The sequence below is a fragment of the Desmodus rotundus genome, chromosome 5, assembly GCF_022682495.2.
Source record: "Desmodus rotundus isolate HL8 chromosome 5, HLdesRot8A.1, whole genome shotgun sequence".
In the NCBI taxonomy this organism is placed as follows: domain Eukaryota; kingdom Metazoa; phylum Chordata; class Mammalia; order Chiroptera; family Phyllostomidae; genus Desmodus; species Desmodus rotundus.
The window spans coordinates 44,681,966-44,754,054 of record NC_071391.1 but is presented as its reverse complement, the minus strand read 5'-3'; the positions used below and the strand labels follow the sequence as shown (position 1 = coordinate 44,754,054).

The following is a 72,089-nucleotide window of genomic DNA, read 5'->3' as shown; positions in this document are numbered from 1 at the left end:
ACACTGAAAAACACTCATATTTCTCCCTGCCTTTGAAATATAACTACACCTTCTGTTTATAGGAATAGGCTGCTTGTCCTTTAATAATTATTCCCATAGATGTTGAAGCTTTATATATATGAATTAATTATTTTAATATACATTTTTGGACGGTGATTATAGTTATCTAGACAGCCATCTTGACAATGAAGACTGTTACTTAGTTTTTAAATGCATGGGAAACCAAATTTTTAAGCATATTCTATTTGACAACAGGTCTGAGTGAAGTGATGTTCTAAGTAAGTATTCATTTATGATAGTTTGCATTGTTAAACTGTTGTGTGGTTATTATTTAAACATTTTAAACTTCATAAATTAGAATGAGAAGAAATGTTATCTATATCATAATGACCCCAAAACATTTTGACATTGTGATGCTATTTCAAAACATGTTCTGTATGACTGACTTTTTGTTGGAATAACAACATGTATTATTTTACATCTTTTTTGTATATTTATAAATAAAAGTGTGTACATTCCATGTATATTCCTAGTATACTTTTATTTTATTTTTATTTTTTATTTTAATGGAATGATAATATCTTTGTGTGAATATGCTACTTTGTCTATTTAAGTATTTATTTTGTTTTGTGCAGTCAAAAGAGTATAATAATGATTTTGTACACAAAGCTTGTTCTCTGCTTGAAATAGATAATGTAACTATTTAACATCTCCAGAGATCTTCATTTCTTCATTTAGACCTTCTGTCATTTTTCATTAGCTGCTCATCATCCTTCAGCATTTCTTGTTGTACAGGTCAGTTGACAATGAAATCTGTCAGTTTTTGTTTATCTTAAAATGTCTTTATACATGTTTTTCTATTTTTATTTTTATAAGTATCTCTTTATAGATAAGAAGGAAAATAAAATCTAAATAAACACTTAAAATGTAAAGAAATTGAATTAGTAATTAAATATTTCCCACAATGAAAATTTGAGGTCAAGCCATCTTCATTGGTTAACTCTATTATATGTTTAAAGAGAAATTAATATCCACAATACTGCATAAACTCTTTAATATCATATAAGTAGAAAATACTTCTCAATTCATCCTATGAGGCCATTATTACCCTGATATCTAAACCAGACAAATATATTGAAAAAGAAAAAAAGAAAACCACAGGGCAATGTGCCTTATAAATACAGATACATAATATCAGCATAATGCCAGCAACCTTAGTGTAACAGCACATAAAGAGGATTATACACCATAATCAGGTGGAATTTACTCCAGGAATTCAACATTGATTCAATATGGTAAAATCAAAGTATTCCACTACATTTTAAAAATTATTTATGTTATTAGAGTTGCTCTGCTTTCCCTCCCTTTTCCTCCCTCCATCCAGCCCTACCCTCTTTCTCCCTCAGTCAGTCCCTATATCATTCTCCATGTCCATGAACCATATATTTTCTATAACTGTTTTTTGGTTGATCCCTTCACCTTCTGTCATCCAGTCCCCAACTCCCATCTGGCAGCTATCAGTCTGTCTCATGTATCTAAGCTTCTGTTTCTATTCTGTTTGTCAGTTTATTTTGCTCATTAGATTACACCTATAAGTGAGAGCATATGGTATTTGTCTTTTACTGACTGGCTTATTTCACTTAGCATAATATTCTCCATGTTCATCCATGCTGTCTCAAAAAGAAGGAGCTTCTTCTTTTACTGCTGCGTAGTATTCCATTGTGTAAATATAACATAGCTTTCTTATCCACTCATCTACTGTTGGGCACTGAGACTGTTACCAGGCCTCGTCTATCGTAAATAATGCTGCCAATGAACACAGTGGTGCATGTATTTTTTTTTTGTATTGGTGTTTTGGGCTTTTTAGGGTATATTCCCAGGAGTAAAATCACTGGGTCAAAAGGGAGTTTTGCTTTTAATTTTTGAGGATACTCCATATTGTTTTCCACAGTGGCTGCACCAGAATGTCTTCCCACCAACAGTGCACTAGGGTTCCCTTTTCTCCACATCCTCACTGACACTTGTTGTTTGTTGATTTATTGATGGTAGCCATTCTGACAGGTGTTAGGTAAGATCTCATTGTGCTTTTAATTTGCCTCTCTCTGATGATTAGTGACATTTAGCATTTTCATCTGTCTATTGACCAGCTGTATGTCCTCTTTGGAGAAGTGTCTGTTCAGGTCCTTTGCCCATTTTTTAGTTGGATTGTTTGTCTTCCTGGTATTGAGCTGTATTCTCCCAGCACACAAACGTGTGCACCAGATGGCTTCACAGGCAAATTTTACCAATCATCCAAAGAAGAACTAACACCTATTCTTCTCAAACTATTTCAAAAAATTCAAGAGGAGGGAAGACTTCTAAGCTCTTTCTATGAGGCCAGTATTCTTCTAAATCTAAAACCAGATAAAGACACAACAAAGAAAGAAAATTATAGGTCAGTATCCCTGACGAACATAGATGCTAAAATCCTGAATAAAATATTACCAAACTGGATCTAGCAACACATTAAAAAGATCATACACCATGATCAAGTGGGATTTATCCCAGGGAGGTAAGGTTGGTACAATAATCACAAATCAATAAATGTGGTACATCACTTAAACAAAATGAAATGCAATAATCACATGATCATGCCAATAGATGCAGAAAAAGCATTCGATAAAATCCAGCATGTGTTAGTATAAAAACTCTCAGCAAAGTGGGAATAGAGAGATCATACCTCAACATAACAAAGGCCATATATGAGAAACCTACAGCCAATTATACTCAATGGGTGAAGACAAGACAGGAATGTCTGCTCTCACCACTTTTCTATACTACATCAATAAAATAAGTGGTCAAACCATATGATCATCTCCACAGATGCAGGAAAAGATTCTGACAAAATTGAACACAAAATGGTTAGCCACTTTGGAAAACAGTTCAACTGTTCTTCAAAACAGTAAACATAGACTTACCATATGATGCAGCATTTCCACTCTGTGGTAAGCACCCAAGAGAATTTAAAATGTATGTCCACAAAAAACCTTGTAGACGAATGTTCATAGCAACATTATTCATAACAGCCTCAAAGTGGGAACAACCAAAATGCCCATTAACTGATGAGTAGATAAACAAAATGCATTACATTCTAAAATGAAATATTATTTGGGCATAACAGGGGTTAAGTGCTGATACATGTTATAAAATAAATGGACCTTGAAAACATTATGCTGTGTCAATAAAGCAGACACCACAGGCTATGAACTGTATGATTCCAACTGTATGAAGTGCACAGAATAGCAAATGTAGTGACAAATACAGTGACAAAATGTAGATTAATGGTAACTACTGGCTGGGGGATGGGACACTAGGGAATGACCACCGAAGGGCATAGTGTTTTTTGGGGGGGGTGGGTAATAAAAACATTTTGAGTTTATATACTGTAATGGTTTCATTTATTATATGGATATCACTGCTTCAGCACCCCAGCTATCTCTACAAATGACCACATATCTGTGGTTAGAAAGACCCACTCCCTGAAACGCAGGGCAAATTGGGGTTCCTCAGTAGGCTTTCCGAGGAAGCAGCGCATAGTCTACATAGAGGTATTTCCAGGTGTGTATGTAGCTACATGTGCATGGATTATAAATGAAGACCTTCCAATAGGCATCTAGGACCTTTAACAGGCTTTTCAAAACAAAATAAGTTCAAGATCCAAAAAGAGAAAAAGGAAGCAGTATAATGGATTAATTAATGGCATAGCTTTTGAAAGCAGACGTTTGGCTTCAAATTCATCTTTGTTACTTTCTAGATGTAAGGCCTTTGGAAAGTTGCTAAAATTTTCTACAGCTTTAAGTTTTCTGTCTGTATGATTGAAATAAGCACAGTAGTTATGTCATACGGCTGATCTTTTGAAGATTAAAGAAGTTAATATGTACAAAGAGACAACACTCACACTTAATAATACATTAAATACAAGTGGTCCTCATTAGAACAATAGGATAAAAGCCTTTGGTAGAAAAGTCTCACAGGAAATGAAAGCGGTTAAGTGTATATCTTCATGGGGAGAAGATGGCAGCTGAGTAAGTGGAAGTTACCCTCACCTCCCAGGTCCAAACTGGAATTACAACTAAATTATGGAACAATCAACCTGATAACCAACTGAAGACTAGCTGAACATAAGTCTTATAACCAAGGATTTATAGAAGAAGCTGCACTGAGACTGGTAAGAGGGGTGTGGAAGTGAAAAGTGCTGGTTTCTCATCTGCATGGGGCAGCTGTGAATCCAGAGGGGTTCTCTGAAGTCACCCTGAAGACATTGGGTTTCAACCCCACTCTGGTCTCCCCAAACTAAGCACCAGAGCTGAGAAGAGGTACCCACATAACATCTGGCTGTGAAAACTGGTGGGGATTCTGTCTGCCAGGGAGAGGTAACAGTCTGCTGGAAACACAGGTGTCTTCTATTTTTTAAAAGATTTTATTTATTTACTTATAGAGAGAGGGGAAAGGAGGGAGAAAGAGAGGGAGAGAAACATCAATATGTGGTTGCCTTTCATGCATCCCCAATGGGGACCTGGCCCACAACCCAGGCATGTGCCCTGACTGGGAATTGAACCAGTGACCCTTTGGTTTACAGACTGGCACTCAATGCACTGAGCCACACCAGCCAGGACAGAAACCCAGATGTCTTCTCATAGGGCCATAAAATCTCTTTTGCAGCCACTCGCCTTGTGCTTTGGCAGAGGGAGGGTGGTGTAGCATGGATTGGATACTGAGAGGACAACTAGGCTGTGTGACTCCAGGAAGAGCTGAAAGGAAGCACCAGTGTCCCTGTGCTGAGATGGTCACTGTCAATGCCCACAGATCCCATCTTTCCTGGGTGACGCACTTCCTTGAAATTGCATGGATCTGGGTGAATGCACAAACCCCACCCTCCCAGCACCCCTGACACCCCACTCAGCTGAGCTCATGTCCCGCTGAGGAGTATGCTGCCTGAGCCTGTGGTATGCATGGACTTTCTTGAAGGGATCTTGAGGACCGATTCATGGAGAATCAGAGACAGTTTTGTGTGGCTTTAGGGTGGAGATCATTTCCCCTTCTCACTCCAAACGATACTAGAGCAGAGTAGCCCCACACAATTCCCTGACAACCTCCATCCCCATACCACTGGGCAGGCAACTTGCTCTGTGTCCTTGTCCAAATCTCCCCAGCCTATGGGTCAGACTAGTGGCACCCTGACCTTCCTTTGGTGATTCACTAGCTATACCCTCCTGATTCCCAGTGGCCCTGCCTTGGTGAACTCACACTCTAATATTGTCAGTGGGCTGTGGTCAGCTTGGTGCAGAAGATTCCATGATGTCTAGACAAATGCTGGGAAAAGCTGAATTGTGTGGCTCTTGAGTGGGCCATTTTTTCTGTGCACACCAGACCAGCACCACCATTCCTATACAGGGCTTTTCCTTTATGTGGCCAGATCTTGGTCTGTTTGAGCCCGATGAACACTGCTGGCCTCAGCCTGATGAATCTCTGGGACCCTGTACCACTATGAATGTCAATGGGTACAGGCAGGGTGGCAGCTGACTTTGGTGTACCCTGAGGCCACCCTCCCCAAACCCCGCCCCCCTGCTGCCACACTGTTACTGAGTAGCCTCAAAACCGGCACTGGTGCTGAGTTTGAATTTGTATCACTTTGGTGAACACCACTCATCCTTACCTGGTGACTCATTGAGAACTTTCCATAAGCAACTCCCTCAGGCTACTTCAGTGACTGAGTCTAGCAGGAATCTAACCAGTGAGACTGGGGAGGCTTTGGCCTTCTGCTCACCTACCCTCAGGCTCATTGCTAATGGAAATTGGCCGTGGTGCACAGCTAGGTCCCTCCTAGGCCTAGCAGAGGCAGCCACAACCTGTGCATTGCTTTGTAACTCCAAACAGGTAGCCCAGGGCCTATCACTGACTATGCCTGACATCTACTGGCAATGGGTCCCCTTACAAGGGACCTCAAAATAAACTCAACCAGTGGTTCAGACCACGTCAGAGCACAACCCAATGAGTTCCACAACTGGCACACACAAAAATAGATTTTTTTGACAGACAGCAGACCCTGCTGGGGAAAAATTAGCTTTCTGGAGCCAGCCTCTGCACAGCAGCTCATGCATTGCACTTGGTGTTGATCTCCTGGTGGGACAACCCATGGACTAGTCAAAAGCGATCAGTACTCAACCACAGCAGAAGGGCACCCATAACCCACACAAAGAACATTCCTGGAGCACCTGACTCAGGCAATCAGGGAAAATGGGCCTCTGAGCCCCACAAGACATCTACTACATAATGCCACCATCCCAAGGCATAGCAGGTCTACCCAATACACAGAAACAAGTACAAAAAGGCAGCCAAAAGGGGGGACACACAGAAACATGCCCCAAATGAAAGAACAAGACAAATCCCCAGAAAAAAATGAAATGAAATGGAGGCAAGAAAGCTACCAGATACAGAGTTTAAAACAATGGCTATAATTATGCTCAAAGAAATTAGTGAGAACTTCAACAACATAAAGAAAAGACATAACAACCATAAAAAAGAACTAGTGAAAAAGCAAAGCTACAATATTTGAAATGAAGAATAGGCTGAAAAGAATCAACAGCATGTGAGATAAATAGAGGGCCAAATTAGCAATTTGGAGAGAAGGTAGTAGGACATACCTCATCAGAGCAAAAAAAAAAAAAAGGTCTATTTTGTTTGTGTTTATTTTGTTGATTAGATTCCACATATAAGTGAAATCATATAGTGTTTGTCTCTCCTTGACTGGCTTATTTCACTTAGCATATGCTCTCCAGCTCTGTCCATTCTGTCACAAAAGGTAAGATTTTCTTTTTTGTATGGCTGAGTACTATTCTGTTGTGTAAATGTACCACTGCTTTTTTATCCATTCATCTACTGATGGGCACTTGGGCTACTTCCAAATCTTGACTGCTGTAAATAATGCTGCAATGAACATAGGTATGTATTTATGCTCTTCAATTAGAGTTTCAGATTTCTTCAGACGTATTCCTAGAAGTGAAATCACTAAGTCATAAGACAGGTTCATCAAAAAATTGAAATGTCCAATTTCTCTAACAAATTGATTGAATAAAGTATCTTTAGCCCATTGAATGTGCTTACTTCCTCTGCCAAATATTAATTGACTATAAAGGTGTGGGCTTATTTCTGTGCTCTGTATTCTGTTCCATTGATCTGTATGTCTGTTTTTATGCCAGTACCATGCTGTTTTGATTACTATGGCCTTATAGTATAGTTTGATATTAGGTATCATGATTCCTCCAACGTGGTTCTTCTTTCTCAGGATCGCTATTGCTATGTGGGACTTTTTGTAGTTCCATAGAAATTTTTGAAGTGTTTGTTCTAGTTCTGTAAAATATGTCATTGGAATGTTGATAGGAATTATGTTGAATCTGTAGATTGCTTTGGGTCATATGGATATTTTAATAATGTTAATTCTTCCTATCCATGAACACAGTATGTGCTTCCACTTACTTGTATCTTATTTAATTTCTTTCTTTGGTGTCTTATAATTTTCTAAGTACAGGTCTTTTACATCCTTGGTTAGATTTATTCCTTGGTATCTATTTTTTTTGAAGCAATTATAAATGGAATTTAAAAATTTTTTTTCCTTTTTGTTAGTTTGATATTGGCATATGAAAATAGACTGATAGAAATTAATTTTGTATCCTGCTATTTGGTGAATTCACTTATCAGTTCTAGTAGTTTCTTGGTATAATCTTTGGGATTCTGTGTGTACAGTATTATGCCATTGGCATATAAAGACAGTTTTATTTAATGAAAACTCAACACCAGCAAAACTGTGTCAAAAAACATTTACGTTTATTGTTCAGACATGAGTACAATCATTATAGATGGAATTTTGACGATGCAAGGAGGGATGAATAACAATTGAAATAGTAAACATTTTGGCATATTTGAATAATACTGACCATATAAAACAATAACCCTATGTGTGTGAGTTTTAAAATTTATATGAAGTAAATTAAACCAATAATAGTATATAAGTCATGTAGATAAATATGTTGAATGGGCATCTGTAGGGCAATGATTAAAGTAACTGTAAAATTTTATGTAAAATCAAAGTAAATGTGACAGTAATAAAAATAAATCAAAAGAAGGAAATAATTCAAAAGAAGGAAATAATAAAAAATAATTCAAAAGAAGAAGTTGTGAATGATCTATAGCTCAGGTTGAAGTACAAATAGTAAGTATAAAAGTAATTTTCACAGAAAAAGTCATACTAATTATGTTAAATGTGATTGAAATTAGTGTTTAAAATACTAAAATTGTTTGCTTGCCTAAAATATAAATTTTTGATACTTGTAAACAAAGAAAAATTTAATTCTCAAGCTATTAAACGGCTGGAATTAAAACGATGGATGTTTATAAGTTGAGTTTGCTGACAAATTTTAAACTCTGTAAATTCTACAAGGTCAGGCTGAGTGGCAGAGTCACCATTTTATTCCACTGCATCCGGTTATAAAAACAGACAGTGAGACAATAATTATAATTATGTTGGGAGAAGAACGAAGCTCCATGAAACATCAATTAATCTACCAACAATAGATACATTCAAGCTTTTGATATAAAAATATTGACAGATATTGAAAATAACAAGAAAAGTAATATAACCTGCTAAGTAAAATTAAGGGACAAAGATAATGCAGCAATGGATGACCAAAAGTAGTCTGAAAAGCAGATGGAAATAAAATAGTTAAAGAAGAGAGTCCATGTATATACATATTTTAACAAAATTTTATGAGAAAGCATTTCTCTGACTTCTTGTATAAAATTGTACATTGAAAATCATATGTTTTAGGTGTCATTATTTTTCCGTTCCTTGTTTCTGTAACAATATTTTCTTCACAAGAAAATAAAATTAGGGGCATGATAATTCAATCATTTTCAGTTTCCTAAAACTCTGCAATACAAGGTCTGTCCAGAAAGTTTCCACCATGTGCTATGGAAAATAGAGACATTTACTGAAGAAGATACAAGATACAAGAAACATTGAACGTAGGACAATGATGCCTCAGTCCCCTTCAAAGTAGGCACCTTGGGACCTCACACAGTTTCCCCAGTGTCTCTTCCATGGTTCAAAACACTGTAAAATCCTCTTTTGGATTCTCTATCAGCTGCCCCATTATATTTTCCTGAATGTCACTGACGGTCTGAAATCTCTTCCCTTTCAAAGGCGATTTTAGTTTTGGGAAAAGCCAGAAGTCAAAGGGTGCCAAGTCTGGGCTGTTAGGAGTCTGAGTCACCTGCGTGATTTGATGTTTCACCAAAAACCCTGGAGAGGTGCCTGGGTGGGAAAACACGAGATATGACGCATGCGTGGGCGTGTTGTCATGGTCAAGCTGCCAATCACGTTTCCCATAGCTGCAGCTGTTTTCGTCATCTTGCATCTTTCAACTGATGAAGAACATCGAAGTAGTACTCCTTATTAACTCTTTGTCCTGGAGGGGTGTACTTGTGATGGACAACACCTTCCCAATCACAAAACAATTAACATGGTCTTGACCTCGCTGCAACTTTGTTGCCCCTTCTTTGGGCATGGAGAACCAGACGACTCCCATTGGGATTCCTGGGCCTTTGTTTCTGGATCATAGCCATAGACCCAGGATTTATCTCCGGTTATGGCCTTCTTGAGGAAACCTGGTTCATTGGTACTGGTTTGGATCAAGTCATTAGCAACTGCAGTATGATGTTCCTTCTGTTCTGGTAGCAGAAGCCACTGCCGTGGAACGAATTTTGTCACAACATGTTCAGGCCAAGATCCTCCTTCAAAATTTCGGACATGACAGTTTTTGGAATCCTCAGATCAGCTTCCAGTTTTCACTGTCAGTCACCAGTCCTTGTTGACTGCAGCCTGTACCTGTCCAACAATCTCAAGTGCTCTGCTTGTTGCAGGCCTTCCAGAATGTGGATCACTTTCAACAGATTCTCGACCATCTTTGAAGGTTTGTGCCACAATTTTATTTGCACTGCACTCATTGCATCTCTCTAAAAGCCTTCTGAATCACCCTAATAGGTTCCACTTACGAATGTTCAAGCTTAACACAAAATTCGATGCAGATTCGTTGCCCTACTTGCTCAGTCATTTTGAATGAGACCACCACACAGTGTATAGGTTCACTCAATGGCATCTACTGCCCCCACTGACTAGTGCAGTGAAGCCATTGTTCACCCATGCTCATTCCAGTCCACTCTCTTTGGCTGCCGGTTTACATCGATGTTGCTCAAACCATGCTTGTTATATTAACAATGGCTGGACTTTTTCTGGACAGGTCCTGTATAGTCATAACTCAAATCATTTTTTCTATAAAACAATGATAAAAGATTTTCAGAACAATATTTTGTGTGCCCATTAATAAGGGAGCTCCCTTATTGTAACACTTATTTTATTAATTTAAATGGCTGATTTGTATAACTGTTTCATGCACTAAAGCTTTTAAGTTCTATCAGGAAAGGAATCTTCTCTAACTCAATCTGCACTCAGTCTCAGCATAGAACTTGGCACATGTATGGTAGATAGTCAGTGTTGAACTCAAATAATTGAATTGAATTAAATGGATCTGGTGAAATCTTGTGGCCACATTTTACCATTAAATTTTATATACTTTCAGGCCTCTATCATGCAGTGATATCAATACACTGCATGATACACATTGGTACTCACACACAAAGTGGTGTTCATCATCGTACTGGGAATCCTAATGAGACTTTTGTCTTTTGCTATATCCTTTGTCCTAGTCATCCTATGCTTACCATATTATGGACAGACACCAAATTATCATTCACACTTAGTGTGGACATATGGGCATTGCCCGCCTGTCCTGTGCCGGGATGAGTCAATATCATCTATGGCTTATGTGCTATTTCTACCCTGGTGTTGACATTATAGCCACTGTCATTTTCTGTGCCCATATCCTTGGTGCTGTCTTTTGACTCCCTTCACATGATGCCCAGCTGAGAGCACTTAGCAACAGTGGCTCATACGTGTATGTCATGTTGGTTTTTCTGCACCCCTGCATTTCTTTCATGCATGACCCATGGATTTGGCCAGAACATACCACACTACACCCAATTCCTTCTGGACAGTTTTATGTAGTCATTCTATCTGCTCTCAACCCTGTAATCTATGGTGTTAGAACTGAACAATTTAAAAACAGGTGCTGGGCATATATTCTGAGAAAAAAATTAGCTCTGGTAAAAAATCGAATTTAAGAAGAGAGTGGTCGTAATTCTCTATGTTCGGAATGGAAGGAGAGCATTTAGAAATTATTCAGGCCTGTCGTAGGGGAGGTCCGTCAGCCTGCTTCTCCAGCCCAGAAATGGAAAGTTAAGCTCATGTCCAGTGCATGAATAAAAGTTTTTTTGTAAATTTTTATTGTTTGGAAATAATTCTGATTTCTCATGTGGAAGAAAACTGACACTTTGCTCTGCTTTCAATATTACTGAGCACATCACATTCCACAGTTACCATCAGTTTAAAGGAAAATTATCCCTATAAAAATCACCACAAATAAACAAAGAAAAACTACAAAGCCCTTCAGATCCTGACTTAAATAGCACATCTCTTTGACTAGTGCTTGTCCCCAAAATTATAGATGCCAGAGCACTTTGCACATGCCTGGATTTTCTATCAAAAAGAATGTTACTCTTGACTTCATCATGTTCATGCTAGAAGATATAAAATTGATACTGTAAATATGTCATGTGAGAAAGGTGGGGATTTTACACCATGAACAGAATTAGAGAAACGTGACAGTCTTGATAAGTTTATAGTCTTCTTTGTTTTAAAGTTGTGTTGCTTATTTGATAGACAAGTGTTTAAAAAGTCTGACTTGCTGATCCACTTTTTAAACTATTATTTTTCAGTTTGTTTCTGTGTCTTTTGCTACACCACAGAGGATTTTTACTTTTATGGAATGTTGAAAGTCTTAGAGATACTCCAAGTCTAATATTGCCCAAGTGTGTGTGTGTGTGCTTGTGCGTGTGTGAGGGTGTGTTTTAAGATGGAACTCCATCCAGGTCTACGTGATATCACTCAGTGTTCTTTAGTTCTATGTCACATTGTTAACATAATGAATAGAAAGTATTCAAGGAAAAACATACTTGTAAATCTTGGTCAGTAGAACAAAATATTTAGCCATGTTTTATTTCAGGACTTCTCAGAGCTTTTAATAAAGGAATATTCACCTGAGACATTAAGATGCTACTGATATTAAAAATGTTCCTTAGACCATTGCATGACACTCATATTCTGTAGAATGCACTTTAGAAAAAAATCCTATTTTTATTGCAATAAAATATGTCATAAATTCTTGGAAAGATTATGTGTTAAATACCACCACACCCTGAACTTGCAATGATTTGAAAATAATTGATTACTTAGGCTCTGTAGTTTTAGGCACAAGTGGCTTTTCCCGTAATCCTGTTGTTACATTGAACTCATCTGTATCTATTCATTTATTCTAGTTATGACATAACCTCTGATTTATAGGTCTCAATTACATCGTGAATGATTTGGAAAGTGTTAGTTCTCTTTATCAGTTCTGGGTACTTTGTGAAGAATGAGCGTTAGCGTTGTTGAAATGTTGGTAGACTTCACCAGTGCAGACATGTAGGCCTAAAGTTTTTGTTTTAGCAGGTTGCCAACTGCTTTAACAGAAAAAGAACTGTCCAGGCCGTCCATTTCTTCCTGCAGTTGCTATGACTGTCACCAGTGAGTGCATCACGAGATTCATATTCCTCTAGCTGTACCTGGAGTTTAGGGTGTGGGCTGAGGAGTCAGAACCCCATATCAGTTTCAGATCTTCCCTTTGTTCCTAGGCAACAGATAAGGACATTCTCCATATTCTCCGCCCTCCCTCAGGGGTGGAACACTGTTGCTTGTTACTTAAACCCAGCTAGTCTAGTAGTGGGAGCTGGGGGAAATGACATTAAAAATTGTATCAGTTCATTCTCAGTCTTAGGCAGGTGCTATGTGTCTGTGTCTTGAAAGAGGAGACTTCTCAGTAATTCTTCCCCTTCCCTAGTGCTAGTGCTGTAGGAAGCTTCTATTGAATCTGCCTCAGCCTGAGGCTATAGAGTTTGTTGTTTATCCTTTCACTCAGCAGCACCGGGTCTCCATTTGTCCTCTCCCTCCAGGGGCTAAAGGCTTTTGTTCCCAAGGGAGACAAACTAGGTGAGATGTAGTTCCCTTCACACAATGGCTGCTGTTCTCTACCAGGCCTGTTTGGTAATGAAGGCCTTCCAAACCTGTCCTTTTGCTCTTTCTCATGAGTACCTGGTTAAGACCAAGGTAGAAAACCTGAGTGGGTGTGAATTTCCCTTTGTGTCATAAACACACGGCTCCCAGACATTCTGTATGTTCACATAGATCTGCACTCACCTTTGAGGATTGTTTATAAAGTTGAACAGATTCGGTATGTAGAAACTTTTTAGGTTGATATAGTCCCATTCATTTATTTTTGCTTTCACTTCCTTTGCCTTTGGGGTCAAATTCATAAAATCCAAGGTCTATAAGTTTAGTACTCATGTGCTCATGTATGTAACTTATTGTTTTTGGCCTTATATTTAGGTCTTTGATGCATTTTGAGTAAGTTTTTGCATATGGGGACAAATAGCAGTCTGGTACAAAAGTCAAAAAAACAAATATGAGAAGATATTTGCAAACAATAGTTCTGACAAGAGATTAATATCAAAATATATAAAGAACTCATACAATATAACAACAAAAAATCCAATTAAAAAATAGAACTTCTCACAAGAAGACATATAAATGGTCAGGAGATGTATGAAAAGATGGTCAACCTCACTAGCTTTAGAGAAATGCAAATTAAAACTACAATGAGATATCACTTCAAAGCTGTTAGAAGGGCTCCTGTCGACAAGACAAGCAATAACACATGTCAGAGAGGTTGTGGAGCAAAAGGAACCCTCATTCACTGCAGGTGGGAATGTAAATTGATACAGCCGCTATGGAAAATGATACGGTGATTCCTCAGAAAATTAAAAATAGAGTTACCGTTTGATTCAGCAGACTGTCTCCTGGGTATCTACTCCCAAATTTTGAAAACATTTATTTGCAAAGCTATACGCAACCCTATGTTCATTGCAGCATTATTCACAGTGGCCAAGATGTGGAACTGTCCTTGCGTAGATGATTGGAGAAAGAAGATGGGTACATATGTATTTACAATGGAATACTACTCAGCATAAGAAAACATGAAATACTGCCATGTGTGACAACAGGGATGGGCCTTGAGAATAAGACAGAGCTAAATAAGACAGAAAAGGCCAAGAACCATATGATTTCACTCATATGTGGGAAAGAAAACTGAAAGCAACAAATGAACAAACAAGAAAAGCAAACAAAAAGTAGACACAGACAATAGTACGGTGGTTACCACAGGGAAGGGGGGTGGGGTAGTAAAGGGTAAATGGAATGATGGAAGATCTTACTTTGGATAACGGGCACACATACAATATACAGATGATGTGCCATAGAATCGTATACTTGAAACCTATGTAATTTAATGAACTGCTGTCACCCAAAAGTTTAATGAAAAACCTTTATTAGTTAAAAAAGTATGTGGACTCATTACTTCCACTGGCTTGTATGGAGCCTGGTATATACCCCTGTAAGCATGGGATCGCATCCCATCTTTCTTTGCAGTTGCCGACCTTTGCTTGGATTTTGAGTTTCATTGCTCTGTGATTTCAAATATCTGAAGGTTCAAGAAAATTGTGAGCTTTTTGATCCAGCATGTTTTCATTGGTCACAGGTTTTGAGTGGCACTCTTTTCAGATTTCTATATTCTAAATGGAAACTACACGTCTGGTAGCCATTTAGAATCATGTTGTAGTGTGAGTGGAAGGACATCTATGTGCCCATTGTCATCCTCCTGCAGCTGTATTTCTCAAATCACGGCCATGGGCCACTGAGTCATAAATATCCAAGATGACTGATGAGAAGCAAATGGGATTTTATTTATGAAATGCGGCACAGAAGTTTTTCACTCTGATAGTGTTAGAGTGGGCCTGACCAATCTGTAATTTTAAGAGGCTTCAAACCTTCAAAATTTGGGGAATTGTTATTCTAGAAAATTGAGACTTGATTCTTAATCAGATTGGTGGATGCAGAAAATGGGATAATTTTTAGGAAGTGAGATGTTTGAATGCAGAATTGGCTAACTCAAAGCTGGTCAACTCCCTGCCCTTCGCCCAACACACACACTCTCTCTCTCTCTCTCACACACACACACACACACACTCACACACACACTCACACACACATACACACTCACACACCTGGCTTGACCTGGTCTGCAGAGAACTTTGTTCAATTACCTGCCTGATGTTACTGATGTCCAATCTCCAGGAACTGTTATCTGACCTTCTGAACTCTCTAACTTGGCTAAGTATCTATTTTCTACTTCTGTCAGAGCATTTGTCACATTGACATAGTGACATGTAACTAAATATAGCGTAGTGGTTAAGAGTGTAAATCTGTTGCCAGACTTCCTAACTTCAATCTTAGCTTCATTTTTAACCATTTCTGTGACCGTGGGAAAGTTAACCGATTTCTCTACTCCTAACTTTTCTTATTTTAAAAAGAAGATATAAATGTTACAAATGTTGCCTAGTTTGCTTGAGAATTTACTGGGTTAATATATATAAAGAACTCAGAAAGGACTATGAGAATGTAAGTCTTTAAAAAAAAAATTTTATCGTTACTCAATTACAGTTGTCTGCATTTTCCCCCTATCCCTCCACCCCACCCCAGCCTAACCCACCTCCCTCCTGAGAATGTAAATCTTATACGTGTTAGATGTCATTATACTGAAAAATTGTTCATATGTCTAAATCAGCTTTATCGAGCTACTAGAGCAATATGTTTCCACCTACTATTAAAGTTCATGCATTGCAAAGGCCACTTTTTTGTGTACCCTTATCACTATGTGCTAGAGAGAAGCTGAAATAGATTTTAAAATCTGGTAAGAATAAACTGAATAATTTTAACCCGAGTAATTTTAGTTAAGACTTCCTCCCTCTGACCGTCTCCACAAACTTTTAGTGAAGCTTTCCAAAAATATCACATGTTCTCTGATATTCCTCCATGTGGTAAATCTTTCTATTTTGATTCGGAATATATGCCCAGCTCTGAGGCTCAGGTAGAGTGCACACTGGCTCTCAAGCCAAACCAAGTCCTCCAGAATAGTGTTCATCAATAAACAAGGTGATATTTTGTACTTGCAAAATGCCAGCTTCTCTCTAGCATATAGCGTGATAAGGGTATACAAAAATGTGGGGGTTACAGTACATGAGCATCTGCTACACTTTTCCCATTCTCAGTCTTCTTTATGAATCCCGTGGGAAAGAAAGGATATGTTTATGGCGTGTACCTCTAAGGCTCTGAAACTGACTACAAACCTACATTAGGCATCTCTGTAGGCCTCATGAACTCTGGTCAATAATTAAACATCGACTAAATGAATCTAAACTGAGAGTGGTTATGGAGGATGGAATGAGCAGCAGCAACAATTCTGACACTGAGTGAGACTCAGACAACTGAGATCGCCATTCAGTGAGATTTGGCTGTATATGGAATCATTCTGAGATTATGGGAAAATTACGGTTTTAGATCCAGAGAGACTTCAAATCCTAGCTCCTCTACTCACTAGCCCATTACATATGAGCTTGTTAAACTATTTATCATGTGGGTATTTACGAAAATTAACTCTAAATTATTGCAAAGGTTTAGTGATAATACATACAAATTAGAATAAAGAGATTGCAACCTAGTAAATCCTTAGTAAATGTTGATTCTTTTCATGTTTTCAGCTTGAGGGGAAGTAAGTACACGATTAAAATATTTTCCCAGTGTCAACTAACTTCCCTGTGCCTCAGTTTGCACTGAGGAAACTCAATTTTAGCTGCATCTAAGAATCACACAAGAAACTTGAAAAGATATGTGTCTAAACACTACCCCTGTTGCAGTTTTCCTTCCTCTAGAGTTTCATTTACATTGAAGCAAACATTATGTAGTCTTTGTGTCTGACTTGTATCAGTGAGTTTAATGCCTGGGAGATCTATCCATGTGAAGCCACAGAACACTAAAGAAAGCAATAGGATTGAATGACAGAGAAAAATTACAATTGCCTACAAAATTATGATAATTTGGCCAAAACCAGACTTTTTCAAAGTAATAATGATTCCAGAAGACTCAGAATAATGACTTCAAAAGCCTAAGGAAATTTAATAACTAGAGAATGGAATTGTGTACTAGAAAAGTATAAAAAGTGAGGGTGAAATAAAGAAAACTTTAGATGAACATGTAACAGAAAAATTAGCACTAGGTGGCTTACTAAGAAAATCTTGACGTATATACTTGTTAAAAAAGGTAATTTAGTCAAGAAGGAAGGACTAGGGTGAAAAAATGGAAATTTCTAAATCTGGTAGTAAGTCTGAAATGGTAAATCAAAGATATATGATATATCCTATTGATTTTATTTTTTCATTTTTTTTTATTGTTCAAGTAGAGTTTTCTTCATTTTCCTCCCACCACTCTCCCCCACCCCAGCCATCTCCACCTCCCACACTTGATCCTACACCCCTGTGGTGTCATCCATGTGTCCTTTATACATGTTCCTGAAAACCCCTCCCCCTTTATCCTATTCATTTTAAAGATCTCTTGTGTTTAGCCTCAGATGACTCTCCATAGTTTTTCTTTTTTGGTTTTGTTTTGTTTTGTTTTTAGAAAACAATGTTTTAATATTGTGATAAAAAGATCCTACTTGGTAACATATATGCCTTAATATGATGATTGTTAAAACATAGAGTATATCTCTGGAGGAGTTACTTTCCACAAAAAATCACTAGCTCCCAAAGTACTAAGAGAGGATCTTGATGAAGAAACAATACATTCTGAGATAGGTAATATAATGCTTGTTCAGTTGTTACTCACCAATGAAAATCATTTAGTTCAGAGGCTTTGAAAAACTGAAAAATTTAAGGAACCTGTCTCGTATCTTCTTCGTCCTTACCCCATAGATAATGGGGTTCACCATGGGTGGAACCAGAAGATAGATGTTGGCCACAAATATGTGGACATGGGGAGACACACGGTGCCCAAACCTGTGGGTGAGAAATGAGAAGAAGGCTGGAGTATAGGACACTAAGATTACACAGATATGGGAGCCACAGGTGCCCAAGGTCTTGAGTCGGGCATCCTTAGATGGAAGGTGGAAGACAGTGTGCAATATGAGGACATAAGAACAAATAATCAATATAAAGTCTATTCCTCCTGTAAGGAAGGCAACAATGAGGCTGTAGGCTCTGCGGATTCTTGTCTCAGCACAGGCAATCTTGATGAGGGCCATGAACTCACAGTAGGTGTGGGAAATGACATTGGTTCTGCAGTAGGGAAGCCAACGTAGCAGGAAAGGGTGAGGACTGAGAAGTACTATTCCCCGGAGCACAATAGCTAGACCCATCACCCCAATTACAGAATGTGTCAGAATAGCTGAGTGTCTTAATGGATTACAAATGGCTACACAACGGTCAAAAGCCATGGCCAGGAAGAAGCCAGACTCCATGGTGGAGCAAGAGTGAATCAGGAATACCTGAGTCAGGCAAGCCTCAAAGCGGATCTCTCCATCGCGGAACCAGAAGAGGCTGAGCAGTTTGGGCACAGCTGTAGTACACACAATAACGTCGGCCACAGCCAGCATGCAGAGGAAGAGGTACATCGGCTCATGGAGGCTGGAGTCTGTCTTGATGATGAACAGAAGAGAGCAGTTTCCCACTAAGGCCAAAAGGTAGACGGCACAAAAGGGGATGGAGATCCACATGTGAGCCGCCTCCAACCCAGGGATGCCAATGAGAATAAAGGTTGCCGGATGGACATTGGTCTTATTGTATGCTGACATAATCAGAGTCAGGTGTCAAATTTTCTCTTCATGGATTTTCTCTAAAGCAAATAAATCATAACTTCAATATTTTGAAACCACTTATGAGGTAAGAAATAAGCCAAAATGCAAGGATTGCAAAGCAGGGTTGTAATATGCAATGTGGCTTATGTACTGATGCTAAATGAGGAAAAACACCTAGGTACCAAAATTCAGAGTTAAATATATGAAAGTCCAAAATCTTCCATCCACTGAGAGGAAACGGTTTTGGATGAGTTAGAAGAAAAGTGCAATTGTAAGACACAAAATAGAGTGGGACAGAAGGGATATTTTGAACAGAAAATAGGCTCTTCAAAAAAAATAATTTTAGTAATAACAGTTTGGGGACATACTAACTTACAGGGAATAGCTTTGAGACTGAAATGCCAACATTTAGAGAATGGGTTGGTTACTGGAGAATGGCCAGAACGAGGTTCATTCTCACAGACACATGGTTCATTCAGGGTGAGAAAAGTGGTCCTGGTGGCAGCGTGTCAGGAAACAAACAGCTCATTGCCTTTGTCACCACTCTCCAATGGCCCTGGAATTTACCCCTGGCCTTAACAGGGAAACATTTCAATAGGATTATAACCTATATTCTGAGCTTCCTTCACTTTCTTACATGTATCTAATTAGTCAAACAATTTTATGACTTGCTTTTCATTAAGTGTACTCTATAAGCAGTCTACCTCATCCAAGCTTTCCTTTATACCATTTCTTTTGTTCTGCATACTTCTTCTGTACTAGCTGATACCTACCCCAACCCCACACCGTGATTTGTTGATTAAACTTGTTCCAATATAATCAATATGCCTAAGGGGCATACTTTGGGGTAGAATATTCTGCTTCCCTTCATATTCATAATAGTAGTCTAATAGCCTCATTAAGAAATAAGACTTCCACTTTGGCATATTGTTTCAAGTTAATGTTATTTGAGAAATAGCCAGTGTACAAAGGACACTCTGACCCTCCTGTGTCTCTCTGAAAGCAGGGGACATGTCCATGTGTAGGAATCTTCCTGGACGATGAGTGTAGAAGTCATCACTATCACCAGAAATAGGGAATTTAGGGTAAGAAGTCTATGTAAAGAAAACTTGTTACTTCTTTACTAATTGACTACCCCAGGCCCAGACCCCATTATCTCGCCCCCTTATTTTCTGTACCCTTGTCTCAGAGGTATAAAAACTTCCTACTTTAGTTACTTTCTTGAGTCTCATAGAAGTAACCTCTGTATGTATGAAATTAAATTTGTTTTTTTTCTTTTTAATCTGTTATGTCAATTTAGTTATACACCAGCCACAGAACTTAGAAAGGAAAAAGGACAACACTTTCTATCCCCACAAAAGTCATACTGCTCTTCTAGTAGTTGTTTTTCCTTTTCTTTTTATTGGAAACACAATCGACACTGTTCCCAAGACACTCTTTTTACTGTACCCACTATTACAGATACTTGTAGATTATGGAGTCTTTGTCATCAGGAACAAATAATTCTAAATCACTGTCCATTGAAGTAGAGATTGGAATATAAACAGTAGACTGGACATCAATATTAATTATAATAATGATACATTATTGTCTCATCAGTTGTTGAAGTTTCATCCCAAAGTTTTTGCTTTTAACTATTTAGCCTCCATGTTTTCTAAGGAAGGATGGATATTGTCTTTTGACATATGGAAATGTGGGTCAACGAGCTCTGGAAAGTCTGTGTTATGGCATTTCTGGATCATGATGTAAATGGGACATGGGGAATCCAGGGAAACCGGATTATTGGGAATTTATGCAATAAAGTAATAGTTAAACATTTTGAAATGCTTAATGTGAGTCAGTTGTTTTTCTGAGAACAATTCATGTTTTAACTCATAAATTTTATCTTCATTTTGAAATGAGGAGCATGTAAGTAACTTCTATGAGTTTAAGCAACTGTTATATGATGCACCTCATTGTTAGCCTCACACTGATTCTAGAGCACTTACTCTTAACTGTAGTGATAAGTTGCCCTAATGATGTGACAGACAGTCTATTTGCATTTGTGCATACAAGTGAAAGGATAGGGGTTGTTTCGTATCTAAAATTCGAAAATATAAACACCATTTATTTGATTTCAAATAATTATTGAACCCCCACACTTTGCTTTTATGTATTTTTTAATGCTCATATGGGGATGTTTGCCTCCTGGAGGTGCCCTAACAGGGGTCGAACCTGCAACCTTTTTGGTGTGCAGGACAGCAGTCCAACCAACTGAGCCACTTGGCCAGGGCAAGGCCTCCCTGTTTTTAAAGTCCATAAAGGAACCTGTCCAAGTCTAAGCATTTCTATTCCTAATTAACTCTCTTTCAATGCTCTTCATCTCAGAAGATTAGAGTTACTATCCACACATACCTCAGAGGGAAAATTAACATTTGTCTCCAGGTAAAAGCTCTCAGTCTTACACTGTTCTACCCTCAGGTTTACGTATATATACATTGAGCTAATACATTTTTTCATACTTTCTTTTTTTGTCCTCAAATAAGCCTATATATCCTTTTATTTAAATTTGTGATTCCATCAACATTCTCATATTTCACCTGAACCATCACCTTCACTCTCTCCTTTTGCATAATTTCACTACACAATTTGAATATATTTTGCCAATAGAAAATACGTGGGCAAATTGTGTAGTGAAAACATTCACACTGAAGTAAATGCAAATGCCCCATTACATACAATAAATCTTATCCTTACTTGTAATCAGGAAATTAAAAATGAATATAATTCATACATTGTATTTATAACCAACAGAATATCAAGATTATGATAATAAGCATTAGTAAACTCTGGGTTAAAGAGCGAGTCTTCTGCACAACAGATTCGAGAAAATTGACCCAACACTTAGAGAAAGATTGTTTAGTAACCGTTATTATTAAAAGCAAAAAATTCGGCAAATCAATTTAACTACTTGCCATCCTAGGGAATAATGCTCACATACACACATGGAAGTATGTACAGTGATTCTTGCTGTGAAAGTGCCTGTAATAGAATAGAAATTGAAACATTCAAAATGTCCATTAATAAAGTAATAGTAAATTAAAAGATCTGTGGTAATTTTTATTATGGACTAATGCAAATACTTAGAACAAACTATATATAAACTGACAAAGAAAAAATCTTAAGAAAAAATAAAGCATAAGTTTGTTTATTAACATTGAAACACCTGAAAAATTAAACATATATGCACATGTGTATGCATATACATATTTCAAAATGTGGTTATATAAGTATATTTTTATATAATTTTATGTGTTATATACTTATATTATTATATAGTAATTTTATATATACACATACAGGGACTATAATCACATACATATCTACAAAACCACACTTGTAAATTGAGAAGCGATCTGAAAGGACCCATGCCCAACTTAGGAGAGGTCTGAAATGTGGGATGGATGGAAAAGAATGCTGAGGGCATAATTTAGCTGTATCACTGTGGTGTGACTTTTTACCAGTGCCAACGTATTGTATACATTTACATGTTACCTGCATAGTTTAAGGTAAGAAAATGAATAGTGCAGACTTACAATTGTCTTCAGCGTAAAACTTTATAAACCAAGAAATTACATATCTTTGTCCTTCGTGATATTTCTTCACACACAAACCGCTCAGTAACTTGGTTAGAACTGAGGACTCTATTCACATACCAGTTCCTCAGACGTTACGTTCCAGCAACTTTTAACTATACTCACACCGCTCTTTAGTTTCTCTATGGTCTGTGCACTTACCTGTCTTCTAGCTTTTGTCACATTGTATTTTATGTTGCTGCATATCTTTTTCTTTATTATATTGCAAATTCTCACTTGTCAGAGGACATGTATTTTCAAACATTTGCTGTCCCAATGAATGAATAAAGAAAAAGGGGAAAAAAACATAAGAAATTGCTATTCATTTTCTGGTGAATAATTTTAATATAAATTTTAAAAAAGTAATCCTTATGAATGTATTACAGCCACACTATCTCCGTGCACTGTAGCATGTTAACAGTTTCCTTGATTATAATATTAAACCTCTCAGATCTACCCAGGGATCAGTCACCAACACAATTGAACTCTGCATTTTGTTCCTTGTCTGACTACAGAATGGAGAAAAAGAGAGAAATGGAGTGAAGGGAATTCACATCTGCTTTTGGGGAGGAATAAACTATAACATCTGCTAAATTCTACATCTCTAGCCATCTCTTAATGAAAGTAAAATAAATCTATACTAGTTTATATTAAGTGCTACATTATTTGAAGACTTATCCCATTTAGTCCTTAAGGGAGTTTTGGGATAGATAATCATACTTGTAACAGTTAAAAGGGTTTTCAGGAACTACTGTAAAGGACAAAGAGACCAAACCAAGGGGGAGGGTTGGAGGCAAGGGAGGGAGGTGGGTTTAACTGGGGTTGGGGGGAGGTGTGGGGAGAAAATACAGACAACTGTAATTGAACAACAATAAAATGATTAAAAAATAAGCTAAGAATGTTGACTTAAGTTTGCAAAAATTATTTTACTATAAATTCAAGGATTATAAATCTGAACCCAAGTATAATTACTATGTTTGTAATCTTTACATTAACCCTGAAGTGATGAGTACTCCATAAGGTTTTCCAAATATGAAATAACACATGTAAAACTGCTTTGACCAGTATGAAACATTGCTCAAATATCATAGATTTGCTCAAAATCTAGGATTTCTGCATCTATAGTTCCATCAACCTTCCTCTGAAGCCTCCCCATACATTTCAGATGATGGGAACCCCATGCATAGATTTATTCTCAACAAAAGTTGCAGCCTAATCTCAACCCATTGCAGAATGAAACATAGGCAGTCTATTCAGGGGTCACAAAACCAAATGGGTTCAGTTTCCCCAAGAAGTCTTACACAACCCTGTTTTTTCAGAGCCAGTTTGCTGACTAAAGCCCTGAGAGCAAGACACACGTGAAAATGACTGCACGTTGCCTTACCTCACCAGGGGTGCTATGGGTGTCAGGATGAGTACCTACCTGGTCTGCAGAAGCCGTTAGTTCTCGCAAGGCTGTCACTTTTCCGAATGAACTCAGTTATAGGTATGTCTCTTAATCTCTGAGACTCCCATGGGCATGGAGTAGGCATGGCCTCCCCATGGTGTCAAGAAAAGAATCCAGTGAGAATTGGAGATTTGAGTTCATAACTCAGGGTGTAAGTCTCAGGAGTTAACATCTATTTTTTTGAAATAAATGTTTATTTTTCAGTTACAGTTGACATAATATTATTAATATATTAGCTTAGGTATACAACCGAGTGATTAGACATTTGATAACTTATGAACTGCATTTTTGTAACTTCCTATCTGATCATCCGACTAAATCTAGTACCCATCTGACACCATACACAGTTATTAGGATATTATTAACTGTGCTCCCTATGCTGTACCTTAAATCCTGTCACTGTTTCATAACTACCAATTTGTACTTCTTGTTTCCTTCCCCTTTTTCACCCATTCCCCTCCGTCTGGCAATCATCAAAACGTTTTCTGTATCTGTGGGTCTGTTTCTGTTCTGCTTGTTCATTTATTTTGTTTTTTAGAATCGGTTGTTGATAGATATGTATTTATTGTAATTTTTTCATATTTTTAATCTTTTTTTCTTCTAAAAAAACCCCTTTAACATTTTATGTAATAGTGATTTGTTGGTAATGAATTATTTCAGCATTTTCTTCTCTGGGAAGCTTTTCATCTGTGTTTTGATTCTAAATGATAGCTTTGCTGGGTTGAGTAATATTGGTTGTAGGTTTTTACTTATCATCACTTTGAATATTTCTTGTCAATCTCTTCTGGCCTGCAAAGTTTCTATTGAGAAATGAGCTGATAGTCTTATGAGAGAGCCCTTGTAGGTAACTAACTGCTTTCTCATACTGCTTTTAAAATTCTCTCTCTTTAACTTTTGGCATTTTAATCGTGATGTGTCTTGGTATGGGCCTCTTTGGGTTCATTTTGTTTGAGACTTTCTATATCTCCTTGACATGTATGTCTATTTCCTTCACCAGATTAGGGAAGTTATCCTTCATTATTTTTTCATATAGGTTTTCAATCCCTTGCCCTCTTCTTTTTCCAGTACCCCATGATGCTGATGTTGGTAAGCTTGATGTTGTCCCAGAGTCTCTTTATATTATCCTCACTTTTTTAATTCTTTTTTTCTTTTTGCTGTTCAAATTGGGTGTTTTTGGCTTCATTATCTCCCAGATCTCTGATTTGATCCTCTACTTCATCTACTCCTTTGTTGATTTCCTGGTTCTTTTTTTATGTTTTCTAGTTCCATTTTTTGTTTGTTTGTTTGTTTCCTAGCTTTTTGTTGAAGTTCTCACTGAGTTCATTTACTTTTTCCCTAAGTTCGTGGAACATCTTTATAATCGGTGTTTCTTATTTTTTATTTTTTTAATCCTCACCTGAGAACGTTTTGTTATTTAGAAAGAGAGGAAGAGAGAGAGAATTATTGATGTGAGAGAGAAACATCAATTTGTTGCCCTCCTGTTCACATCCCAACCAGGAATTGAACTTGCAACCTAGGTATGTGCCCTGACTGGGGATTTAACCTGCAACCCATCAGCTTATGGGATGACATGCCAACCAACTGAGCCACAATTGCCAGGGCTATACCCAGTCTTTTAAACTGTGTATCTGGTAGATTGCTTGTCTGCATTTTGTTTAGTTATTTTTCTGGACTTCGCTTTGTTCTTTCATTTGGAACATGTTTCTTTGTCTCCTCATTTTGGCAGCCTCCCTGTGTTTGTTTCTTTGTATTAGGTAGATCTGCTACACATTTTGGGCTTTGTTGAGTGGTCTTATGCAGTAGGTATTCTGTAGGGTCCGGTAGGACAACCTCCCTTTTAACCCAAGCTGGGCACTCCAGGTACACCCCCTGTGAAGGTTGTTTACACCCTCCATTATAGCCTCGATTGCTGTGGGCACACCAGTGGAAGGAATTTAATGCCACACTGATTGCCTGAAAGACTGGCTTTGACTGCCATGGAGAATCAGCTATGCAGAAACCCACTCCACAGACCAGGACTTACTTCAGTGAGGCCCTGGTGCCCAGTCTGCCCATTGGGTGTGTCGCTTGTGAAGATGGTTGAGTGGTGCACTGATGTGGTTGAAGTTGTCCACCAAGTATGCTGGCTCGAGGGTCTTCTCAGAGATGCAGGCCAAGTCCAGGCACCCCTAGCCACATAGCATGAGCTACAAAGTGATCTGCCAATTGCTGTTACTTGTACTGGATTTGGAGGTGCCCAAGAGAAGCCCAGCTTGAACCAAGACTGGCTGCTGCTAGTGCCAGGCCTGGGGCCACATAGCTAAGGTACACATCATATCAAGGCCAGATTATGCTTGCTTGAGAGATTTTAGGAAAGGCTGAAACATGAACCAAGACAAGCTGTTCATATGGAAAAGCCACTGGAATCAGCTTGCGTGGGTGCCCAAGTAGGGTGGGATGGGGTCTCAGGGAATCAACAGATGGGGCAAAGAGTGTTAGCCCAATTGATGGAGACTCATATAGTGCCAGTCTTCTGGCTCCGTGGGTGGTAGTGCTCAGCCAAGAAACGATGGCCTCTGCCAGTACTTCTGTTTGGGGGAAAGCTGCCCCTCCAGCTCTCACCCTGATGCCAGACCCTTCAGTCCCTCCCCATACATCCTTGGCGCCTTTCTAGTTTCTGTCCCAGCATCAGAACTCAGAGCAAGTGATTCTGAGTAAGTCTGTGCACAGGCTCATTAAGAGAAATGCCTGGGTCTCCAAAAGCCTCTATCTCACTCATCCACAATCCCTTCTGGTTTTCACAGCCAGAAGTTATGGGGCCTTCTCTTCCTGGCACTGGAACTCCGGGCTGGGGGTCCTGGTGTGGGACTCGTACCCTTCTCTCTTCAAGGAAAAACTCTGCAGCCAAGATAACCCTACCAATTTTTCTCTGTCTCACGTGTGTCTGGGACCACCTGTTCTGCATTCCACCCCTCCTATCCACTCTTGATGTGGCTTCTTCTTTGTATCTTTAGTTGTAGGGCTTCTGTTCAGCTAGATTTCACATGATTCTGAATGAGGGTTTTCTGTAGTTGCAATTTTGATGTGGTTGTGGGAGGATTCAAGTACCACATTTATCTACACTGCCACCTTGATTGGAGGCCCTACCTAGAATTAACATCTTCATATCAGGAGAATCTAAGAAGTTTAGGGGAAGGAAGTTGAGTCTTTGTAGACTGTCTATGAAACCTGCTTTTCGGAATTGTTTGTTCTTAAATAGATCATATATATGTATCAAAGAAAGATAGTGTCTAGTCCCTTCATTTTAAATAATACATTTTTATTTTTATTATGAAAAATATAAACACTAACATTAATCATAATGTCACTTTCATATTTCATTTAATATTATTCCTTGATTTTTGCAGTTCTGTTATTTTAAACATTTAAATGATATTAGATTAAAATTTTTCTATAACTGTTGTGGTATACCTTCTTTTCATAATTCATCAGAATAAATTTTACAGAAAAATATTGAGTTATATTAAGTAAAATCGAATTTTGATGAAAATTTAATTGTGTCTAAATTTTAATGTGGAAAATTTTACATGTTTAAGCACGCAATCCTCTTAACAACCTGGACTTTATGTGGTTTTACATGTATTCCAGGCTCCTTTGAGATATCTGAACAATTGTTAAACGTTTTTAATTAAATTTTGGGGGTGACATTGGTTAATAAGGTTATATACATTTGAAATGTATAATTCTATAATATGTTACCTGTGTATTGCATAGTGTATGAACCACACATAATCAAATTGTCTTCTGTCACCATATATGTTTGACCCCCTTTACATTTTACTGCCCCTCCACGCTCCTTCCCTCTGCTAACCAGCATACTCTTATCTGTGTCTGTAAGTTTTTGTTGGTTTGTTTGCCTTGTCTGAACAATTTTGAAATCTTTTTTATGCCAATGTTATCAATTTTTAAATTATACAACTTGATATTATATCATTTTATTTTTACATTGAATCATATTTTTCATGTATGTTTTAAGTATGTCCTATAAATTTCATATATACAGTGGATCCCCATTGTATAAGGATTCCATATTTGTAAATTTCCCTACTCCTTAAAGTTCATTTGTAAACCAAAATAATACCTGTTGCTCTTTAACAGCCATTTGAAGATAGGCAAAGCGGTGGGGATAATTTGAGTTGCTTGACAAGCAGATTGCCAGCAAGTTTGAACAAGGCGAGACTGCAGCTTCTCATTTTTAGCTATAAATAAGTGTTATTTTTGTATTGTTTTCAGTGCCATGTATTTCTTATTTTTATGCTTTTTTTTGATGACTCTACTGTTTAAAATGTACCCAAGAACATCACAGAAGTGCTATAGACTAAATATTTTTTATTTATTTATGAAATGCACTGGAGTAAATTAGTACTTCTCTAGTGTTCCTAAGTGAAAGAAGTTTTTGGTGTGTTTTATGGAGAAAATACCTGTGTTATATAGCTTTTCTCAAGTATGAATTATAGCACTGTTGTTTGTGAACTCGAAGTTAATGAATCAAAAATAAGGTACAGTCAGACAAAGGAAGAGGAAATTCACCTATCTGTACATAAAGTCACTCTAGAATATACTGAAGTAATATCTGCACTGTGTAGTAAAGGTACGAAAAAGATGAAAAAGAGGCTAAATTTGTGCATTCATGAGATGACAACTAATAAAATAAGTGTAGTGGGCAGCTCTGTTGCAAGATCAAAGATATTTACAGTTATGTCACTATTATCCAGAATAAAAAAAAAAGACACATCACATTTTAAAAGTCATCAAGGCACAAAAAACATTAAACTTACAGATGAAGCAGGTTCTTTTAACCAGGAGGCTACAGAAGAATTTCTAAAATGTCTGCTAAGTATACAGGACAAGGATTCTGTGGAAGCACAGGTTTTCAACACTGATGAGCCTGGCTTGCTAAGGATGTTGCTGAATGAGCACATGTAACACAACTGGACTCCAAAGCTCTTGGCTTTTTATCATTTAAAGACTGTACAACTAAAAATTTGTAAGACCTATGTATAAATGAGGTGTCTTTAAGGAGAAGCACACATGAAACATGACTATGTTTTCATTGATTGACAAAAACGTGACAAGAGGTTGTACAGGAAGCTAATTCTTGCATTTCCCCCAGGAGCAATGGTTTCATATTTTCAAATTCACTGTTCACTGTGAGTTTTTAGGCCATTCATGAGAATAATAAGAATTTCCTATGTGTTTGTGTGAATACATATATGACTATATGTGAGTATACACACACACACACACACGTGTCTGGGGATGGGCTTGCTCTCTCTTCCCCCACGGGAGAACTCATGGGCTGAGGGAATCTCTCTGGAGCAGAGCAGTTTCAGGTTGAAGAGGGGTAATGTGGGCAGGGTAAAACTTTACTTCATATCCTTTCCATCTGTCTTTTCTCCTGTGCTCCACCAGGGCCCTGTAACCTGTCACCTGGATGCTGGAACTCTCACAAAGGTACGTTTGTACATTAATGGCTGTTAACTTGGTGTTTCCATGGGAGGAGAAACACTACCTCCTACTCTGTCATCTTGCTACCATAAACCTCACTCTTCTGCCTTCATTTCCTCAGAAGCCAGAGCTCCTTATGTCTCCCTCCTATTGAATCAGAGGCAGGTGAGACAATGGCATCATCAGAGACCTTGTGTCCTTTACAAAACTGGCTCTAGGGGATTTTCTACTGGAAGGTCCTCCCAGGCAAGGAGCAGGTCCTGCATAAAAACTGGGCAGGTTGAGACAAGTCAGAGGTGGGGTTTCTGATGCTTGGTCTGGTGAGTCTTCCCCATATCTCAGCTCACAGTGTACCCCTTACTTTACAGTGATGGATGAAGGGAAAGAAGAAGCATAAGAAAGGAAGAGAAGAGACACGGGATAAAGTTGAGGGAAAGAAGATGAAGGCTGACACTTAGGAAAAGAACAGGATCACATTTAGGAAGGGCCACATTATACTAGTAAACACATCTGGATTTTACCTGAATCCTCTTCTTTTGTACTTTAGAAAAATCAATTTCCTGATTTCTAAAGAATGACGGATAACATGGTACTTTTGGAATAGGTTCTAAATGTTTTAATGAATTACCTGTTTAAAAATAAGAACTTTCTTATCTGCATTTTATAAATAAAAATGCTTGTTATTTACTTTCCTCTGATTACAGAGTGAATACGTCTGGAAGTTGGTTTCAAGTCTGATGGCAGAACTCATGCTTTTAAGCACTGCCAAGTATTGTGCTGTAATAAACCCAAGGAATGGTGAGGGTTTGAAATAGCTCTATTAGAATGAAACAAATGTACTGATTTTAAAGATACTAGAGAAGTAGAATCAGTTGTATTTCTTCAATTTTGGGGAGGAGAGGAGGATGATATTCAGATTTTTTGATCTAGCCAGTTCACTGAATAATAATGATAGAAGACAACAAACTATAGAAATTCATTTTTCTGTATATGTCTTCTAATTATTTCCATGGTTATTCATATCACTGTCTCTGTACTTAATAAACTACCAAGGCCCCATTGCAAAATATAACTCAGTTGACAGATATAATTCCCTCATAATTTTATTTTTGACCACAGAATATAATACCATTTTCCCTCTAAGAAAAATAACAACAACTAAAAAAACCTCACAGAAATGGAAAGTAGCTTATTCTCTCCTTTAATGATGAGCTCTGCACCTATTAGGTAGTGTAATTTTCCTATTTATCGAGAATCTATTGCATCTAGGTATGAAGAAAAAAGGAAAACATTGTTTTTCTAACTTTCAGAGACTCTTCCCTACGTTCGTGATCTTCAGAGGTGTTATTTAGGAATACAAAATCTTTATTTACTAAAAGAACTTGACATTGGAACTTACACTGATGAGTCACAGAAATGTATGCCTCCGTAATTGAATCCAGCCGTCTTTCCTTATGTTGTCCCTGCCACACCTTTTTGGAGTATTCACTGTTCCTTTATGAGGTGGGAACATTATACTAGAAAGACTATTCTTTTGGACATTTCGCAAAGTGTGTCTCACAAATATATACTGTCCTTAGATCCTTTTCCTTTCCAATGTTTACATTTACTACTAGGAGTTTCCTATTTCCTCATCTACTTTGTAGTTTCCTTTTATTGCTTGTTTATCATGGACAGCACACTTTTCTTGGTTTTGCTTCCCATGTATAAATGTCTTCATAAAACCATGATTGTCTTACTGAAACTGTGATTATAATTAGCATTTCTCCTCTGGAATCCTCCAGTGATACAAAATGGTGAAAAGACACATTTTACTACAAAACATTTACACATAATGAAGGGTCAAATGCTTTGAAAATATGCCTCTAACAAATTCCATAAGTAAGGTACATGAAATTATTTAAAAAGCAGTGTGGGTAACATTGAAAGCGATTGATTTAGTTTGCTTAGAATAAGCTTTCTGTCTAGTCTCTTCTTCAAAATATTTACCATGTATTGGAAACACTTAAAATCACAATGCCCTCAGACTCATAATGGAGATGCTGACATCTCTTATTCAGATGGATGGGAGCTTAGAAGAGATTGTGTTGGTATGAATATGCGTGAAGGAGGGCGGATGTGTACATATGACATAAGTGAGGCATGCATTATCTGTTTCTGATTTCTTATTCCATTCTCTTTTCATTTCAGTTTACTTATATCGCCTCCACTTTCTACTTTCTTTTTATAGCTCTTTAACTATAAGCCTTTCAAGCATTTGGCAAGTCATTTAAACTATTTGAGGTTCAGATCCATATATAAAAATAGAGTTCAGTATGTTTTCCTGTCTGTGTTTATCATGATTAGAGATGATATTTTCCTAGGTTTTGACAGCATTGAAAGTAGTAGGCAGCACCTCAATAAGTAGTAGTTGATAATACTGTTTTTATTACATTTACTTCTTATTTAGAAATAATAGAGTAAATATTAATGAGTGGGTTGATTTTAATCTTTTAGATTTTTTATTTTATCCTCACCTGAGGACATGCTTACTGATTTTTAGAAAGAGGGGGAGGGAGGGAGAAAGAAAGGGAGAGAAACATTGATGTGAGAGAGAAACATCAGTTGGCTGCCTCTCGTATGTGCCCCAACCTGGGACTGAACCTGCAACCCAAGCATGTGCCCTGACTGGAAACTGAACCCACAGATTTTTGGTTTATGGCATGATGCTCCAACCAACTGAGTCACACTGGCCAGGGCACAGTTTTCAGATTTATTTTTAGTATTTGAGAACACATCTTAATGAATCTGTGTTTTCATCAACATTTTCTAGCCATCTTGTGTGTTAACACCTGAGTGTTACTATCCAACTAAGTGGAAACAATAACAACAAGTATTTATGGAGCCCTTTGAATGTCAAAATTGAAAGAAAACTATGTTGGTGATGATGAGAGGAGGTAATTAATGAAGTAGGTATTAAGGCAAAATCTTAGCATAGTACTAATGATGTGACCATTGCAAATGAGACCATTTTTCTAAAAGATAAAAAAGGTTCCAAGAAAGATGAATATATTATGTAGAATTTTTTATTACAATCTACCTCATAACTTCTTTTAAACCCTTTTCGTTGATAATTTACTTGTACACATTGCTCTTATATATTATATTTTTAATTGTGCAAATTAACTAAGAAAGAGAATATTCACAATTGTGTGTTGTTATTTTTCTTTAGGATTAAAACATTGCTGATTTACCTGGTGTCCTACAGATTGGCAAACATACATTTGTAAGGAACATGGACTTACACGTTACCTAGCAGCATGCCCTCTCCCAATGACACCCAGTTCCACCCCTCCTCCTTCTTGCTGCTGGGCATTCCAGGACTGGAACCACTCCACATCTGGATTGGTTTCCCCTTTTTTGCTGTGTACCTGATTGCACTCATAGGGAACCTCACTATCATGTTTGTGATCCAGACTGAGAACAGCCTCCACCAGCCTATGTTCTACTTCCTGGCCATGTTGGCTACCATTGACTTGGGGCTCTCCACAGCGACCATTCCTAAGATGCTTGGAATCTTCTGGTTTGGTCTTAGGGAGATAATCTTTGATGCCTGCCTCACCCAGATGTTTTTCATCCACAACTTCACTTGTATGGAGTCGGCAGTCCTCTTGGCAATGGCTTATGACCGTTATGTGGCCATCTGCAACCCACTCCGATATAGCACCATCCTCACCAACAAGGTTGTCTCTGTGATTGGTCTTGGTGTATTAGTGAGGTCATTTATTTCTGTTATTCCGTTTGTATTTCTCATTTTGCGATTGCCCTTCTGTGGGAATCAAGTCATTCCTCATACCTACTGTGAACACATGGGTCTTGCTCGTCTGTCTTGTGCCAACATCAAGGTCAATATCATCTATGGCTTGTGTGCTATTTCAGTCCTAGTTTTTGATATTATAGCCATTGCTGTTTCTTATGTTCAGATACTCCGTGCTGTTTTCCGTCTCCCTTCCCGTGAAGCCAGACTCAGGTCTCTCAGCACATGTGGTTCACATGTTTGTGTAATTCTCGCCTTCTATACACCAGCCCTCTTTTCCTTCATGACACATCGCTTTGGTCGAAATGTCCCCCGCTATATCCACATACTTCTGGCGAATCTGTACGTTATAGTGCCACCAATGCTGAACCCTGTCATATATGGAGTCCGAACTAAGCAGATCTATGACCGTCTGAAGAAAATATTATTTAAAAAAAGTAATTAAAAAGGAATAACACCTAATATGTATGAGATGGAAATTTTAAACAGAACAATAACTTGTTATATTAAATTAAATAAATTTAAAGGTGCTTGACATAAATGTTTATTTATTTTGGCTCCCTTCTTTAAGCATACCAATGAATCAGAGAGTGAAAATTTAAGCTTTGTTATCCAATGTGTATGGCAAACAATGACTTACGAATTTTTATATGTGATTTTTATCATTGTTTTCAGTAGATATAAAGTAGGATTTATAGAATGTGCCATATTTTCTGTGTGCATTAGCTACCTTATATTATTCTTATGGATTTTTTTTGATGATTCCCACTTCCTTTTTATCTCCAAGCCTCTCTGTAATTGTTTCCTTCACCTTTTCATCCTTCATTATTGTTTCCCTTTCCTTTTGTTCTCTATCGTCAGAAGTCTATCAATCTTCTTTTGTTATAAGAACTGTCTTATGATATCCTTTATGATTTCATCATAAATATTGTAAATATCCAAAATTGTGTCATAGATTAAGTATTGATTTTGTATATGGAAAGAAGGTGATAAGCTACAAAAAGATCCATTATAAATCTTTGTATAGAGTCTGATGCAAATACATGTATGTTTTCCTAACCAAACTACGGTGTAAACATAAATAAAGGAACCACTTACAGCCTAGAGGTTTCTTACTTTCATCTGTTCTGCTTTCTAACTTATTTTAGGCTCACTTTGTAGTTGTTGCCTTTGTTCTTTTTCTTCATAAGATTTGATCAGTTACAGAAAAAGAAGATAAAAAATATGAACAGTAAAAATGACAGCAAACTCACAGTTATTAACAACCACACTTAAAATAAAAACAATAGCAAACTAAGCAAACAACTAGAATAGGAACAGAACCACAGAAATGGAGATCACATGGAAGGTTATCAACAGGGGAGTGGGATGGGGAGAGAGAAGGGAAAGGTACAGAGAATAAGTAGCATAAATGGTAGGTAGAAAATAGACAGGGGGAGGGTAAGAATAGTATAGGAAATGTAGAAGCCAAAGAACTTACATGTGTGAGCTATGGACATGAACTATAGGGGGGGAATGTGGGAGGGATGGGGTGGGCAGGATGGAGTGGAGTGAAGAGGGGGAAATGGGACAATTGTAATAGCATAATCAATAAATATATTAAAAAAAGAAAGCTTAAGGTTAGTGCTAGTTCTGTCTTTAATATATAAGTTTCAAAGATCCTGAATTTTTTAATTTAACAATATAGGCATAGTATTTTTCCAAAGATACAGCATGATGGCTTAATTATATAATGGCTTCTAGAGTATTACAGTATAGTGTCGTGCGTGTTGTTAACAGCAGTTGCAAAATGATTATTAGTCATTAGTATTATCAGCATAATTATTTGTGTTACTATGTTTTATTTTTTATTGTTACCTTTGACAACAATGTTTTTATTAGAGATGTATGTGTTTTTTCTTTTAATATCTCCCTCATACAAAATACCATGAAGCTGAAATGATATAACTAAAGTGCTATAAATGTCAAATATAATATAAAGATTACATATATGTACATTAAATGTATATACACAAGATATAAATGCACAACTAATTTGTCAATATTTTTAAAAACCATTGTTATTGTCTTGAAGTTCTGATTTAAGGGAAATTGCAAAAATGCTAATTTTCTCTAAGTCCATCACAAATTACATTCATGTATATATATGGCATTACCTCTTAGTCTTTAGAACAGAAATATTTAATTTGCAAATAATTATTTTCAAAATTTATTCTTCTCTTCTTCCATTTGTAGTATGAGGGAAGTTATCTCCGTAACCTCTTGTCATCTCTGCTCACAATCTTTTAATCTAATTAAACGTTCCTCTTCCATGTATCCTGAATCCTAAATTCTCGCATCAACTATGCCTTAACCCTATCTTCGAGGTCCCTTTATCACAAGCCATTCTCAGTCTTCCAGGCCAGCTGGTTTTATTTCACAATTATCTCTTAGATTTTTTCTTGTCTGTCTCTGACACTATGGTTTTATTTGCTATTTCTAGTGGCTAGCAAATGATATTTACCATTTTGCTGATTTCTTCACACCAAACATCTCTCCAAAGTTCACTTTTTCTATCACACTCAACATGCTTCTTGGTGTTCATTTTCTGGAGATATGTCTACTCCTTGGTAAACTCCTCTGCAATCCAAGTTTACCTACTTCATAAAACTTATTGCCATTTTCTTCCTGCTCCATTTGCTAAATAATAGTTCCACACCAATCTTCTGGAATTTGCATTTTACTTTTTAAAATCTGCTATCCAAACAAAATCTTTTCCCCTTTTTTATTGTTGTTCACCTACAGTTGTCCCATTTTTCCCCCACTGCTCTCCCTGCGCCCGCTCTCACCGTCCATACCCACCCCATCGTTGTGTGCATGAGTCCCCCATTCACGTCCCTTGGCTTGTCCCTTCCCACATTATCCCCCTCCCCTCTAGTCACTGTCAGTTTGTTCTTTATTTCCAAGTCTCTGATTCTATTTTGCTCATTTGACTGTTTTGCTGCTTAGGTTCCACTTATAGTATTGAAGCTGTTTTAAATGTATTGATAAATGAAGGAAGTCAACATCATCTCTGGCTTCTTTACCATGGCTGCCCTCGTCTTTTACTTAATCTTTATTGTCCTCTCCTATGTTCAGATGTACAAGCTGTTCTCTGTCTTCTTTCCAGGGATGCCTAAATGAAAGCACTTAGTACATGTGGTTCACGTGTCTGCATCATCTCAGGTTTTTACGCACCAGTGTTTTTCTCCTTTATGACTCATAGATTTGGTAGGAATGTTCCTTGCTACATTCACTTGCTCCGGCCCATCTATATGTAGTTGTTCCTCGTTGTTTAAACCCAGGCATTTATGGGGTCAGGACTAAGCAAATTCAGGACCGAATTGAAAGAATATTTGTAAAGAATGTGTGACCCAAATGTATTTGGAACTGATAGATTCTTTCAGACTCATCTTTAGTTTGTACATCTCTCGGGGTGTGCAAAATTGGGACTATGTAAAGAACACTCAGGCACTACTTCAGCCTTTACTAGTATCTTCTAAACTCAGTCTCAGTGGATCTTTTAGATAATTTGACTTTCAATCAATTAAACTGCTTTTTCTCATTGAATGTGACCAGATTGTAGGGCTAAGCAAAAGATGTAATGAGAGTATTGAATGTGTGGGGGACAATGATGTTTTCCATGCCAGTAGTAAAACTTAACGTAAGGTTTGTTAGGAAGTAAGATTTCTCTCTCTCTCTCTCTCTTTTTTTTTAGATTTTGTTTATTTTTAGAGAGAGGAGAAGGGAGGGCAAAAGACAGGGAGAGAAACATCAGTGTGTGGTTGCCTCTCACATGCCCCCTACTGGGGACCTGGTCCTCAACCCAGGCTCATGCCCTGACTGGGAACCGCACTAGTGACCCTTTGGTTCACAGGCCAGCATTCAGTCCACTGAGTCACACCAGCCAGGGTGGAAGTAAGATTTCAAAGGCATGCAGTTCTTTAGGGTTTTTGCTTGTGGATGTCCAATTGCTCCAGAATTATTTGTTGAAAAGAATTTGCTTCATTGTTTTGCTTTTGTTGCTTTGTCAAAGATTATTGACTATGTTACATGGGTCTATTTCAGGGCTTTTCTTTCATTGATCTACTTGTTGGTTCTTTTGCCAATACCATACTCTCTCAATCACTGTATGGCTATAGCAAGCTTTGAAGTCCAATGTCAGTTCTCCAACTTTATTCTTTTCCTTTAATATTGTGTTTGCTATTTTTTTCCCCACATAAATTGAAAATCAGTTTGTAATATTCACAAATAATTTGCTGGTGTTTTTATTGGAATTGTATTAAATTTATACATCAGTTTGGAAAAATCACAATATTATCAATACAATGTTGTCTTCTTGCCTATGAACATATAATATTTCTCCATTTGCTTATTATTATTTTCCTCAGAGTTTTATGTTTTTTCTCATATTGATACTGTACATATGTTTTAAAATTTCTACCCAAATAGTTATTTTTTAGTTGGTAATATTAACTGTATTATGTCTTTAATTTCAAATTCCACGTCTTCATTGTTGCCGTATAAGAAAAAGATTGGCTCTTGTATATTAACCTTGTATCCTGTAATATTGCTAAAATTACTTCTAGATTTTACTTATGATAAATGTAGGCCTATGTTCACACCAAGTCTTGTGTAAAAAAACTCATAGCTGCTTTATTCGTGATATCTGAAAACAGAAACCAACTCAAATGTACATCAGCAATGACTATAGACAAATCTAGGCATATCCACACAATATAATACAATTATAATTATAATACAAAAATAATATCAGCTTTAAAGGAATAAATTGATACATGGATGGATCTTGAGTAATTATGCTTAATGAAAGAAGCATATGCCAGAAGAAAAAAAGCATACGTTCTGATTACATCTATGTAAAGTTGTAAAAAAATTAAGCTAACAAGCAAGCAGTCATTGCTAGGGAGAGGTGGGATGGGTTTCAGGGAAGGAAAATAGGTATGTATTTCATAGGCACATGAGGAAATTTGAGAAGATAAAAGATATGTTTATTATGCTTATTATGACAATTATTTCACAATTGAATACATATAGCAAAACATATTAAACTGTGCAATCTAAATGTGTTTACTTTGTTGTATGTGAATATGTATTTAAAAAATCCCTGATGACTGCCATTCTTACTCATATGATAAGCCAAAGGTATTAGTGTTACCTGGGTATTCTCTATGTTGGGTGCATGAAATATCCTTGAGCTTTTTGTCCTACTATTTTTTCCTTTGCATATTATTCTCAAACTATACTGGCTTCCTCATTTCTGGAGAGCATTGTGTTAAGTGAAATAGGTCATTTCGTTCAGATTTTAAGAACAGTAAAAACCTCAGTGATTTTGCCTTCTTCTTTCCTCGCCATACAATACTCTTTCAGCAGAGACTGCCTTGTTAAACACTCTGTTGTCTTCAAACGTCCACTCACATGTCATCTGCAACCCTCATTATTCTGCTAAATATACCTTCTACCACATACACAGCAGCTGCCTCATTCCCCTTCCTTTTTTCTCCCTTAGCACTTATCTCTAACCTGTATTTATGCTTAAAACTTTGTATTTCTAGGGTAGTCCATTGTGGCTAAAATGCATTGAGTCTACTACAACTAATCTCTCCCACACACTAAAAATAAAACTTGGAGAAAATGCAAAGACAATTACCTATCAAGTTAGAAAATCAGGCAACTTGAAACGAGTCAAAATTTAAAGAAGTGACTTATATTGTGTAGGTTCTCAAAAAAACCCCCATCCCTTATGTTCTTTCCTTCCATTGATTAGAGGGCAAGCACACAGCAGGGATATAGCAGGTTACACAGGCAGTTAAAGAAAGGAAGAGAGGGAGGGAGGGAAGGAGGGAGGAAGGGACATTGTTGGAAGGAAAAAGGGAAGGAGCAAGAAAGGATTGGATCTCAAGATTAGGTTTGAAATCTCTATTTTTCCCTCCCTTCCTTCTATATTACTAATAACATAAAAGGAAAATGGTCTAAACACGTTGATTTATGATGGAGATAGTGTGATCAGATAAAAGAGCAAAAAAAGTTGTGTACAAAAGCCCACTTTAAATATAACATTAGCCCTGACTGTTGTGGCTCAGTGGATTGAGCACTGGACTGTGAACCAACGGGTTGTCGGTTCAATTCCCAATCAGGTACATGCCTGGGTTGCTGGCCAGGTCCCCAGGAGGGGGTGCTCAAGAGGCAACCACACATTGATGTTTCTCTCCCTCTCTTTCTCTTTCCATGCCTTCCTCTAAAAATAAATAAATAAAATCTTTATATGAATTCATAGATAAGTTAAAATATTAGTCATGCAAATAGTATTTAAAAGAAACTGAAGTGATATTAATATAAGTCATTGTAGAACTCAGGATAAGGAACATTGTCAAAGATAAAGATGGATGTTACCTAATGATGAAAGAATCAATTCTTTAAGAAGACATAACTATACTAAATGTTCCATGCATATAACTGTAGAGCTCCAAATTACATGAAGGAAACTGATGGAATTGAAAGAAAATACAGCCAAATCCACATATATATTTTAAGAATTCAAGATTCCGTTTTCAGTATCCAATTAGAATAAGGAGAAAATGAACAATCAAAAGGTTTAGGATGCAACTGAAAAATGAATTAGACTAATGTTTATAGCATTAAACACTACTGTAAAAGGCTATGTAAGTGTGTATTACTTACTTTATTGACCATCCTTTATTTTTATCACTTACAACCTCCACCAACAGAAGTAGTCTTGCTTCTTTACTTTATTATCACATCTTTTATGACCAGCTAGGTCCCTGGTACTTAATGGAAGCTTATTAATATTTATTAAGTGAATAAATAAATGCAAAAATCAATGCCATCATTTTATTTTACATATTCCATGAACAACAGTTCTGATTTGTTGAAATTTCCACAAGTTTGAAAGATACCTAATGTTTACACCAGCAATGTGAATAACTCACGTTACAATTGCTATTCATTCATGAGGCAGTTTTTAAAGTGCACCCATCTCATCAGCTACGAGGTGGGAATGATATGGCTTACCACAAATGTTTCTCTTTGCCCACCTCTCATCAGCTTTTCCTTATGGTCAAAGAATATAAATTAACCAAACCTTGATTATTATCTGGATTATCTTCTTTTAAATTCCTTCAGTTAAAAAAAAATAAACAACCACAGTAAGAAGAATGTTCTTATTTGATTACTCTTATAAGATAAGCTAATAAGCATGCTTTGAAGACACTGAACAAATATATATTCAGGGAAAGAATGATATTGTAATAATCTTATCTTTATTAAGTACATAAATACACTAGAACTTTGTGATTATTAATTTATAATCTCTTTTATAGATGTTCAGATAGGTTAAATTGTATGTAACTTTAACTTACAAAGGTAATAAGTGAAGAACTGAGATTCTAATCCCTAGACTTACTGATCCTAGAATCCAAGAAATTTACATCAAAGAGTTATTGGAGTAGGGGGATTACTAGAAAAGTGGGGCCCAGAATTCTCAGTTGATTTTAGTCACGAGTAATTGTAGAACATATTCTCGAATCTGTTTGGTCCTTACTCCATAGATAATAGGGTTTAACATAGGGGGCACCAACAAGTACATGTTGGCCAGCAGGATGTGGGTGTGGCGTGGTATATGCTTACTAAAACGGTGGGTGAGGAAGGAGAAAAGAGCAGGGATGTAGAAAGTGAGGATGACACAAATATGAGACCCACAAGTGCTGAGAGTCTTCAACCTGGCATCTTTAGAAGGGAGATTGAATACAGTACGGAGGATCTGTACATAGGACAAAGAGATGCATGCCACATCAGTCCCAACAATTAAGATAATGACTGCCAAACTATAAAGACTATTGATGGAAATGTCAGCACAAGCCAATTTCACCACAGCCATATGCTCACAGTAGGTATGTGGGACAATATTGGTCCGGCAATATGGCCACCTCCTTACCAGAAAGGGGTGTGGTGTCATTAGCACTAACCCACGCACGAGTGCTACTACGCCAATCTGAGCCACCACAGAATTTGTTAGAATGGATGAGTGTCTCAGAGGATGGCAGATTGCCACATATCGATCAAGGGCCATAGCCACAAGAAGCCCTGACTCCACCCCGGAAAAAGCATGGATGAAAAACATCTGAGCGAGGCAGGCATGGAAGTTGATTTCATGATAATTGAACCAGAATACGCCCAACATCTTGGGAAGAGTGGAGGTTGACAAGATGAGGTCTGTGGTGGCCAACATGGAAAGAAAATAAAACATGGGTTCATGAAGAGCAGTCTCAGTTCTGATGATATAAAGGGTGAGTATGTTTCCCATGAGGGCAACTACATACATTGAGCAGAAAGGAATAGATATCCAGATATGCATGTCTTCTAGGCCAGGTATGCCCACCAGGATGAAGGTACTGGGATTGGTGAAGGCAGTGGCGTTACAGTCAAGCATGGATTCTGTCTACATGAAGACGTACACTTGCTCTCTCTCCCTCCTCTGTCCCTGCAGTGGTCAAAGGTTCATATACTCTGACAAATATACAATATAGAATTAGTATAAAAATACAACCAAGCAAGTCTATTCAAATTTTAATTGCCCTTGGTAATCTTCTCCAAAATTAGAAGTATTTCATCCTTCATTGCCAGATATTAATCTCACTAAGAACAAGTTGGAGAAGAGAATATCTTCTCTAACTACTAACTGCTTTGCTTTAGGCTCAGAACTTTCTGAGTATTCAGCCTGATTCTGAGTGTTCTCTCTGTCTGTGAAAGCCAGCCTAAGTGAAAGTCCTGAAAAATCACACAGGTTCCTCACATCTTAATAAGGGAATGGGGAAAAAATCCCTCTACTATCACCCTCCAAAATAATTATGAGCTTGAGACCTTTTTCATGAGATATATTCTAAATAAATGATTTTCAAACAGTGCGCCAAAATAATTTTTTTCTTTTTTTTAATCTTTTTTTAAAATTTTTATTGTTATTCAATTACAGTTGTATGCCTTTTCTCCCCATCCCTCCACCCCGCCCCAGCTGAACCCACCTCCCTCCCCCACCAAAATAATTTTTAAAACATGCAATACCTGACTATTTAGTTAGGGGAACTAACTTCTTTTCCCTAAGATTGTCAAATGAAAACAAAAATAACAGCCAACACAACGATATACTTTTTGGTGAAAGCAACATGTGGAGGAATAATAAGCTTTCCACATCTACACTACTTTTAATCACAAAACTTTTTGAAATGTGCCTTCCTGCTGAATTTTTGGTCATAAAAGAAACAGTATCTAATCACTTAAGTAGCTCTAAGACAGCTGCAAAGCCACTGACATACTCAAAATGTATGCTCCCTGGATTTTCCAGTATCCCTGGAGAAATGTGACTTGGAAAGATGTCCATGTTTTCATAGTAACTCATATATATATATATATATATATATATATATATATGCTTTAATGGTTACTCCTTTTGGGATACACACACATACAAGTGTACATTCTGGATGAGTGTCTCAGAGAATTGTAGATTATATGTAGAATATAGCTATATCTATATATCTGCTTATATAGATATATTCTGAATTATGTATCCTCAAAAGAGTAACAACTAAATATTTCTTTCTACCAAATATATATTGAGGTGCTAACTAGGGTACAGGAGCTTCTTACCATACCTAGGAATTTACATGCATTATATACTTTGGGAAAGTATAAAGACTGGTGAGCTCCGAGTCCATCAAATAATCATCAATATTTGAAATTAGTGACAGTTGCTAGTTTCTGTGTCATAATATGTACCACAAAAACGTTGAGTCATTAGCAAGTGTCCAGATGCTAATTTGTAGAAAATATTATGAGGTCACCATTATTATTCTTAATTTATAAAAGAAGAAACTTACACTTTATACGAGCTAAATACTCCTCCAATGTCACACAGTCAGCATGTGCCAGAAGAAAGTAACATACCCTGGTTCACTCCAAATCTTCACCTTTGTTCCTGTACAATATGTGATCAAAATAAGGAGAAAACTAATGTCAACATTTTTCACATTTCTTATCAGGAATGATTTTCATAGGGCAATTGGAAGCAATAGGACATACGTTCATATATATTGTTTTATAAATGTGGTTTATGGAATAACATGGTTTATAACACATCCATAAAATAATTCTAAACTCTTTGTACTCTAACATCTCAGTTGATATCAAGTGCTAAGTATTTTATTTCTAAATGAATTAGTATTAACCCCAGAGAACATACCTGCCTACACTTCCTTTTCCAAAGTGGTACCAGTTGACTGGTGCACTAAAAATTCTAAAGGATGGTTAATGAAAACCTTGAGAACATCCTGGTCTAACCTTACAGGTGGCGTGTTCCATGTGGCAGGGAGGGCTGCACTGATTTACCCGTCAACATGAGGCAGTCCTAGAAGTCTCTAATGTATGTTCGGAGGGACCACATTGCCAGCCTCTGTGGCATATTCTCTGTCTGTTTGCAAACAGCTGAGTCTCAAGAATCCACAGTAACTTTAATATTTGTTCCTTATCTCTAATAAGCTCTTCCTCGCACCAGTGTGCCACAGTCCTTTGGCTTGAGTAAACATAGAGGAGTTTTTGGTGCCCCCAGGTTAATTGAGTTGTGTTGAATCTAAGCCAGGAACTCAGAGATTTGAATTATTCCCTGCACAGAAGGTTCATGTAGGTTTTACAGCCCCACTTGGGAGCAGTCCCAGGGGCTCAAATTCTGCAACAAATGTCTCTTCTCTTGAGAAGGGCAAGTGACACATGAGAAAGGAAACATTTTTTCTGTCACATGACTTCAGTTAGTAATGAAATTTGATGTGAGTAGGACTAAAGGAGATTTTTAAAGAAACAGTTTATATACACAAGTGGCTCTGACCCCACTAGTTGAGTTAAAATTAGTTGTTAAAAGCAGTTCTGTTAAAATGAATGATGTAGTCATGTAGGCAACTTAGCTCAGAAAGTAACAGAGAAATAAAATAGAAAACTAGATTCCTGTGACACTGTCAAACTTAACAGGCATGGTGCTCTCTCTCTGTGTATAAAATATTCTCATGCATGTATACATACATTCAAATGCATGTAGTTCTATACATACACACATATGTATATACTTTCATTAATATATGTATATATACATATATACATACTCATAAAATTTTGCACCTATAAGAAGCATGATATTACATATTACAAACAAAATAGATGTGCACACATATATCTATGTGTGCATGTGTGTGATTAAAACAATTTGATGTTCATTAAATACTTACTAAATGCCTACTATGTACCTGAGTCTACTTATTAAATCCCTACTATATACCTGAGTCTATGTTAAATGCTGTGAAAAACAGCCCGGGAAAAAATAAACAATGAATACCATCCCTTTTCTTAAGAATGTTATCCAGTAATGAGGTGATTCATATCATTAACATTTTAAATAATAATGCCACAGAGAAATTAAATAGAATGCCATTTTAATGAATGATTGGAGTGACTGCCTTAAGTTGATCAAAGACACACCTTTTGAAGAGGTGACTTTTGACAGAGACCTAAATAATGAGAAGCATATAAAAATGACTTGAAGATAAAGACTCTAGTACCAACACCAACATGCGGAGAGTGCTTTTCCCGCAGCAACAAGGCACGTACAGGACACCAGCTAGCTGCAGTCTCTGTCGCTCTTGTTTTCAGACAGAATGGTTGGCATTTTGTGTCTTTCTAGTTGCAAGAGGAATATGTCTAGATTCAGCCCATCACTGTTGTTGAAACCCCCCCTGAATGCAGCCTCTCACTACGACGCCAGCTGGAACTGATTACAACTGATTACAACTGATTACAAAACACTCACCTAGTGGGAAAAGCCTATAGTATAAGGGGTCCGCCCTCCAGAAGATAATTACAGATTTCGGGGGCAGTCCCCCTCCGTATAGCATATTTTTACACTTGAGACCTGCGTCAAGTCTAAATCCCTTCTGAGCAAATAACGACAGGAAACTGACGGGTTCCGGTAACCCTATGGCAGCACACCAGAATTAACTGTGATCCTTTCCATGTGAAGACAGACTGCACTGGCCACTTCTCTGAGGTTAAAATAGAGAAGAGAGCATTGGTAAGATAACTCGGCCTCCTTTACCCTGTTGCATGTTTTGTGTGACCGAAACCACGTCTGGAACTGCAGTCTGTGGGTCATGCAACTTTATTCTAGCCTTGGTGGTCTAGCTGATTAGTCTCCATGAGCCATCAGCCTTTTTCATGAGCTGAATAAGATTACTGAGCAAAGAATTCACTGGTACCAGCATTCCAACGTCCAGCATGTCGTTCAAGTGGCAATTTCTTTTTGTCCCCCAGGTATCCTGTATTGTTTAAAGTTAACCGCCTGTGTAGGCTCAGGCAGTTCTAATGGCTCCCGTTTAGCTTGTACGATTAAAACTGGCCAAAAGGCAGCCTTGCATGCCTTCTGTTTACAGTCTTGGGTAGGGGAAGCAACCCCTAGTTAGACAATATCCATCCCAGTAACACATTCTGGTGGGGCTGCATCACATCAAGCCTGTTCAAAAATCCCATGTTTTATCCAAACTTCCATGTTAATCCCTCCAGCCATTGCATCTTCAGATCCTCCCAATCTAAACTTAAACCCATTAAGATTTCACCAACGGTTTTGGAATCTCAGTGTATTGTGCTCCCGGGCCAAGGAATCCCAGAAATGTTTCTCCCCTACCCCCAGCCATTTTATTCATACATGTGCATATGGCCTTGGGTCCCCAGGTGGGGGCTGAGTCAGAAGACCCTGGACTCTAAATCAGTCTTTGATTAATCTGCCTGTCACCCCAGAGGCTTCCTGGTCAAATTTATCATTATAATCTTGATCTTCTGGCTTTTTAAATTCTGGGGTAAGTATAGCAGACTTGTTTGTGGCCTTTAGTGTTGGAGGACTAACAGGGGTCCCTTTGGCCCACCCACTCTGTGGTAGTGCTACATTAATACCTTTGCTTCAGCTCCATCAATGTCTGCTTTATTCATCTCATTTTCCAACAGCCACCTAAAGACTCTGTGGTCACTCTGCTGGTTTTAAGTTTTTGAGTGTTCCCTGTGTTTCTCACCATTTTTAAAAATAATGTTCCTGGGATCAGTAAGACACACACAGGGGAGCTGAGAGAGCAAATCTGATAAGGCTTCTAGAATTGTTCGATTTTGTAGCAGTTAAGTTACATGGGGTACCCGTGCACCTGGGGTCCCCTTAATCACAGCATTTACCATAACCTGGGTAACATTCAGTGGGTAAATATCCCAGTCATAAAGTCAGTCCCACATGGCTTGTATATAAAGCATATCAGCTGTTTTATCTGGAATGTTCCATTTGCCATTTACAGGAAGAGTTGAGCAGTCCCTTCTCTCAAGGGTAAACACACTATATAGTGGCATTTTTCCAGGACGCCAAGTTGGCTGCTCCCTCAGGAATAAGCACCTGTGTATCTGGGTCACATATCAACACCTGTGATTATTTGATAGTGAGCTGTGGGTCCTATATCAACCCAAACATGGCCTGCCATTCCACAGCATTCAAACTCAGAGACACAGTCAATTTGGTTACTCTTATAAACCATTTTTGTTAAGGTTATTTGGGAAACTAAAGATACTGATCCATGAAATGAAACAATTCTTTCATACTATAAACCTTGATTTTAGTAGTTTCTTGGTTTTGCCCTCCCCTACATCAACTGCCTTCTTGGTGACCAGAGGTCTTACAGACACTTTATGTTGCCCATGCATAATCTTATCCTTTGGTGGTTTTAAAGCCAGTGGCCTAAGCTCACACTGACCCAAATCAATTTTGACTTAGCATTAAAGTCCAACTCAGAATTTTCTTTTACTTAAAAAAAAAAAAATGGGTCAGAATGGATCATAGACTTAAATGTAAAATTCAAAACTAAAAAACAGAAAGATAACAGGAGGAAATGTAGATGACCTCGGGACTGGTGATGATTTGCTGATGCAACACCAAATGTATGACATATGAAAGAAATAAGTTGGACTTCATTAACTTCTTTGTGAAGGAAACTATGCAGAGGATAAGATGACTAGTCAGTCACACACTGGGAGAAAATATTTACAAAGACATGTATGAAACACAACTGTTACAAAAAACAAAGATTTTAAAAAAACAATAAGAAAATGAAGAACCCAACTTAACAAGCAAAAGATCTAAATAGACAATTCACTAAAGAAAATATACAGATGGCAAATAGCACATGAAAAGATGCTCAACATCATATTTTATTAGAGAATTGTAAATTAAAACAATAGTGAAATACCATAACATCTCTATCAGGAATATCCAAGATAATGACTACACAAAATGCTGATGAGGAGATGGACCAACAGAAAATCTCAATCATTGTTAGTGGGGATGCAAAATTATCCAGCCTTTTTGGAAGACAGTATGGTGTTTTCTTACAAAACTAAACAAACTCTTACTATACAACCCAGCAATTACACTCTCTAGCATTTACTCAAAGGTGTGGAAAACTAATGCCCACCCAAAAATACTCACATGGATGTTTATAGCAGCTTTATTCATAACTGCCAAAACTTGGAAGCAATCAAAGTGTCCTTCAGCGGGTCAACAGATAAACTGAAGTATACCCAGATAATAAAATATTATTCAGCCCTAAAAATAAATGTGCTACCAAGTCATAAAAAGATAGAAAGGAATATTAAATGTTTGCTATTAAATATAAGAAGCTAATCTGAAAAGCCTACATACTGTTTGTTTCCAACTCAGTGATATTTTGGAAAACCCAATACTGTGGACTATGGAGACAGTAAAAAAAATCAGTGGTTTCAGGGAATGGATGAAGGAAAGAACAAATAGGTGGACCCTGGAAAATTTTTACTGCAAAGAAACTATTCAGTATGATACCTTAATGATGAATACATGATACATTTGTCAAAACCCACAGTATGTACAATACCAAGAGTTAACCTGAATGTAAACTATGGACTTTGAGTGATAATGATGTGCCCACACAGGTTAATTGATTATAACAGATGTATCACCTTCCACCTTCATGTGGGATGTTGATAGCAGGGGAGGCTGTGTATGTGAGGTCAGAGAGCTTATAGAAAGTCTTTGCATCTTGTTCTCAAGTTTGCTATGGGCCTACAACTGTTCAAAAACTAAAGTTTATGTAAGTAAATAAGTACATATATACATACATACATAGATGGTAAATAAAAATTTTACTGAATGAATCGAATGCCTAGCAAGTAGATTATGTTAAATAAATTCTAATATATCTAATCATGCAATATTTTTTGGAAAATGAAAAAAGATTGGATATTGACATTGGAGTTATTCTTAAATTTTTTAAAATTATAAAGTAAAATTTGAGTAAATGTATAATACATAAGTTCATTTAAAGTAAATATTATATTTTCTGAAAATTAAAAGCCACCTACATTTTCTTGGTCCGGAGATTTTCTTTCAAATACAGGTAAGAGAAGGATGAAAGGTATACAAAGACAAATAACTTGGTCACACTGGTGAACTTGAGAGAGGCCTTTGATAGTATTTAAGAAGCAGAGGAAGAAAATGAAAAGTTAGGTAAGTGTCTGGTGTAAAAAACATATACTGTCCACAGTATGGCAAAATAATATAATTCATGTATACTCAAACCATAGTTTCATTAAAAGAACTCTAAAAAAATTCCCATTGATTTTTGTCAATGTATGGGATTCACAGTTTTAGAAAAATTTTCTTTACCTTTATAGTGTTCAAATATTGCAAAAAAAATCAATACCACAATCAGAGAAAATATTTAGTCACTCGTTATGAATAAATTGAGATGATCTATATTATATAAAACCAAGTTAATAATAGATGCTCCAGAGGGTGTGGAAGGAATTGGAGGAAGATGACTTACAGGCACAAACACCCAGCTATAAGGTAAATAAGTACTAGGGATATAACGGGCAACATGATGACTATAGTTCGTTCACACTGCTGCATATATATTTGAAAGTCTTTACAGGAGTAGATCATAAGAAGAAATTATTTCTCATCACAAGGAGAGATTATTTTTATTTTTTTATTGTATTTATATAAATAGTAGATGTTAACTAAACTTTTTGTGGTAATCATTTCACAATTATGTAAATCAAACCATCATGCTGTACATCCTATACAGTGATATATGCCAATTACTTCTTAATAAAAGGAGAAAAATAACAGATGTTGCATTTCTTCTAAAATTAACCCTAGTTGTTCTTAAAAAGTGACTTTAATGAAGAATATTTTGTTAGATGGGAAAGTTATATGTGGATTTTCATCTGACCTCCAAAACTTTCCATTTCTTTTTGTTTTATATATTTTATCCAAACTAAGATTTTTTAAGGTATACACTATTATTGAGGCAAGACATCTCCTAAATTCTAGCTGTGACACATACTAACTTATATAACACCTTTACATTAGTTACCAATATGAAAGACTTTATTATAAGCTAAAATATTTTTAAATACCAAAGAATCTGATAAGCCTCGATCATATAGTCCCAGTTTCCTTAAAATAAAATTAAAAATTTTCAAAGACATACTTTGCCCCTGATTATTCTTCTATTATGAGTTCTTAGATTATTAACAATTACAAGCAAGAAAAAATTCTGTCTATAAATTTGTATTGACACATATGTATCAGTCACTCCATGTTAACATGTATGAGTATCTGTGCCAATAAATAATGGAATGAGCAAATGCTTGTCATTAGTGTGTATATATACACACACCCACTATACGCTATATATACACACTATATATACTGAGTGACTTATATATCTTGAACTTGAGATATGAATTAAGAAATGACTCTATACTGAAGATAAACATGTCTCACACAATGACTTTATTTCATATATTAACCATACTTTTTTGAGTAAAAATGACCCAATGTTCTCCTGGAAAGTTTCTGTCTTCTTAGGTAATATAGATGTACTTGAATATAAACTAGACCACAGTTCCATGGTATCACCTCTATGCTGGTAAATTTAAAAATTTACAAACTCAAACATATGTATTTGTGAAGACTTTAAGAAAACTCTCCCGGATATTTTTGGTTTTGACACCATATATGATAGGGTTCATCATGGGAGGAATCAGAAGATAAATGTTGGCTATAAAGACGTGAATGTGTGGAGCTATGTTATGACCAAATCTGTGGGTGATAAAGGAGAAAAAGGCAGGTACATAAAACACTAAGATGACCCAAACATGAAAGCCACACATGCCCAAGGTCTTGAGTCTGGCCTCCTTAGATGGGAGATGAAACACAGCATGAAGAATGAGAATATAAGAGCAGATTATCAATATGAAGTCCATCCCACCAGTAAGAAAGGCAACAGTTAAGCCATAGAATCTCTGGATCCTGGTATTGGCACAGGCCAGTTTGATTAGGGCCATAAATTCACAGTAGGTGTGAGCAATGATGTTGGTTTTGCAGTAGGAAAGTCTCATCAGTAAGAAAGGATGAGGAGTCAGCAGGATAATTCCACGTAGGACAATGGCTGAACTCAAAGCCATGATCACGCCATGTGTCAAGATGGTGGAGTGCTTCAAAGGGTTGCAGATGGCCACATATCGGTCAAAGGCCATGGCCAACAGGAATCCCGACTCGATGGTGGATAGAGAGTGAATGAAAAACATCTGGGTGAGGCAAGCGTTAAAGTTGATTTCTCTGTCATTGAACCAGAAGAGGCTGAGGATTTTGGGAAGGGCAGTGGTGCAAAGCATCAGGTCATTCACAGAAAGCATGCAGAGGAAGAGATACATGGGTTCATGAAGACTGCGGTGTGTCTTGATGATGAATACAAGGGCACAATTCCCCATCACAGCCAGTAGATAGACCAAGCAAAAAGGGATGGAGATCCAGACATGAGCAGCTTGCAGCCCTGGGATTCCAAGGAGGTAGAAAGTACTTGGGTGGACATTGGTTGTATTTTGAACTAACATCTTCAGAGTCACTAAACCTGCCCTAGCCTAAGTGTTGTCAAATTTCAGTAGATCAAGCATAAAATATACTCTTATTTATACCTAGAATATGTAACACTATATTTTATGACAATTAGTGGTAGGAAATTTTGTTCCTGATTCAGGTACGGGGGAAGGAAGACATGTGGAATTAGACAGTAACACTTGTTTTAATCTCAAAATTCAAAAGGTAAAAGAAAGAGTGGATTCTACCCTGTAGGGAAAAGAAAGAACAGGCCCTAAAACTGTTTTGCCCCATATCTCACTTATGCTGTACTATATAAATACCACCTAATAAGTGCTAGAAATGCAGCATGTGCTTATTTTGCTTATATTTTCATTAAACATATAAATGAATAAAAACAAAAAAGGCTGATTTTCAAGTGAGAATTACAAAGTTATTGCTCCGAGTATGTCTCTAAAACGTGCTTTCACCTGTGAGGCCTATTTATTTCTCTTCATTGGGAAATTGCTCATATATAAACCCATTATAAAAAGCAAATTGCCATTTTAGATTAAAAACACTTATTAAAACTAGTATAAGTCAATGTTCATGAATGTGATCAGATTGCTAAGCAAACACAAATCTGAATACTTAAACCATTTAAACAGAGCTTGATTTTTGGTTTTACTTGATCTCTGTGTTACTACCACTTTATAAAGTGCAAACTAAGCATCCAGCCATATCTCCCAGACACATCTCCATAGTGGTGACCAAATTCACTCTATCTCAGAGTATAATTAATTTTATTTATTATTATCCTATGTCTTAAATACCTTTAAATCCCCCAAATACTTTTTCAGCTGCTTATACTAGTAAGTCCCTAAAAAATTACCATGTTTAAATAATTTTATTCTGGTTGATAAATAGCCTCCACTTTGAATTCTCTAAAGTTTGCCTTTCTTTTACCCATCATAGCCCATGTTGGAGACCCTGTAAATGCCCCTACAATTTAGCCACTGAAATAATCAAGGCTGGCACAGCAGAAGACCTTCCTTATCCTGCTTGAGCCTATAGTTGGAGTCCATTTGTTGCTCAGTATCCATGCTGCACAGGTTGTTAAATCTTCATCATTCCTCTCTCATTTTCCTCTTGAGTAGAAATACTGCTGCCACACGCAGTCCTTCTATCTCTTCATCCAGCTGGTGTTTTTCCCTGGATAGCACTCATCTCTCAGAAAACTGTAAGACAAATCGGCTGCTTCCCGCTTCTTCCTCTGGTGCCCACAGGTCTTTCAAGAGAATTATACAAAATATGTGCCCCATAGGAATGGCTGTTGATGATCATCAATGAGAGTACCTTTCTTTGTTCCTTTGGGGGTTCTCGTTGATTGGGCAGATGACATCCTTTCAGAGTTTTGCAGTCACTAGAGGACTAGCCTCGGGAACCAATCATTGAAGAGTCTGTGGGCAGGCATTAGGGCCATAATGATGACTGCTTAATTGTACTTTGGTGAGACTAAACATATACTGATTACATAGGGAAACGTTTGTCTTCACAGCATGACACTGGTGAAACTTTCCATACCACACTTTTTTAAAGTAGAATTATGAGTCGGTACGGTTTAGGACAGTGATTTTTCAACCTTTTTCATCTCATGGCACACATAAATTAATTCTAAAATTCTGAGGCACACCAAAAATATATCATATTTTGCCATTTTGACAAAAACAAGTATACTTTTGATTGATTTACAAAAAATACTAATAGTAATTACCTGCACTTTTTGCTGTAAAGTGACTTTTTAGATTTTTATTTGTTTTACTTTATTTATTTATTTTTACTGTTTATTCTATTACAGTTGTTCCCGCTTTTTCTCCCTTTCCCCTCCACCACCTTACCCCACCCTCTCCCCTCCCTAAGACAATCACCATGTTATTGTCCATGTCCATGGGTTGTGCATGAATGTTCTTTGGTTGATCCCTTCACCATCTTTCATTCCTTCCTGCCCCTCTCCTTTCTGGCAGCTGTCAGTCTGCTTCATGTATCTAAGCTTCTGTTACTATTTTGTTTGTTAGTTGATTGTGTTCATTGTTAGTGGATTGTGTGGGAGTGGGAGAGGATGGGGCAGGGAAGAGCAATGGGGGTAAAGGTGGGACAGCTGTAACTGAACAACAATAAAAAATATCTTAGAGACTTTCTCAAAGTTTATTATTCTATCAGAATTTCCTGTGGTATACCTATAGGTAACTATTTCCAACAGTCCTACCCTAGAACATAGTTGCTGAATTATGTCACCTTAATTATGAGAGTTAGGTATAAAATTGCTAAATATTAAGCAGCTTTATGAGGGCAATTCCATGAGGCCACAATGCTTTCATTAGGAAGTATGATTTATAATCATAAATAAAAACATTTTCATTTACACCCCAGGCCTAATTTTTAATTGCGTCATGAATTTCATGGCTCATAATGGGAGAAAATAAACTCAAAACAAAAATTTTTCAAAACACTGCAACTAGAAATAGTCATTGTTATGTGCCTAGAAGATCTGTGGTGCAATTACTTATGAAGCATGTCAGACTTAGACTAAAAAAGGTCTTACATATCACACATACACATAACTGCACAGGTAAATGTCTTAACCGCATCATTCCTGAATCTAATCAGAAATTATACACAAAGGTAAGAACTATTTCTATAATGATTTTTCTTAATCCCAGAAGCTATCCACTGTAGCCTTAAAACAAATATACAGACATAGAAAAGTCAATGTCTACCGACCCAGAGAACATGGCATTTTCAGCAACTTCAGTTAATTCCATGGGTTTAGTTTTTGGTTTGGTAATGAATTATTCAGACTCACATTAGGAATTCATTCAGTTGAATTTTTCATTGTATCATAAATTCCCTACATGAATAAAACATTTAAAAAGAAAATGTTTCATTTCAAAACATATTTGGCATTCTTTTATTACTTCACCCTCTCTATTTTCAATAATAATAAAAACAATGACAGTAGCCAACACTTATGATGTGTTTACTAGGAATCAGATACTATGATTAGTGCTATAATTGTATCAGGTTTGGAACCACCCTGCCTGGTTTCAGAAGCTGTAAACCCCCCATGGCTAAGGCTGAGTAAAAAGTCCTTGGGACCATAAGCCACTTAGGAGACAAAGTTTATCTTCCTGGCTGGGGTGCCGCCTCTGCCCCCTTTCACTTCACCCTGCTTGGCCCCGGGTGGATGACTGGTTAGCCAATGATGGGTAAGATTCCTCAAAGGAGGGGTGACCTAAGACAGGCATGGTCATGAAGGGGCCCTCAGGGAAGGACTTCGGGGGGCTATAGAAAAAAGGGGTGATGGACTCTCGCTCCTCCGCTTTGACATAACCTGAGTCCTCATTTTGTCTGCAAGGAGTCTTCTAATCTCTTGGCTGCCTTACTTCCCCTCCCTGACTTAAACCTGAAACAATGCCGGAGATGGGTGTGGACCTGTGCTGGAAAGGGCAGGTTCCCTAGGGTGATCAGACCTAAGAAAGAATACATAAAATCCTGTGAAACCTGTTTTGCTAAGAATGCCCTATGTTTTCTGATAAGGGTCCAAGCATGAAATGAGTTTGTTTCCCAAAGTTTTATGGCCCTTTAACTATCTGACCCTGACTCAGAATAAGCCCTCAGCATTCTTTGAAACTTATCTGTTATTTGATCATTTCTGCCTGACAATGATTGATGATTTTTCCATGTACGCCCTGTATTCTTATGCAAATTAAACCCAATAAAAGCCTGTCCAGGCAAGGGACAGGGCCGGGCCTCTGTTTCTTTGAGAGAGCGGCCATGTCACTCCTTTTCCTCCACAGGATTTCTGTAGTCCACGTGAATTTCTCTCGTCTCATCCATAACGCCGCAGATATTGCGGGCTGGTGTTCACATCAGTATCACTGGCTCTTAACAAAGTTGATGAATTTTAGGGGGCATTTTAGAAATTTCTTGGTGTGTTTTTGTTATTGTCACAATTTTGGGACACATTATTAGATTTAGTAAATCAGGAAGAATCCTACCGCAATACATAGAATAATTCCTCCAAAATTCCCACCCTCTGCAAAATGTTATGTTTGTGAGTAATTTCAGATATGCAATTGAACATTTTCTAGTTAAAAAATACTATGATGTTCTGAATGTATAACTTTACCTTGCTTTGTATTTATTGTTCTAAATGTAGATTTATTTTTTACTTTGCTCTACTTGTTATCAGAAATTATCTTTGCATGGTTTTAACACACAAACATGTACTGGATATCGTAGAGAAGTAACTACTATGTATGTCAAGAGAATATTGTGTAGTGTTGGGTTAAGACTATGAGAAACAAAAGTTATTCAACATTTTTTTCAACAGGAAATGTATATATTTTTTCTTTTTGTTTTTAAACTGCATCATGAAACACTAATATGTCTCATGGCATTTGAGTAATTGATAAAATACACCAGGATTAACTGTCATTTATAACTGTCACAATCACATGTATTCTATGGATAGGCACAAGGACCTGACTGCTTTATTATGTCATTTAGTGTTGTCATGCACAAGTATATGAGGTCTGTCCAGAAAGTATACAGCCATATAATATGAAAAATACAGACATTTATTGAAGATAAAAAATACAGGAAACATTGTGCATAGGACAATGACGCTTTAGTCACCTTCAAAGTAAGCACTTTGGGATCTCACACAGTTGTCCCAGCATATCTTCCACTGTTCAAAGCACTCTGCAAAATCCTTTGTTGGAATCAAGTCATTAGCAACTGCAGCATGATGTTCCTTCTGCTCTGGTAGCAGAAGCCATGGAACGAATTTTGCCAGAACACATATCATGCCAAGATTCTAGTCAAAATCTTGGACACAGTAGTTTTTGGAATTCCCAGGTCAGGTTCTGGTTCTTGCACTGTCAGTCGCTGATCTTTGTTGATTAAAGCCCATACACATTCAACATTCTCAAGTGTTCTGCTTGTTGCAGGCCTTCCAGGGTGTGGATCACTTTCAACAGACTTTCAACCATTTCTGAAGCATTTGTGCCACACTTTTGTTTCCTGCACTCATTGCATTTTCCCCAAAAACCTTCCAAATCATGCATATAGTTTCTGTGGAGGAATGTTCAAGCTTAATGCAAAATTCATTGCTCTACTTACTCAGTCATTTTGAATATGATGGCCACACAGTACACATACTCACTCAACTGCATCTACCTTCCCCACTGACTAGTACAGTGAAATCATCATTGTTCACACATGCACATTCTAGTCCACTCTCCTTGGCTGCCAAGTTACATCTATGTTGTGTAAACTGTTCTTGTTATATTAACAATGGCTAGACTTTTTCTGGACAGACCTTGTATATATTGCTATTTTTACTTTTATATTACTATTTGAGTATTATGTTGTTTTCTTAAAACTTCCTATATTTGATTCAGGAGGGTAAAATAGACTTTAGAAAACTTTGTTACATAAAGGGGAAATTATACTTTATTATGTTCAGAATTATTAATGTATATTATTTTATTTAAGACTCAAATTCACAACCATGGTTTATGGATTATTATCCCTGTACCACACGTAAACTTTAATCTCACATCTCAGACAACATAAAGTTTTCAAAGAATTTATAGGAAAAAATTTTCATAACCCAAAGTTAGGCAATACATTTTTTAGATATGACATAAAAATTGATCTGTAAAAGAAAATGAGATAGATTTCATTAAAATTAAAATTATTTCACTCTAGAGTTACTTATGGCTTAATAAGTCCAAAGTCTGTACTACATACTAAGTTTGAGAAGATAATAGTAATTAAATTTTTTGCTCTAATATTTTCCTCTTTTTCTATATCCTCTATACTTACTACTGCTCACTGAAGTCAATACAGTTACCCAACATTACTATCCAATATGAATCCAAAATTTAGATGAAAATGTTTCCACTTCAAGGTAACGTTGATTCATTTTTAGCATTTCCTGTTTATGGAAACTCTCACCCATGTTGATAATCTGGGGAGTCACAAACCTTGCAAAGCCGAGCACATTGGGTTGTGAACAATTTAAAGAATCCCTCCCTGATTCTTTTGGTTTTAACACCATAAATAATAGGATTCATCATAGGTGGAATGAGAAGGTATATATTGGCTATAAAAATGTGGATATGCAGAACAATGTGGTGACCAAATCTATGAGTGAGAAAAGAGAAAAAGGCTGGTGTATAAAACACCAAAATGACCCATACATGGGAGACACAGGTACTTAAGGTCTTGAGGCGGGCAGCTTTGGATGGAAGATGGAAGACAGTGAAAAGAATAAGCACATAGGAACAGATGATCAATATGAAATCCAATCCCCCTGTGAGGAATGCCACGATTAGGCTGTATGCTCTACGAATCTTTGTCTCAGTGCAAACCAGTTTAATCAGGGCCATAAACTCACAATAAGTGTGGGAAATGACATTAGTTTTGCAGTAGGAAAGCCACCTCAATAGGAAGGGGTGTGGACTTAGGAGGATAGCTCCTCTGAAGACAATGAGCACGCCCAAGCCTGTGATCACTTCAGGTGTTAAGATAGTGGAATGTCTTAGTGGGTGGCAAATGGCTACATAACGGTCAAAAGCCATAGCCAAGATAAATCCAGATTCCATAGTAGACAGGGAATGTATAAGATACATTTGAGTGAGGCAGGCTTCAAAGTAGATCTCTCTGTCATTGAACCAGAAAAGACTGAGTATCTTGGGAAGTGTAGAAGAAGTGAGCATCAGGTCAGCCACTGAAAGCATGCATAGAAAGAAGTACATAGGTTTATGCAGTTTGTGGTCTGTTTTGACAATTACTAAAAGGGCAACATTTCCCATCAGTGACAGTAGGTAGACCAGGAAGAAAGGGATGGAGATCCATATGTGAGCAGCCTCCAATCCTGGAATGCCAAGCAGTAAGAAGGTGACAGGTTGAAGACTGGTCCTGTTATAATCTACCATTATCCAAACAATGGATATTCCATGATCCTGTCCAAATTAAACATCACACAGATTTTAAATATTTAAAGACAATCTTTTTATTGTTACAGGCTGGAAGAGATGTTAACATCTAATGATATGCAACTAGTTGTTGAATAATTTCTTTGGTAATAAATTATTTCAATGCATCAAATACATGGTGCTATACTTTTTTTTTTTTAGTAAGAAAAATAGTAGAGAGGAATCCTTCTCCCTCTTGTTCTCTCTTGCTTTGCCTTCTTTTTTCCAGAAAGTATTATCCAATTCACTAAATATACTTTAGCAATATTATGTAGTATTATAGAGATAGTAGTTGATATACCCAGTTATATACATAGTTTACCATCTGAACAGTCAAAAAAATAAAAGCCCAATCATCATAAGTGAGATCAGCCATTTGCATATTTAATCCCTTTTACCCCTCCTTCCAAAAATAGAACTTATATAGAGAAAGGAGACTTGGGAAAGAATTTTTTAAAAATTGGGTCAATAAAAAAGTGAGAACATAACTGGTCTTATATTGAAAGATGAGTCTTTGAGTTAATTAAGGAAGACACCTTATCTTCATAAAGTCAGGCAAAGAGAATAGTAAGAAATCATCATTTTGCAAAGAAAATCCAATACAGAAAATGACTAAGTCTGGAAAACATGGGTATTCAGGTTACTAGATATTTGTCTGATTTAAAAATGATCAATTAAATCCATCCAGAATGTACATAATATATTCTTCAGTCACACCATACACTTAGGCTGATTTTTGCTTCCCAAGTAAACTTTTAAATGTAACTCATCTCAAAATATCAGGCTACCAAGAGTAGTTTTGGAATGTGTGAACAATTGTTTTGGCAAGTTCTAACAATCCTAAATTTTAGATTAGTAGATCATTACTTGGTTCAAATATTAGTATATCATAGCAATGTGAGGCATCTTATTGGCCTCTATTAGTCTGAATAAAACAAAGTTTAATTAAAATGAGGTTTGAGCAAATATAGTTCAGGACTGAATTCTAAAGCATGGGTTAACAAAAATTATGAACATGTACATCTCAGCTTAAATATTAAACTGATCTTCTTCTACCTTATTTTGTTAAGTCAAGAAGTTGAATGATCTTTCACACAACCACAAAGACTAAGTCTTCATTGCTGTGACTGGACCTAGGAACTTCAGTTTAGACACCACCATTGCCTTCTCATGGAAGCACTAAAGTCTCCTTTCCCACCTTAACTACAACTCTTCTGTCTGTAACCTGGTTATCTTACCTCCACAGCTAGATGGTCTCACTGCTTATCCTGAGGCTCAACATAATATTGGCTCTAATTACAACAGGTGTCATTACACTTCTTATCTTGGGGGACCAGAGGCCCACAAGGAATACCCTATGTATAGCCTCTTGTGAGAATGCTGTCTGACTGTAGGCAGTTTCACGAATCTTTCCAAGTCACCATAGGCACAATTTGGTCTCTTGGAAGGACTCAGTCTTATGGTATCCATTCCATCTGAGTTCTGAGCTTAGAAATCAATAAGAGATGGTGTCTGGAATTCAGATCTTGGGGGATATTTATTGTATCTTTGGGCTTAAGCACTAAATGCTTTCTTACACCATATGTGATAAGAGTTAGGGCTGGAGGATATTGTGGAGCAACAATAAGTTTATGTGGAGCATAAATTAAGTTTATGAATAATCAGGATGATTATATTAATATTGTCACATGTCCTAGATATTCTTAAGTAATTCGCCTGAACCAGTTTTAGTTCTGAAAATCAACTAAAGCTACAAGATATTTTCTAGTCATGTTTCTATCTTGCATTCCCCTGAGATGTATTTGTTTGGTCAAGTACAGGATATGCATTATCCCCATGTATGGGAGCATTATTATTTGTGTTTTGGTTGGGGCCCTATGCAATGATTAGATATGTTTTCTATAGATATGTTCCTTCTTATCTTTCTCTTCTGCTCTATAATTCAGGAAAAGTGAACATTATAGGATTTGTTTCCCAGGATCACAGATCATCTTTATTTAGGCAGGGCTTGTTCAATGTGGACACTAGGACAATTCTTTCTATTTCTAAATTTCCTCAACTGCACCCATTCCATGGCTTCCGATTTTGCAGAGGGTGCTTCCATAGTTTCAGCTTCCAGTGGAAGACTCATGTTCCTGAGACAGGATTAAACTACTGGTAGCCTCTATGTTCATTGGCCAGAGTTGGTGTGCATTTTTGTGGCTTCTAATTTCTGGGACTCCTCACTGTGAAATGTTTGCCTTCTTAAAAGTTCTATAATTTGTGAAAATAATTACCTGTATTAAAGGTGCTTTGAATAAAGACTTAAGTGCTATTTCCTGATTTAATTCTGACTAATACAGATGCCATTCATAATAATAGAGGGCTAGTGATTTCAGTAACTTGTTGAGTTGAAGAAATGATAGAGTATTGACCTCCTAGTTATCTTTTTTTGAATATTAGAAAGGGAAAAATCAAAAGACACCAGCAATCTCAACATAATAAATTTATATATGAAAAACCCACAACTACTTTGTGCTAAATGGTGAAATACTGAAGGCTTTTCCTCTATGGGCAGGAGCAAGACAAGAATTCCTACTTTCACTATTTGTATTCAACAAAATACTGATAGTTTTTGCCAGAGAAATTAGACAAGAAGGAAAAAAAGGCATTCAAATTGGAAAAGAAAAAATAAAATTATCTCTGCAAGTAAAATAATCATATAAATAGAAAACTATAAAGATATTTCTCTCCCCCTACTCTCTCTCTTTCACACATACACACACAGACACACATTCTAGACAAACTGAGAGAAATTGTAGGATTCAAAATTAACATGCAAGAATTAGTTGCTTTTCTATACACTAACAATGGGCAATCAGAAAAGGAAATTATACAAGCAATTCCACTGACAATACTATTAAAAAGAATAAAATAGGCATAAACTTAAGCACTCAAAACTGTAAAAAATCACCTAAAGAAATCAATAAAACACAAATAAATGGAAAATGCATCCTGTATTCTTGGGTTAGAAGATTTAATGTTTTTAATGTCCCAAGACTATCCAAACTGATGTACAGATTTAATGCAATGCCTATCAAAGTGGCAATGGCATTTTTTGCAGAAATATAAAAGTCCCTATGAAACCTTAAGAGATCCCTGAATATCCAAAAGCATATGCAGAAAAAAGAACTAAATTGAATATTCTGTACTTCATTATTTCAAAACTTATTACAAAGCTATGGTAATAAAACCAGTGTTGTACTAGGAAAAGGGCAGACATATAGAGAAATGGAATAGAATGAAAAGTCCAAAAATAAACTCTCACAAATATGTTCAAGTAATTTCCTACCATGACTATTCAATGGGAAAAGTAGTCTTTTCAACAATTTAGTTAAAAACCTAGATATCCACACGCAAAAGAATAAAGATGAAGCCTTATCTTTACATCACAAAAAATACTAAAAATGGATCAAAGACCTAAATGGAAGAAGTAAAACTATAAAATTATTAGAAAATAAAAGAAAATTTTATGACATTAAATTTGATAATGATTTTTGGTTGTGACAAAGGCAAGAAAGTCAAATAAAGTGTACTTTACTAAAATTAAGAATTTTATGCATCAAAGGACTCTCTTAACACAGTGAAAAAGCAACCCAGATATAAGGCAAGCCATGTGTCTGATAAACAATTAATATTCAGAAGACATTTTTAAAAACACTCTTGAAACTTAACAATAATAACAAAAATTACTGGAGTAAAGAAAAGGCAAAGGGCTTAGACATTTGTTCAAAAAAAATGTTCAAATGGCCAATAGACATATTTAAGATGCTCAATATCACTGATTATTAGGGAAAAGCAAATTAAAACCATAATGAGGACCACTTCACATCCATAAAGATGGCTATTATTTAAAAAATATAAAAAAGGAAAGGACAGTTACTGGTGTGGACGCAAAGAAATGGAAGGAAAATTTGCACATTACTAGTAGGAGTATAAAGTCCTACAGATGCTACAGAAAAAGGCATGGCATTTACTCAAAAATTTATACATAGAATCGCCATTTGATCCATCAATTCCACTTCTGGATACATGCACCAGAGAAATTTTTTTTTTTTAAAGATTCAGACAGATTATTTGTATACTTATGTTCATAGCAGCATTATTCACAATAACTTAAAGGTGAAAACATCCTGTGTCATCTGCAGATGAATGAATGGAGGAGCAAAAATGAATACACATAACATTAAAAGGAGGGAATTTCTAATACATGCTAGAACATGGGTGAACCTTGAAGATATTATGCTGAGATAGCAAGTCACAAAAGGATAACTATTGTATGATTCCACTTAAGTGAGGTACCCAGAGTAGCTAAATTCATAGAGACAGCAGCAGAGTGGTATTTGTCAGAAGATATGAAGTGGGAATAGGAAATTAGTGTTTTATGAATATGGAGTTCCAACTGGAGAAGATGAGAAAAGCTCTGGAGATGGATGGTGATGCTGGTTGCACAATTATATGACTGTACTAATCCCACTGAACTACACAGTTAAAAATAGTTAAAGTGATACATTTTATGTTGTGTATATTTCAACACAATTAGAAGAACCACTAGTGCAATGCTCTTTATTTATATTCCATTCTAATGCTAAAAACATGAGTGGTGATATTTGATAGATAAAGCAGTTATTTCCCTTACATTATCTCTTTTACTTCCATTTATTCTTGATCCACCTGTTTTATTGATCCAACTATATCAAGCAACTTTGACCATTAGTATCCTAAAAACATGTTCCCGTATTTTCTTGGTCCTTACTCCATACACAATAGGGTTGAGAAAAGGGGGCAACAAAAGGTACATATTTGCAATAAAAATATGGATATGTGCAGGCACATTTTTCCCAAAGCGGTGAGTAAAAATGGAAAAGCCAGCTGTGGAGTAGAAGACAAGAATAACACAGATGTGGGATCCACAGGTGCCCAAAGCCTTCAAGCTAGCTTCTCGGGTTGGCAGGCGGAACACAGAGCGCAGAATGAAGGCATAGGATACAGCAATAAGAATGGCATCGCATGAGCCAATGATTGTGGCCATACTAAGGCTGTAACGTTTGGTGTCTCCTGTATCCATGCATGCCAGCTTCACCACAGCCATGAACTCGCAGTAAGTGTGGGCAATTATTCGAGTCCTGCAGTAGGGCAGCTGTTTGAGCAGTATGGGATGTGGAGAAAAGAAGGCTATACCCCGAATCACCACAATGATTCCCATTACAGTGATGTGAGCATGGGTGAGAATGGTGGTATGGCGCAGTGGATAACAAATGGCCACGTAACGGTCAATAGCCATGGCCAAAAAGAAACCTGATTCCATGGCAGTAAAGCTGTGGATGAAGAACATTTGGGCCAAGCAGGCATCAAAGGCGATGTCATGGGCTCCAAACCAGAAAAGACAGAGCATGCGGGGCAGCGTAGATGTGGAGAGGACCAGGTCCGTGACTGACAGCATGCACAGAAAGAGGAACATAGGCTCGTGGAGGCTTCGCTCTGCCCTCACCACGGCCAGGATGGTCACATTCCCCACCACGGCCACTATGTACAAGGAGCAGAAGGGAATCCCAATCCAGACATGCAGGTGCTCTAGTCCCGGGATGCCCATCAGCAAGAAGGTGACAGGAGAGGGGCCAGAAGTATTGAGAGGAGGCATGATGATTTTTCCTTCGATTTTTAGTAGTGCTCTGAAAACAGAGTTGCTACATCAAGATGATCACAACCATCTGATGCTAAAAAAATATGGAGATTTTGTTTTGAAGGGTCATTAACGATGTGTTGTTAGAAACAACTCAGGTTCACAATCTGGAGTACTTAAAGTCTCTAGAACCAGATTAATAAAATTAGCAATAACATACCAAATTACTGTTTTAAAAAATATAGAAAGATAATATTTATGTCATTCCACATTATTTCAGTACCTAAAAGTCACTTTGTCCCTTCATTTCCAGTGAAAGATTCCATCTGTAGTCACACTTGTACTTAATTCAACACATATTTTTGAGCAGTTATTATGCTTCTCTTTTGAGTTCTCATAGAGTAGTACTTCTCTCATATGAGTGAACTTTCCAAAACTGGAAGTGATCAAAGCAGAGGTCTTGTGAAAATTTGGGGAGTTATTTAAAAGAAACTTAAGTGGGAAATGGAAATAAGTAGTTTGTGTTCCTCTCTGTCTAGACGAGATGCTGAAGGTTTTGGCATAGCTTTTGAAATAGGATGAACTCAATATGTATCTTCAGTCTTTGTTTTGCCCTTCTGCATCTGTGACTAATCTGACAAATAAAATATTCTCGTTTCTTTTTTTCTGTTTATTTCCTTCTATCGTGTTATCTCCAAGTAAGCATATATTCCTCTCTTTTCACCCAATCAGTTTATATTGTTAAGGACAATGTATTTCTTAATGTAACCCTACCACTACCTTCTCATCCTCATGTTTTTAGACTCTGATAATTTCATTCTGCCTATGAATCCTAATTGTTCTCCTTCATTTCTTGATGCTAAACCATGCACAACAATTTATTTATTGGATTGCTAAGTTTACCTAATGATGTCTGAAAAATCAGTTACTATAACAAATTTCTTCCCAAATTTTTTTGATAGTTTCAATGAATAGACACATCTCCGTGGTAGAGATTCCCTGGGATAAAGTATTATGTGAGCATTAAACAGGGAGGTGAAAAGTTATAAAAAGGGGGACTCTTAAGTCATTGCAAAGGCTTCAGTTGCAGAGAAAAACTTGGTTACTAATATCCTATTTTTCCCAACTCCCATGTAGGTAGTGCTTGGTACTTGGGTGGTGCTGCCATTAGCTTGTAAAGAGAACCTACTTTCCCTGTCTCAAACTGATCATTATAAATATAATAGGTACTAGTAAGACATTACATGGAGTTACCTCTACATATGCTTTCCAGAATCATGCCAACACACTTACTTTCTCCAAATATTATAACTGAGGAAATATTTTCTAGGTTTTACACTTACATTTACATGCTTTATCACAGTGAAAAACTCCTGAACATGCAAAGATGACTGTTTTACTATTTAGCTTTAAATAATTCATTATTTTAAACAAGTAATTTATGAGGCAAAAACTTACCCCAGATGGGAGGGAAGGATGAATTATGTAGAAAGGATTGTAAACAATCAAATTAAGTTTAGTCAAGGAAAGCATTCTTGAGTCAAAAGCAGTTAGGTTGGAATGTGAAGAATATATGATTTCAGCCCATGGAATTTGAATGTAAATGAATAGGTATTGATATAGATATACTTTCTATTATCTATCTATCTATCTATCTATCTATCTATCTATCTATCTATCATCTATCTATCTATCTATCATCTATCTATCTATCTTCTACATACATATATTTATATACATAAACTCAGGGAAGATAATTATAACATAATGAATTGAAACCTAATGTAATTGGAATTCAAAGATGACAAAGAAATCCAAGTAAGCTGAAATTTTATATGTAAGGAAAGGTCCCCACATATTCATGTGAAATCACATAACCAATAGGAAATTTTGTAACCTACTCTCTAGATTAGAGGCTGCACTCATTAGAGGCTCAGTGAGTGTACGTTGGAAGTATAAATACAATACAGAGCACTGCAAGAACAGAATTGCAAAGTGAACACCCATACATACACTAGTTTCCAAACCATGCATGATATAATCTCTGTGACACCATCTCCCTAGAAATGCCAACCTGCAGTTGAGCCCAAACATCATGAGGTATCCATATTTTTGTTCCTTAATAGATTCATACAAGATAAAATATGGTCAAAATGAGAGATAGCCTACTTCTACAATATATTTAAATAAGACTTCCTAGAATCTAAATTTTTATTAATTTAATCCATAGAGAATAAGAAATGTGGATTTCCTCTGTTTGAAAGGAGTATATGTTCTTCCTTGAATCTAAGTCATTTGTAAAAAAAAAAAAAGTTGTTTGAAGGAGTTTTACATCCTTTAAAATTTTCCTTAGGACACTCGGACTCTTTCCCTACATCCCTCTGCAGTATCATAAAAACCTTAACTAGCTCACGGAGAACCCGATTCAGAGCAAAGAAGCAACCTACAAATGGAGCTTCTATATGTAGCAACTTCAACATAGTAATCTCAGAGGAGAAACAGAAATAACACCTGGCACAGAAAGGTCCTTATGGAATCATTAGGAGAAGGGGCAGAATTTGTGTTGTTGGCAATTGATTATCTTCCTAATTTCAGGGATAGTCATTTACCTGTGCATTCCCTTAGGTGTACAGCTAAGGATATAGGCATCCCTCACTATTTTAATCAATTAAGACTATCAGTCCTAAAGGGAACTGAAAAGACACAAAAGACATTTTTCCCCTTTAAATACACCAACTGCATTTTAATGTCAACTTGGAACATACACCTTGCAGGTTAGAAAATAATTAAATGATTAAGTGTTGGGGGAAAATAAAAAATTCAATATCCAGAAAAACTACCCTTCAAATATAAGGAAAAAATAAGATATTTTCAGATAAACAAAAATTAAAGGAGATTTCTACCACTAGATCTGCTCTACATGAAATGCTATTAGGGATTTTTTATGTTGATATTAAAAGAAGCTAGAGTGTAACTCAAACCTAAACAAAATTATAAAGTTCTTCAGTAAAGATAAATACATACATATGTGTAAAACCCAGCATCATCATCATTTTCATTCATAATGCTACTTCTTATTTTCCTAGAGTTCAAAAGACAAAACCACAAGCATAATTAGAACTCTATGTGAATGGGTACACAATATATAAAGATGTGATTTGTCATATTAATAATGAAGTATGGGATGGAACTCTAAAGGAGTAGAGTTTCTGAATATGATTGAAGTTGCTATCAGTTTTTTAAAATTTATTGATTTTTAGAGAGAGAGGAGGAGAGACAGAAAGTGAGAGAAACATCAATTTATTGTTCCACTTTATTTATGCATTCATTGGTTGTTACTTGTATGTTCCCTGATGAGAGACCGAACCTGCACACTTGGCATTTTGGGAGGACGCTCTAACCAACTGAATTATGCATTCTGGGCCAATTAGTTTTAAATATATTGTTATAACACTAGGATATTATATGTAATTCCTATGCCAACCACAAAGGAAATACAAAATATGCACAAAAGTAAATGACAGATACTCAGAAGGTGTCATTACAAAAATCAGCTAAATAAAAAGGAATGCAACATGGGAAGAAATGAAGGGCAAAAAAAGTTATAAGACATACGGAAAATAAATCACAGTAATGGCAAAAGTAAATCCTTCCCTATGAGTAACTACTTTAAATGGAAATGTTTTAAATTCTCTGGTCAAAACATATAGAGTGGTAGAATGAATTAAAATACCAGGATGTAGACAAGTGAGAACTTGGAAGTAGACACACTGACCTAAAAATAAAATGTTGAACCAACTAAAAAATTAACAACTCATCTTATATCCATAAGACAAATGAGGTCATAGGACCATATGCTGCCCCCGCACCCCAAATTAAAGAAACCAATAAGTGAAAACTGAAAATCACAATTTACCAGGGCAAAAATTTAAATGGCAAACAGTGTCAAGAGAGGAAAATGAGTTGTACTTAATAAATTGCTGGAGGGTTACTTAAACAAGCCAGAGAGATAAACTCTAAGGAGATCCAGTCAATGTTGGGTCCTACAATTTTGAGAGTTTTGCCTCCAGCAGCTCACCATGTCCTCCAAGTGATATCAAAGAAAAATCCCCTATGTATGGCTTTACCCATGGTGAAGGAGAAATAAATCATTCTGGAAAATACCAGATTATTCTATTCCTAACAAGGTCTGCCCTCAGGAAAAAATATTTCACCAGACATTTATCTGCTAGATTTTATTATGGTCTAACTGACCTGGGGAAGAAAAATAATTCTAGCTGAAAGTAAGCAGAAAAAAGGAAAAATACAAACTAAAGAGAACTCACTAAATTGAAAACAGGGAACCAGTAGAGAAAAATAAAAGAAAATTACAAAGACTATATGATGAGGACGTGTACTATATAAATTAATCTACAGATGTAAGAAATTGAATCAGTGATCAAAAACCTCCCAACAAAGAAAAGCCCAGGACCAGATGGCTTCACTAGTGAATTCTGTCAAATATTTAAAGAAAAATGAACACCAGTACTACTCATAGTCTTTCAAAAATTGAGGAGGAGGGAATACTACCAAAATCATTCTTTGAGTTTTATTCTGCTATAAAAATCAAGAAACATCATTCTGAGATGAAAATCAGAAAAAACACTATGAGAAAAGAACTGCAGACCAATATGTCTTATAAATTCTGATGCAAAAATACTCAACAGACTACTAGAAAGCCAAATTCATTGCATGTAATAAGATTGTACGACATGACCTAGTGAGATTTGCTCCTGGAATACAATGATGATTCTTTTCTTTTTAAAAATAATTTAATCTTTATTGTATTTTTCCAATTATCATTTAGCCCCCTTATACACACCTTCTCCCAACAATCACCACACTGTAGTCCAATGTCCATGAGTCCTTTTCATTTTTTTGTTCAATCCTTCCATCCCCTCACTTCCCCCACCACACTAGCTGTCATCCTGCTCTCCATCTACAAGTCTGTCCCCATTTTCCTTGTTAGTTCAGTTTGTTCATTAAGTTCCACATATGAGTGAAATCATATGGTATTTGTCTTTCTCTGACTGACTTATTCCACTTAGCATAGTGTTCTCTAGGCCCATCCATATTGTTTCAAAGGGTAAATTTTTCTTCTTTTATGGCTGAGCAGTATTCCATTGCATAATCAGGGATTTCCAACCTGTGGGCCACAGACCAGTAGTAGTCCATGGCCTGTTAGCAACTGGACCACACAGCAAGAGGTGAGCAGCAAGCAAGCAAATGAAGCTTCACCTGTATTTGCAGATGCTCCCCATTGCTTGCTTTATCACCTGAGCTCCACCTCCTTTTAGATCAGCAGAGGCATCACATTCTCATTGAAGCTGGAACTCAAATGTAAACTGCTCCTGTGTGGGATCTGGGTTGCATGCTCCTTATGAGAATCTATGGAAGCAGCTCAACATAAGAATCAAATTCTTATGATAATCTGATGATCTGAAGTGGAGCAGAGCCTATGATGCTAGCTAGCACTGGGGAGTGGCTGCAAATACAGATAATCATTAGCAGAGAGGTTTGACTGCACAGAGAGCATCCCCAAACCATCCCCTCTCCAGTCCATAGAAAAATTCTCTTCCACAAATCTGGTCCCTAGTGCCAAAAAGGTTGGATGGACACTGCTGGTGTCATTGCCCATAGTTGTTTTATCCATTCATCTTCGGATGGACCCTTGAGCTGCTTCCATATCTTGGTGATTGTAAATAATTCTGCAATGAACATAGGGCTGCTTATGTTCTGTTGAATTAGTGTTTTGGGTTTCTTCACATATATTTCAAGAAGTGGAATTGCTGGGTCCTTTCTTATTCAACACAGAACTGGAAGTCCTATTCACAGCAATCAGACAAGAAGAAGAAATAAAAGGCATCCAAATTAGAAAGGAAGGGGCAATACTGTCTTTATCTGCAGATGACATGATACTGTACATAAAGAACCCCAAAAATTCCACCAAGAAACTATTAGAGCTGATAAATGAATTCAGCAGGATATAAAGTAGCAGGATATAACATTAATATCCAGAAATCAGTTGCATTTTTATATGCCAATAACAAACTAATAGAAAGGGAAATTAAGAAAACAATTCCATTTACAATTACTACAGAAAGTGTAAAATACCTAGGAGTAAGCCTAATTAAGGATGCTAAAGATCTGTACTCAGAACATTATAAGACACTGAAGAAAGAAATTAAAGAAGATACAAATAAGTGGAAGCATATATTGTGTCCATGGATAGAAAGAATTAAAATCATTAACATGTCCATATTACCCAAAGCAATCTACAGATTGAGCCAAATTCTTATCAAGATTCCAATAATGTACTTCACAGAATTAGAACAAATGCTTCAAAAGTTTATATGGAACTACAAAAGATCCCCCATAGCAATAGCGATCCTGAGAAAGAAGAACAAAGTTGGAGGACTCACGCTGCTTAATATCAAACTATACTAAAAGGCTACAGTAATGAACACATCATGGTACTGGCATAAAAACAGACACATAGACCAATGGAACAGAACAGAGATCCCACATATAAACCCACACCTTTATTGTCAATTAATATTTAACAGAGGAAGCAAGCACATACAATGGGCTAAAGATAGTTCATTCAATTAATGGTGTTGGGAAATCAGACAGATACATGCAGAAAAAATGAAACTAGACTACCCTTTTACAACACACACAAGAAAAAATTCAAAATGAATCAAAGACATAAATGTTAGACACAAAACCACAAAAATCATAGAAGAAAACAGGCAGGAAAATCTCAGACAGTAATTTATTGGATATATCTCCCCAGGCAAGGGAAATGAAACAAAAAATAAACAAAATAATCAAACTAAAAAGTTTTTACACAGCTAAAGGAAATCATCAACAAAATTAAAAGACAACCACAGAATGGAAGAACATATTTGCTGATAGATCTGTTAAGGGGTTAATATCCAAAATTTATAAAGAACTCACAGAATTTCACACTAAAAATACAAACAACCCAATTAAAAATGTAATCAAAGCAATCTGGTACTAGCAAACAAAATATTACCAGAGACATTGAGGTTAGGAACAATCTAGCAACAGCCAGGGGGGAGTGGGGAGGGGACAGAGAGGAGAGGGGATTACAGGAACTACTATAAAGGACACAGGGACAGGATCGGGGGGGAGGGTAGAGATGGAGGAGGGAGGTGGGTTCGGCTGGGGTGGGGTGGAGGGATGGGGAGAAAAGTCATACTACTATAATTGAATAACAATAAAAATGAAAAAAAAAACCCAAAACAATCTGGTACTGGCATAAAAACAGGCACATAGGTCAGTGGAACAGAATAGAGAGCTCAGAAATACACCCATGTCTCTATGGTCAATTAATATTTGACAAAGAGGGCAGGAGCATAAAATGGAGTAAAAATAGCCTCTACAACAAATGGTGTTGGGAGATCTGGACAGCTACATGCAAAAAAATGAAACTTGACCACCAACTTACACCATACACAAAAATAAACTCAAGATGGATAAAAGACTTAAATATAAGTTATGATACCACAGAAGTCCTTGCAGAAAACATAGGCAGTAAAATTTCATATATCCCAAACAGCAATATTTTCACTGATATGTCCCCTAGAACAAGGCATATAAAGAAAAGAAAAAACAAACAAGACTACATCAAATTAAAAAGCTTCTGCGTGGCTAAGGAAGAGACCAGCAAAATGAAAATGGAAACAACTATATGGGGAAATATATTTGCCAATGATACAGACAAGAGTTTGATCTCCAAAAGATATAAAGAACTCACATGACTCCACTCTAGGAAGACAAACAATCGTATTAAAAAATGGGCAAAGGCCCTGAACAGACAATTCTCCAAGAAGGACATACAGAGGGCCCAGAAACGTATGAAAGGATGCTCAGCATCACTAGCCATCAGAGAGTTGCAAATTAAAACCACAATGAGATACCACTGTGCACTGGTCAGAATGGCCATCATAACCAAATCAGT

The 72,089-nt window shown here is 36.8% G+C and overlaps 6 protein-coding genes across 10 annotated transcripts; 1 reads left to right on the top strand and 5 right to left on the bottom strand.

Annotated features, from left to right (window-relative positions):
* Positions 1-15,899: 15,899 nt before the first annotated feature.
* LOC112316114 (olfactory receptor 52D1) lies at positions 15,900-24,108 on the bottom strand. Its single transcript, XM_024572839.3, has 3 exons — positions 24,027-24,108; positions 22,766-22,871; positions 15,900-19,027 (listed from the first exon to the last, which is right to left on the bottom strand). The coding sequence occupies exon 3, from the start codon at positions 18,984-18,986 to the stop codon at positions 18,036-18,038; it is 951 nt and encodes a 316-aa protein (XP_024428607.2). The 5' UTR covers positions 18,987-19,027; positions 22,766-22,871; positions 24,027-24,108; the 3' UTR covers positions 15,900-18,035.
* Positions 24,109-29,837: 5,729 nt separating this feature from the next.
* On the top strand, positions 29,838-34,415 carry LOC112297867 (olfactory receptor 52E2). 2 transcript variants are annotated; one of them, XM_053924639.1, is made up of 2 exons: positions 29,838-29,857; positions 32,749-34,415. In XM_053924639.1, exon 2 carries the CDS (start codon positions 32,837-32,839, stop codon positions 33,776-33,778), a length of 942 nt encoding a protein of 313 aa, XP_053780614.1. In that variant the 5' UTR covers positions 29,838-29,857; positions 32,749-32,836; the 3' UTR covers positions 33,779-34,415. The 2 variants fall into 2 exon arrangements, with proteins under 2 accessions (XP_053780614.1, XP_053780613.1); XM_053924638.1 differs by lacking the exon at positions 29,838-29,857 and adding an exon at positions 30,919-31,040.
* Positions 34,416-40,708: 6,293 nt separating this feature from the next.
* On the bottom strand, positions 40,709-43,977 carry LOC112316006 (olfactory receptor 52E4). The gene is made up of 3 exons (XM_024572684.3): positions 43,628-43,977; positions 43,266-43,363; positions 40,709-41,898 (listed from the first exon to the last, which is right to left on the bottom strand). Exon 3 carries the CDS (start codon positions 41,819-41,821, stop codon positions 40,874-40,876), a length of 948 nt encoding a protein of 315 aa, XP_024428452.2. The 5' UTR covers positions 41,822-41,898; positions 43,266-43,363; positions 43,628-43,977; the 3' UTR covers positions 40,709-40,873.
* A 5,307-nt stretch (positions 43,978-49,284) lies between these two features.
* LOC112315945 (olfactory receptor 52K2) lies at positions 49,285-52,533 on the bottom strand. Its single transcript, XM_045181989.2, has one exon. It carries the CDS (start codon positions 51,391-51,393, stop codon positions 50,449-50,451), a length of 945 nt encoding a protein of 314 aa, XP_045037924.2. The 5' UTR covers positions 51,394-52,533; the 3' UTR covers positions 49,285-50,448.
* Positions 52,534-56,408: 3,875 nt separating this feature from the next.
* On the bottom strand, positions 56,409-59,646 carry LOC112315946 (olfactory receptor 52D1). Its single transcript, XM_024572602.4, has 2 exons — positions 59,640-59,646; positions 56,409-58,389 (listed from the first exon to the last, which is right to left on the bottom strand). Exon 2 carries the CDS (start codon positions 58,360-58,362, stop codon positions 57,376-57,378), a length of 987 nt encoding a protein of 328 aa, XP_024428370.2. The 5' UTR covers positions 58,363-58,389; positions 59,640-59,646; the 3' UTR covers positions 56,409-57,375.
* A 2,104-nt stretch (positions 59,647-61,750) lies between these two features.
* Positions 61,751-65,801, bottom strand: LOC112315837 (olfactory receptor 52M1-like). 4 transcript variants are annotated; one of them, XM_053924784.2, is made up of 2 exons: positions 65,522-65,801; positions 61,751-64,499 (listed from the first exon to the last, which is right to left on the bottom strand). In XM_053924784.2, exon 2 carries the CDS (start codon positions 64,079-64,081, stop codon positions 63,137-63,139), a length of 945 nt encoding a protein of 314 aa, XP_053780759.1. In that variant the 5' UTR covers positions 64,082-64,499; positions 65,522-65,801; the 3' UTR covers positions 61,751-63,136. The 4 variants fall into 4 exon arrangements, with proteins under 4 accessions (XP_053780759.1, XP_045037927.2, XP_024428304.2 ...); XM_045181992.3 differs by having other exon boundaries at positions 61,751-64,248; XM_024572536.4 differs by having other exon boundaries at positions 61,751-64,157.
* Between the last annotated feature and the right edge of the window lie 6,288 nt (positions 65,802-72,089).

Bases quoted from the DNA above. Each gene is read 5' to 3' on its own strand.
- LOC112316114 (XM_024572839.3), bottom strand. From the start codon at position 18,986: ATGTCAGCATACAATAAGACCAATGTCCATCCGGCAACCTTTATTCTC.
- LOC112297867 (XM_053924639.1), top strand. From the start codon at position 32,837: ATGCCCTCTCCCAATGACACCCAGTTCCACCCCTCCTCCTTCTTGCTG.
- LOC112316006 (XM_024572684.3), bottom strand. From the start codon at position 41,821: ATGCTTGACTGTAACGCCACTGCCTTCACCAATCCCAGTACCTTCATC.
- LOC112315945 (XM_045181989.2), bottom strand. From the start codon at position 51,393: ATGTTAGTTCAAAATACAACCAATGTCCACCCAAGTACTTTCTACCTC.
- LOC112315946 (XM_024572602.4), bottom strand. From the start codon at position 58,362: ATGGTAGATTATAACAGGACCAGTCTTCAACCTGTCACCTTCTTACTG.
- LOC112315837 (XM_053924784.2), bottom strand. From the start codon at position 64,081: ATGCCTCCTCTCAATACTTCTGGCCCCTCTCCTGTCACCTTCTTGCTG.